This window comes from Callithrix jacchus, chromosome 2 (assembly GCF_049354715.1).
Source record: "Callithrix jacchus isolate 240 chromosome 2, calJac240_pri, whole genome shotgun sequence".
Classification (NCBI taxonomy): Eukaryota; Metazoa; Chordata; class Mammalia; order Primates; family Cebidae; genus Callithrix; species Callithrix jacchus.
In genome coordinates, this window is record NC_133503.1 from 153,203,395 (window position 1) to 153,275,483 (window position 72,089).

The 72,089-nt window shown below is 40.8% G+C and overlaps 1 long non-coding RNA gene across 1 annotated transcript; it reads left to right on the plus strand.

The window, feature by feature from the left end:
* Positions 1-25,919: 25,919 nt before the first annotated feature.
* LOC144581605 (uncharacterized) lies at positions 25,920-43,739 on the plus strand. Its single transcript, XR_013532642.1, has 5 exons — positions 25,920-25,975; positions 32,963-33,103; positions 37,670-37,848; positions 40,616-40,740; positions 42,849-43,739. It is a non-coding gene; the product is annotated as an uncharacterized LOC144581605 (long non-coding RNA).
* The last annotated feature ends 28,350 nt before the right edge of the window (positions 43,740-72,089 follow it).

A 72,089-nucleotide genomic window follows, 5' to 3' on the forward strand; every position in this document is an offset into this window, starting at 1 on the left:
TGGCTGAAATCAGAGGTCGGCTGAGGGGTTATGATGTGAGCATAAGAAGGTGTGCTGAGGGCATGTGACGTGAGCACAAAGGGTTGACTGGGAAGTCACTTAATATGAATCCTTGTAAGGCACTCCTATTAAGTCCTTGTGGGATACATGGAGAAAGGCAGTGTGGTGTTGCGGTTAAGCCTGTGGGCCTGTATCAGACAGCCTAGGTTTGAATACTCATTTCACCAACTTTATCAGGCACATGTTCTTGAGCAAGCCACTTTCTTAGTCCATTTGAGCTGCTGTAACAAAATACCTTAGACTCAGTAACTTGTAAACCAAGAAATTTATAGCTTACAGTTCTGGAGGCTGGAAAGTCCAAGATCAAAAAACTAGCAGGTTCAGTGTCTGGTGAGGTCTGCTCTCTCTGCTTCAAAAACTTTGCCTCCTTGCTGTGTCTTCACATGACAGAAGGGGCAAGGGAGCTTCCTTGAGTCGGGGGCTTAAATCCCATTCATAGGGCAGAGCCTCATGACTTACCACTTCCCGAAATGCCCCACCTCTTAATACCATCCCACTGAGTATTAGATTCCAGTATAGGAATTTTGGGGTACACAAGCATGCAGGTCACAGCAATACTTAACCTCCCTATGCTTTGGTTTTCTCATCTGTGAGATGGTGCTATAAAAGCTTCCTGGAAATGTCATGTATGGTCTGTATCATCCAGGTGGCACACTTAGCATTGTGGCAGTTATAATGATACAGCAGGTTGACTTTCCCAGGGCCTCAGAATTACTTAGAATGACTCAATCAGAAAACCTGCTGTGTAAGCTTTTTAGCCAAAATCCTGAATAAGCCCAGACCAATATGTCAGCGCTAGAAAGGATTAATGGCCTTAATTGATGACATGGAAATAAGACTTTTCATCCACTCATCTAGGATGGATTTGGCAAATTCTGTAGAAGATGAATGAGATGTCTTTTTTTTTTTTTAAAAAAAGCTAGACTTACACTCTCACTTTAAAAGGGGCTGCTAGTTTTCCCTGATGACAATATTCTTTTAAAAAACCAACTCCCATGAGCCATGTGACATGAAGAGTTGCCCTGAAGGTACAGCCACAGGCACCTTCACCCTAGAATCATTCTTGCTCTGGAGGGTGCCTGTACCTGAAGGAGATGCCTCTGGTCCTTTCTACTTAGTTTTATGGTTTTAAAAAATTGTACAATGAACATTTTCCTGCATTTTGGAGGGAAACAATCTGGAAGGGCTGCTCAAGAATGGGCAAGACTAATATCTCTATAGCCATACACTCTTTACAGAAGCATCGCTGATGTGGCCCCAGGAAGTCAGTGATTGATGTGAAAATCCCAAATTGAATTTTGAGCCTGGAGTTTAGCCATTTTCTCTCTATTGGGAGTTTTCATAATGGAAAATAAATGCGAGGTATTCTGCTAATTCTGGAGCATTTTTGCATTATACAGCTTCTTTTCGTTATAATGGGGGACTGAAGAACTGGAACCCCAAGGGGCAAGAGAAAATTGGAGCCCTGCAAAGCCTAGCAAGATACTGTTGCATGTTTCCTTGGTGAACTGCTCTGAGGTTTTGCTTATATTCTTCTCTCTTTGGTTTAAGATTGGGGGTTCAATCAGCAGAATCACAAAATAAAAGCCAAAGGAGGTGGAGAAGACTGATACTACTGAGTGTGTAGTTTGAAACACTTGGGTTTATCCTGTCAACCTTGATCAATGGATATGTACATTTTAGGTTGTGATAATAACATATAACTATAAAAATCCTCTACTGTTGGTTATCATGTCTGAAACTCTCCAATCCTAACCCCAATTGCCTTCCCCTTCCCTGAAACAACGATCTTAATATCCCAATTTTTGATAAAACATTATATTTAAGAACCTACTATCACATTATAGCAGAACGAATGGTGCTGTTGGATGCTTTAAGAATCTAGTTCCACTTTGGGAGGCCGAGGTGGGTGGATCACGAGGTGAAGAGATCGAGACCATCCTGGTCAACATGGTGAAACCCTGTCTCTACTAAAAATACAAAAAATTAGCTGGGTATGGTGGCCCGTGCCTGTAATCCCAGCTACTCAGGAGGTTGAGGCAGGAGAATTGCCTGAACCCAGGAGGCGGAGGTTGTGGTGAGCCGAGATCGTGCCATTGCACTCCAGCCTGGGTAACAAGAGCGGAACTCCGTCTCAAAAAAAAAAAAAAGAATCTAGTTCCAGATACTGCGAAAACTTCAATCTGCCTTCTGCAATTGTTTGCTATTCAGTGAGCCTGATATTGTTTATTGCTCAGCGTGCTTATGACCTTTGTTACCATCATGCTATGTTAAAGTTCAGTGGTGGTGACCTGACCTGTATTCTAGTGTTGAGAGCCACCATTTTGCAGTAAATGGACACTCACTGACCTGCAGGCTAGTTTCTGTCCACTACTTGTCTAAAAAACAAACCAGAGAAAGAGAAGACACTAAAGCAACAGAGGGGAAGCCATGGTCACCCTGGTGTTGGTGCCTTCGTGCTGTAAGGGCATTTATTTCTGGGTGATGATCCAGAGCAGGGGTGGGGAAGTCAGCATGGAGCATAGTAGGTCTGAGCGCCTACCATGAGCTCAGTGTGGTGGTAGGGCATGGATGAGGAAGTACGAGAAAGGTCTCTGTTTTCCGTGATCTTAGAATCTGGTTGGGAAAACAAACCACAAACTCTTGGGGGGCAGTTCGATCCCTAAGCAGTGCTCCATACCTTGGGTCAGAATGAGTGATGTGCACAGCTAATGCCTCAGGAATCCAAAGGCAAGGGAGGCTCCATGTGGGCCGCTGGTCTCAATCAGCGCTGGGAAGGATGGCTAGAGGACAGCAAGGCACAGAAAACAACCAGAGAGCAAAGTCCCTAGGACCGATTTTTAAAGAAGTGATGTGATCTGGAATTTTAGCTACATGAGTTCATCTCGTTGAAGATGCACAGGAGGAGACAAATCAAATCTTTGCACATGGGGTCGTTTTGAAGAGAAAATAAATAATCACTCCTCTTGTTTTGCTTTATCCGGTACTGGCATCATGCCCACATGACACATAGAGAATTTTGGCTTCTTCAGATGTTTTTGGTTACATTGGCCTTCTGCAGAGAAGGTGGGAGATTGGAAATACTGCTGTTCTTCTGACAAAAACATTTTTTCTCATGACCAGCTCTTCTGAAATGGCACTTCTTTCTTGTTTATTCATGGCTGGAAAACTTCTCCGTGCATATGACCTTCTTTGTGAGTGATGGCAGGTTTATTTGGAGAGAGTTGTTCATGGGGATAAGGAATCTATCCTTTTATTTGGATTTGCATACATAATATTTTTCTTTTGATGCTTACTTTTTTTTAGTCATTTTCTTCTGTGTTTTTGCTCTGCTTGGTGACATGGATTACATTGGATTTTTGGTTCCTTCTGTAATTCAGTTTTTCAGAGACTTACCTTAGAGTTTCTCATTTATGGGACATGGCTTTACTTTTCTACCTTTACTTTGTCAAGTCTGAAATTTCTGGTCCTGGAATGAAGATTCCTTGAAGATTTTTGTAATCAAGCCACCCTGCTTCAAGGCGATGACAGGAATGCTGAGAGGCAGCAGAAATTCCCTTACTCTGAACACTCAGGGATGGCACAGGTTCTTTAATGTACAAATTTGCAGACGGTAGAGACAGACATATCACTCAGTTTGCCTATTTCTCCCAGACTGGTGGAGAAGGTGAGAGAGACCAAACAGTTCCAACGTCATTGGTGCTTCATGGCTTCACAGGGCAAATTATCAAGAAGTCCACCCTTTCTCTGTTTATTTTTCATTGAGTGGGTGGCATTTGCTATAAGAGGTGGGCATAATAAGGTCACTTTGTTGATTCTAAGTAAGGAGACAATTTGTGCAATATTGAGGTAAGGTTATCATTTGAGCTTAAATTACTTTGAGCATTTTCCTCCCCCCAGATCCATATTCTCTCTTTTTTTTTTCTTATTTTTATCAGTCCCTTTTTATTTTTTTTACCCTAAAATATCTCTCTCCTGTTAATGTGGTTCATATTAGCCTGGCAACCTCCCTCTCTGCATACCTGTGTCAATCAAAATGAAGTTTTCTACCACAGATTCTAAAATTGAGTGATGCTATCGGGTTCATTAGAAGAAAATATGTGTGCCTTTCTCTTCTCCTCTGAAACTAAAAAAAAAAAAAAAAAATGTGCAGACTATAATGTGTTTTGCTCTGACGGTGAGGACATACAGTGGGCTTGCCGATCCTTGCAGTGGCCTGTGTAGAGATTTCTGTTGGAAGGTCAAGCTCCACCCTGCAATTTCTTGCTTGTGTAACTGCCTAAAACAAACAAACACAACTACCAGCACTTCCGGATTTTTGCTGTTACCCCTTCATTTACTTCTCTAGGTTATGTCTTCTGTTTTTCTTAAATTTCTTTCAGAGTCATAAAATCCAAGAATGCCACTGACTTGGAGAAGTCTAATAAATAGATCCCTGTATAGGCTGTGAATTTACATCGTGTTATTATTTACAAATGCCTCATGTGGAAGTTCTTAACACACAATTTTACCTCTAAACAATGTTCTGACTAGATGTTTCCTCAGCAACTGACTTTTTTTTACAGGAAGGACATAATAAAAATATTTTAAAAATATTATTATAAAGGCAATATATTCCAGGCAGCTCAAGCAGTAGGAGTTTAGAATGAGGCCCTTCCAGTGGCCAAAGTACATGTCTATTGGACACTTTCAATTATTTATTGTAAGAATGATTGAAAAGTATCTAAAGAACCATTGAGTTTAACATGTAGGGCTAACATTTTAGTTTTAAGCATCCATGAAAAGCAAAGTGTAATAGGTTTTAGGGTGTAGATTATGCATTAGATATGGTCTACATAGGACTGTAAGTCAGGCAGACACAGAATCAAGACACAGTCCGAGTGGGGGTATGCATGTATACGAGGTGCTTGTATAGTACGTGTGTCTGTCCAGTTTGGATCCATAGAGTTGAGAGATGTTGGGGGCTGCCTGGGAGGAAGAGGGGCTGTGGAGGAGGAAAAGGAGTGGGTCAGTTTGCATGCTGAATGGAAGAGCCCAGTGGTATAATGAGAGGCCCTTGACCCCACTGGAGAAGAAAGGCTATCCATTAACAACCCTTTTCCAAGTAGAAAAATCCTTACCTTGAAGGGAGAGAAAGGAAAGGCAAAGAAACTTGGGCTGGGCACAGTGCTTGGGGATCCAGCAGAGTGAAATAATGGGAAGGACATTAATTCCAGATGGCCTGGCCGCTCCAGGTCCCCTGGTTCTGAGAAGAGAAGAAGCTCCACAACAAGCCCTGCATCCAAGAGCCCACATCAGAGCAACAGGAGAAATGGCAACTGACTTAATCTTCCTGAACACCAGTTCCTTATTTAACATTGAAGAAGTTGGACTGAAAGATTGATTTTTCAAACTGTTTTTTCTTTAGATGGTGCTTTTTGTGTTTGTTTATTTTTGCAATTGTGAAGTAAATTATACAATATTCACATGGAAAGATTTTAAAGGGTGATAAACAACATGTTGCCATTTTTTTTTATAAGTGGTATTTTTTATTTGATGAACCATCTACATCTGATTCTCTTTATAAGTATCTCTTGGGGTGGAATTGTAATGCATCCTTCACTTTCTCTCACAAGGAACATTTGACTGAAATTCTGTGCTGAGGAAATTAATGACATCTACGAATCTATTTACATGAGTACTTCCACTATCACAGTGATATTAAAGAATACATCATAGTCTGGTCCTGTCAACACAGAAACAGGGCTGCAGGGATGAAAGCAAACTCAAGACATGGTGATCAGAGTTGCTCTGACACTTTTTTCTCCAGAAGCTCTTTCCCTGCCTTATTTTACTGAGATAGGCTAGAAAGCTTTTGGAAGCAAAGTGGTTTTGGAGGAGGAGCACTTAAGGAAAGATTTCCCATTCCTGAGGGACAGAAATTCTGCCTGGGGACAAGAGACAAAAATCCAGCTTCTCAAGGCACACTACACAAATAGACTCCAGCCTCTCTTCTTGGGATCATGATTTCCCTTGGCTAATTGGACCCTCTTGCTCCTCAGGAGGGGCTTAACCTTCTCAAGAGCTGTGAGGCAGAGCTGCCCACCAGTTGGCCAGGTCCACACACAGGGCACTTAGGACCTTGACTGTGTTCCCAGTTCATTTTTCACTGTCATCAGTTTCTTCAGTGGGCACCACCAGCCTTCTCTGTCGCTCTAGCACATCCCTTTCTTTTCCACTGTAGGGCCTGGGTTCCTGCAGTCCACGCTGCCCAGATAATTTCCCATAGTCACACAACTAATCACTGTGAGAATTAGGGCCAGAATCCAGGTGTGCTTGCAAATGGAGCTAAAGTCTCAGTCACAATTAGAGTCGCAGAAGTGGTCTCACAAATCGCAAGGGAATGCGGCTGGAGGCAAGCTGGGCTCACTCGTGCCTCTGGTGGTGAGCTGGCTGAAGGCTGGGCCCAACTGGGCTTCTCTCTCCAAATAGTATTTGATCCTCAAAGAGGTGTTTTGTTTGTTTGTTTTGTTTTTTAATGTAGTGGTGACAGCTTCTCCCCTACTTCCCATCCTGCATCTGAATCACAACTTTCTCACCTGCTTTCCCTCCAATGAAAATGTTTTTCAGACTTTTGTGATAATCATTTCCTTGCTTTTCTTCATGGCTTTATTACACACATATCCATCTCCACACAATACAGATTAGCACTGCCTCCTTTCCAACTTCATGTAGATAGAATGGTGCTATGTTTTCTTTCATGTCTTGCCATTTTTCATTCAAACTTGTGTTTCCAAGATTCATTCATGTTGTGGCACAAACCTCTGGTTTATTACTCTTCCCGCTGTATAGCTTTCTCTTGTACAAATTCACTACAATGTATTGATCCATTGTACTGCGGGATGATTCTGGTTTGGAGCCGTCATGAACAACAGTGCTGTGAGCATTCACATACATGCATTCTGGGGCACATATGTGCCAGTTACCGCAGGACACACACCTAGAAGTAGAATTACTGGTGGCAGGGTTTGCACACCTCAAACTGCTTTCCAGAACGGTTGTAGTGGCTCTTTTCCTTCCTAAACCTAAACCTGATACATAAGGCTAGGAAATAAAATAGATGACAATGGAGTTGTTGTGTTTAGAGCAGAGGTGACATTCTCAGGGCCTGGTTTTCTTTGTTCTGTGTTCTGTTGATGTTTTCCTGTGGTCCTTAGACATATTTCCTGCACATTCTATATTATCTGTGATGTGTTGGAGGACAATGGATTTCTTATTCTGAGGGCAAGAGGAGATCCTGGCCTTCAGACCCTCAAAGAGCATCCCTACATAAGATTATTTTCATTTGGAAACCCAAGATTCTACTTTTAAAAAAGACCCTTTCTAAGGAAATACCTATTGTGTAAAGCACTAAAAGATTTTTTTTTTTTTTTTAAATACACAAGCCACTGCATCTTGGACCTGTCTGTCCTTTTTATGATCTTGAATTAGCTTGACTTGGGTCTTGGTTGGAAGCAGAAAAATTGTATTCAACAGTTATGTAAGAGAATAGCTGGAAGCAATTGGATTAAAATATTCGAGCAGCTTAAGCCCAGAGAGGATGAATCAAAATACTGAGTCCTGTTTGAGGTGCAAAGAGAATATTTGTACAACATCTGATGTGCTTGGACATTGATTGTCTTGTGGTCATGAAACCATGGTGGTAGTTTAAGGTTCAAAGGGAATTCATGCCCTAGGAGTTATCCCTACCAAAATGGCAAAACATCACGATGAAGACTTTTCCCAATGCTGTTCTTTGCCAAAAGCATAAGACTAAAGCAGGATTGATGCTGAAACAGTCTGGGCAGTAGACAGGCCAATGCATGTAATGCATATCATTAAAAATAGTTAGCACAAAGAAATGGTTGTTACTGTGCTTCCTCCAAGTTGGACTTAGTAGCTAATTAAGTATAAGCTCCTTCTTTTTTTTTTCCATGGCCATATGCAGTTTTTGAATTCTTATAACGCAAATTGTTTTAAAGAAGTTAAATACAGAATGCATTGAGTTTGGTGGAGAAAGTTTAAAGGTCTGCATTTTCCCACCAAAGCTATTTAATATCAGCTGCAGAGTGGGTGTGTGTGTGTGTGGAAGGGTTGTGACCTCCCTTATTTTTACAACCATTGCCATGATTTCATAATACTGGCAGCAGTCACCCAGAGTGCAGAAGTAGACTTTATTACAGTAATTATATGCCAGAATGTGGGTATTAAAACAGAAAAACTTTTCTACTGATAATAAATGTCAAGGGAAAAATGACTTTACCCAACAAATAGCCCTTCATCGGTGTTTTTAATGTATTAATGGCCTCAATGCAGACTGAGATGGGTCCATTGGTTAGAAGCTCAGACTCCATGTAGACTTTTTGCCTTATTTGTAGACAGTAAGCAGGGAAGTTGAAGGGTAGAGGCATGTCTTAGCAGGTTAGTTTTATTTTTCTCCATGGTGTAAAGTCAGGTATATATTCACCTGGGCAAATATAGCTATTGTTTTTGCAGATGAGTTAGGTAGGAGCATCACTGAATTAGGCTATTGTTTCTGGATAACCATATTGATTTTCTCTTAAGTATTTTGATGGGTTTCTGAGAGCTGGGAGAAGTAATGTGGTAGCTTTCTGACTATTAAAAAAAAGGCTCAGCTGGGCACAGTGGCTCATGCCTGTAATCCTAGCACTTTGGGAGGTAAGAGGTGGGGGGATCATGAGGTCAGGAGTTCAAGTCCAGCCTGACCAATATGGTGAAACCCCATCTATACTAAAAATACAAAAATTAGCTGGGTTGGTGGTACACACCTGTAGTCCCAGCTACTTGGGAGGCTAAGCCAGGAGAATCACTTGAACCTGGGAGGCAGAGTTTGCAGTAAGCTGAAATCATGCCACTGTACTCCAGCATAGGTGACAGAGCAAGATCCTATCTCAAAAAAAAAAAGTCTCAAATAAGGACAATAAAAGGTCTGAATAAATACAAAGAAGTGGAACTTTTTGAAAATAGCCATATTCTGAAAAATAAGCTGGTTTGACTACTAAATTATACTTATCAAGCATTAGTTGTGTGGTTCATGAATATATCACTGAAATAATAAATATGGTCTTAAGTGTAGAGAGTCTACACCAGGAAACATTTTTATACTCTACAATTGAATTTGGTGACAGGTTGATTAATCCCAAGAAATTCTAAAATTATAGTCCTTTTACATTTGATTTCAATGGACTTTGAAGTGGGTAGTTGGACCTTTCTCTGAAGTACCCTATTAATTTGAATATACAGAATAGATGCAGAAACTCAGTAGCAAAACCTAGAGCAGGATTTAGGCTCTCAGCCTCCATCTTGTAAGAGTCAAGACATCACACCTTCCTTAGATGTCTGGTCAGTTGCTGAAGCCATGCAGACTATTTGAAGGTGTGAGCAGACTTTCTTCTGAATAGTAATGTTTAATCCTGCATAGTTGGTACTTAACAAATACTTAAGGATGATGAAGATTTTCATTTTGGGGCCTGTTTTAGTAGCCATCTGTTGGGGCCTGTTTTAGTAGCCGTCTGCTTGGTTACATGGAAGGACTCACCTCCAGATGTGAGTTGATTATTGATTATGAACTGGGCTGTATCTCAGGGAAGCCTGGACTGGGAGGCATTGACCGCTGTGACTCATAGCAGCCTTAGTTGGTGGCTACGACCATGCAGTTTCATTGCTCAAAGTCCAGACCAGTCCCCAGAACATGACACTAATTCCTCTTCTGTGTCTTCTCTGTTCTTTGCAGTGAGTTTGTCTTGAACAATGAGCCATTCACAGGCACCCAGGGAGCTACCCAGGACCAGGGAGATGGCTGCAGGCCCTGCAGGCAGTTGGCCACACTCCAGTCTAGATATTCTTGGGAATGTGGAATTATTTGAATCAAAGGGAAATAAATCTTTTGCAAATGTTAATACAAATGACTGTGGGAAGGGCTTGGTGCTAAAAGAGAAGCTGAGAATTCTTGGTGCCTACTGAGTTATTTTTTGGCAGGGAATAATACTAGGTTGCTATGGGAATGATGAAGACAAAATAATAGTCATATTTTAATGGTTTCTCTTACTGTGTCATCTTCAACTGCTCTAGGCTGAAAAAACTTGCTATTTGAATGGCTTTATTACTCATACTTCATGTTTTGTTTCATTTTCTCCTGTATTTGAACTTGCAAACATAGGTCTCTAAATAAGTTTATGAATCCAGCTGTACCATATTTTCTTTGCGCCTAAAGGAATTAGCACATTTGATGTTTATCCTGTTGATTATACGCTTTCTGCGTCATAGGTTTAAATCAGAAAAGGTGTAACCTGGGAATCTGAAATTCCATGTACTTTTCTGATTGGATGGAGAAAGGAGAGAGAAGCTGCAGTGTGGGACAAAGGCCAGCTGACCTGGGCCAAGCCTCCGCTTTGGCACACTTGCTGTGTTACTGGGCAGAGGTTAGTACATCTCTCTGACCTAGGTCTCTGCATTAGTAAAATGGGGCTAATTATATTACTGCTTTGGTGTTGTGAGCTCCTCAGACAATATACATAAAATCTTAGTACAATGTCCACAAATACCTGGCAATTGTGATGTCAGTTCTTATTGTATGTATAGCTCAATCCTTTTCCTTTGAGCAAAGAGCAGCTTCAGAATCCCTCTCAGCAGGATGCTCCAGGTAGCCACTACCAACCCATCACTGTTGACATGTGATACTTGCTGAAGCACAATGCTTGGGGGCATGATGGACATTCAACAGATGAGAGTTCTTTATTCTTACTATTCCTTTTTTTTTAGATGGAGTTTTGCTCTTGGTGCCAGGCTGGAGTGCCATGGCGCCATCTTGGCTCACTGCAACCTCTGCCTCCCGAGTTCAAGCGACGCTCCTGCCTCAGCCTCCCAAATAGCTGGGATTGCAAGCACCTGCCACCATGCCCGGCTACATTTGTTTTTGTATTTTTAGTAGGGAAGGGGTTTCACCATGTTGGCCAGGCTGGTTTCAAACTCGTGAACCTCAAGTGATCCATCTGCCTCGGCCTCCCAAAGTGTTAGGATGACAGGTGTGAGCCACTGTGGGTCTGGCCTATTCTTACTATTCTTGCTATTATTGTTATAACTGGAGGCTGTAGATACGATAGCAGGAGACACAGGTGGCTGTGTTTTGCTTTTCCCCGTTATCATTCGGCTTGCCTCTAGAATCAGCAGAGTTGGGCACAGCTGACCACTTACCTGACTCGGGAATACTGCTCTCTAATCTTTGTCTGCCTCTCTAGTCCCTTTCTCTGCTTTCTTTGCCACTTTCTCTTCATCCCAATGACCTGCAAATAACTGTGTTCTTGGTCCTTCCTTGACTTTTCTTATCCCCCCTCACTAGGTGATCGCATCTGGTCTCAGGGTCTGAACATGATCCAGATATTAACGATACCAACATTTATGTCTCTAGGCTGGAGATCCTATTTTGTTTCCAACTGCATTCTTGAGAATCTAATAAATGTGTCCATTACTTGTATCAATCAGTTCTGTTAACTGGATATCTAACAGTCATCTCCAGCCCAGCATGTTTAGTGTTGAAGTCCTGATTCATAACCCACGAGCACTCCCAGCCCCTTTGCCACCCGAGTCTACTCTAGCCTTCCTCATTCTAGCAAAAGGCAGTTCTCTCTGAGAGTTGCTCCATATGACTCTGTTCTTGCACTGCTGTAAAGAAATACCTGAGACTGGTTAATTTATGAAGAAAAGACGTTGAATTGGCTCATGGTTCTGCAGTCTATACAGAAAGCATAGTGGCTTCTGCTTCTGGGGAGGCCTCAGGAAACGTCCTATCATGGGGAAGGCAAAGGGGAAGCAGGCACATCTTACACGGCTGGAACCAGAGCAAGAAGGAGAAGGGGGAGGGGCTACGCACTTTTAAACGACCAGATCGCATGAGAACCCTGACACTGCACAATACCAAGGGGGGAAGTTACTAAGCCATTCATGAGAACTCTTCCACCATGATCTGATCACCTCCCACCCAGCCCTGCCTCCAACATTGGGGATTACAATTCAATGTGAGATTTGGGTGGGATCCAAACCATATAATTGCCCCAATGTAAAACCTTGAAAGTTTCATTTCCTCATACTTCACATCCAATCCATCAATAAATCCTGTCAGCTCTACCTCCAAGAATCTTACTACGTCTCACTACCTCTACTGCTACCATCATTGGTCCAAGCCACCATTATCCCTGGATTCTTGTAGTAGCCAATAATAGCTATGGTTTTTTCTCAATACACAGGCAACATGATTCCTTTTAATGGAATCAGATCATGTCACTCCTGGGTTCCACAGTTTTAATGCCTTTCCACCTTACTTTGAGAAGCGTTTCCTTCCACTGTCCCCTCACTCCCTCTGCTCTGGCCACCCTGGCCTCCTCGGCCTGCTCGCTATTCCAAGAATATGCTACTCCTACTTCAGGCCTTTACTCTTGTTCCCCCTCTGCTTGGAAACAGCTTCCTCCAGATGCACAAAGCTTGCTTCCTCATTTCTTTCAAGTCTGTTTATCAGTGAGTCCATTTCATATACGACACACTGCAACCACCCTTCCCTACCTCTACAGCCTGGTACCCACTTGCCTACTTTCTCACTTTCTTTTTCCCCATGGCACATATCAACTTCTGACATATGGCTATACTTGTTTATTGCCTGTCTGTTTCCTGCACTAGATAGGAGATCCCAGAGTGCAGGAACTTTGTTTCCTGCTGTGTCTCCATCATCTAGAAAGTGCCAGACACATGGTAGGAACTCACATTTTTTCAGACTATTTAAATGAATAAAATGAGTGGCTCAGCATAACCACTGCTAGAAACAAGAGCTCTTGCAAAGCCTCTATAACCATGAGTGAAAATATTTGTGTTTACTAAAGTCTTTCAGTACCTTAATTTGTTTGCTTTGGTAAATAGAGACAGAATTTAGTATGGAAACACTCTGAACTCTCCTAGCTGATTTCCTTGAGGCTGACCAGCTTTGGATGGTTATAAAACACAGACAAGTATTTAAAATTGTCTAGATGTGGCTAGGTGTAGTGGCTTATACCTGTAATCCCAGCACCTTAGGAGGCTGAGGCAGGCAGATCACTTGAGGTCAGGAGTTCAAGACCAGCCTGGCCAACATGGTGAAACCCCACCTCTACTAAAAATACAAAAATTAGCCAGGTGTGGTGGCATGTGCCTGTAGTCCCAGCTATTTGGGAGGCTGAGGCATGAGGATCCCTTGAATCAGGGAGGCAGAGGTTGCAGTGAGCCAAGATTGTGCACTCTAGCCTGAGTGACAGAGGGGGACTCCTTCTCAAAAAAAAAATTGCCTGATGCTAGCTGGTTGTGTTTATACTTGACTGAACTCAGCTGGTGGTGCCTGAATTTCCATGAGGGATGCTAATCTGTTTGGAAAGGAGATGTGGGTCTGTAAGCTGTATTAAGGTGGTTATTTGTATAAGAACAGGAGAAAAACATCAGCTACCCATTTCAAAGACTGAAGGAGTGATAAAGGCAGCCAATAGGATTGAAACAGGGAAGGAAGTTACCAAAGCTATCTTCCTCAGAGCATAAATGTAATGGGAGTTAGTCCTACTAAGTAACAATGTGACTCAAGGTAGTCACTGAAATTTTCTTGAACCTCAGTTTCCTCGCCAGTGAACCGAGGGGCTTCAAATATATACATTATTTATAAGGTCAGTTCTAACCCTATTTTCTGGTGGTCCTATGAAAGATCTCAAATTTAGATTCTCAGAAATAACTTTCATTAGCTTGGAAATTTGAGATCCAGTTTCTTTATCTGCAAAATGAAAAGTTTGACTAAAATGAACCCTAGGTTTTTAATTTTTTTTACCAGGTCTAATATTCTTTGTTTTAATTGTGTTTTTGGATTTTTTTCTCTGCACAATTGGCTCTGGTAAAGTTTAACCTCTTTATTATGACCATTGGTTGCTTCTTTTGTTTCTTTGAAGTTGTGATCACACACATACACAATGTGAAGGTAGGTCACATACATTAGTAGATGTAGTGTGTGCCATTCTGCTATTGGTGACCACCAACTTTGCCTTGAGACAGCGTGTGGAGCAGAGATACCTCCTTGAGGTTTGTTTTATTCTCTAAACTTGACAGTGAGAGGACAGGAAATGGTCCATTGAGAAACTAGTGACCAAAAAATGCTGAAATTCATCTTTAACCTCAGTTCCAGTTGATTCACATTGGAAACTGCAGTACTGTTAAACTGTGCATGTCCACTTCTCTTACTTCTCACTCCTGCGGCTGGTTTTAGGGTCTCTAGGTGTATATTCAGTCAGCTGAACCACTCAAAGGGCCTGGCCACACCTGTGTCTTACCTTTGTGCCTCCATTTCTACAGCTACAAAGAAATGGAGGAAACAGAAATTTTGCTACCCCCTTTCAGTGTTAAGTTTGAGATATCCTGATAAAAACGTTCACAAAGGGGGCTGAATGTTGCTATTATTTTTTTAAATAAAGAGCAGAGGTTTATGTCTTACAGTTCTGGAGTCAGGGAAGTCCAAGGTCTCGCATCTCTGAATGTTAATTTTTAACAAATATGTCAGGGGCTGGAGGGTTGGGGTGAGCTGGGATGGGGACAGGGCTCTTGAAAGATGCTTATCAAATCTGCAATCCTTTCTAACAGACATTTACAGGTAGGAACGTTTTCTTTAAGAAAGATGCACAGAGCTTGTCCTCTTGCCTTGAGAACGATGGGCAATGAATGGTAAAGTAGTTAGTCATCACAGAGCTCTGATGACATAACTGCTTAAATCAATAAATATTCCCATTTACATTGACTCACTTAATGGGATAAGAAGGTCACATGTCAAGAAAGAGGGAGGGGATGGAGGAGAGGAGGGAATGAGTGAAACGGGAATTTTTGAAATGTATTACAACGTGTTTTTCCTAATGCAGTATGAAGATTCCCAAATTACAGAAAAGTTGAAGAAATTACAGTGTACACCCATTTACTCACAACTTGGATTCTGCAATTAATATTTTGCTATAATTGCTTTATTATCTCCATTGATTCCTCTCAAGAGTAGAGTCTATAAGTTTTGACAAAGGCTTACTTGCGTGACCCAATCCTAACCAGATATAAAATAAAACCTTCATCTCAGAAAATTATTTCTTGCCCCTTCCCAGGTAATCCCTACTTCTACCTCACTGCCAGAGACAACTACTACTCTAATTTTTTTAAAACCGTAGATTAGTTTTGCCTGTTTTTGGATTCCATGTTAATAATACCATATGGTATGAGCTCTTTTGTATATAAAGCTTCCTACACTTGCCATAATATTTTTTGAGATACATTCAGGTTGTGGTGTGTAACCATTTATTTTTTAAACCAAAATAATCTCTATTCATTTTTCGAGATTCTCAGGTTAAGAGTTTTTTAAAAGCAGCAGGAAAAATAATCTTCTTTTAGGTAGGGGAGAGAGAGTTGAAAGGAACCCTAGTGAAAGGCACTTTGGCCGCTTAATTTTCCTGATAAAGAAGCTGGGGCCCTGTCATTGCTCCGGGGCATGCAGACTGAACTGAAACTGGAACCCAGGTCTCCTGATTCGAGGCTTGAAAGGGTTAGGAAGGCAGCTGAGCGGGGTGGTTATTTGAGCTGAAGCCATGTGAGAGTAGAGAGTTTCGACAGAGCTTTGCTTTAGAGGATGTGAAACTACACTAACCTCATGTGACAAGAAATCCTCGGAGGCCTTGGTGTGGAGCCAGAGGAGGAAGTTTGACATGGCCTTTGGTTACCAGCTCCACCTCTGAACCCACTAGCCCAGGATGACTTATGGTGAGCTCTCTGATTTGCAATAAAACTAGACGTGGGAGAGGGAGAGCTTTTCTACACCATGCACAAGGCAGGGCAATGCTAAAGGGGGGGGAAAAAAAAACAAGAAAAACACCTTCAGCCACATGGCCCTCCCATAGCAGGGGACCCAGAGCTGAAAATAAAACACCCAGGGAGGGAGGGATGCTGTGGTTACAGACAGAGCCTTTGTCTCCCGAGTGCATGTTCCAATTCAGCCCAGGATGACAATGACCTGGAGGTTCCTGCCTGCCAGCTGTTCACTGGCCTCTGTGAAAGTCCCCGAGCTCCGGGCCAATGCTTAGCAGGCAGGTATCCATATCGTGTGGCCAATTGGCACTGCTGGTACCTTTGTTGATGAAGTGAGCCCAGCCACTGGGAACCAAGGCTGCTGGTGCACTCTTGCTACCAGCTGGCAGGTGCAAACCCATGGGCAGGTGCCCCGGGGAGAGATGGTTCGTGCTGCCATGGTAACCGATAAAAAAAGGATCTTTCTTCAAGGTCAGTTTGCCCTCTTTCCTGCTAGAGGATATTGTGAGGAAGAAATACATTTGTGGCAGCCCTCACTTGTGTGTAAATGCATCTTTCCTCTGTGTTGAACTGATACTTCTAAATGGATCTAATATTAGTGTCACCCACTGGCAAACCTGGGTATGGGTGGATCTCCTGGGGTATGTCATTGTGGACAAAGATCAGGTCACCAGAGAAGTCCCAGAAGAGATCTTCTTGTAAATCAATTGTAAACCGAGCAGGGTTGAACAAAGAATTCCAAAGGTGCTTTTGACAAGGCTGACAGTCAGGTTGGACGGGTTCTGTGGGCTATTCCGGGATGTGAAATTAATGCGCATTCTCTGAGGCGTGTCACCCTACATGTCCTTTGGCCAAACTGTCCTGGGTGCAGGGACGAAGGGACCCTTGTCAGCTTGCTTGGTGCCTCACAGGTTTGCCACAATGCATTCATTGTAAAGAAGCAAGCTTTCCTTATCACCATTGTCCTTCTCTCTGTTTTCTGCTCAAGCCTCTACCTTGGGCAAATACATTTTCTGGGTTTGATTTAAAACTTCAGCTTCTTGATAGTAATATTTCTGCACTTCGCTCTGATAAAAGCTGTTCTGACTCAGGTCATTGGCTTGGGCATCAGTAATTTTCCCATTTAGCTTCTCTTGTGCCTGTTCACATAAGGAGCCCCCTTTTTCGTATTCTGAGATTTCTGTTGGCAGAGATAATAGCATCGTATTAATAAATTAATAGTGTTGTATAATTGCAGGGGCGTCCTGAACCCCTGGGAGAGTTTTGCTCTGTTCTGCCCACTGGGACACTATAAAAATTCTTTAGTACCCTGACAATCAGAAATCATACTACTTTTGGATGAACCCTAAGCAACTTGCCTGCGTGGATGTTGGCCTCAGCTTCCCAATGTACAAAATGAAAAGATTAGATTAAAGGATGTATTCAGGTCCTTGCCAGCTAGTTTTCTAAGATGTTTGATTTAAACATAAAAAGAAAACCTGTGAATATATTCAACAAATAACAGATGGAATTTTCGGAGCTCTGCATTGGATCCTTGTTTTCAGTAAATATTTATAATTAATCTACCAAGTCTGGGTGCTGGGGCTGTGGAAGCAGATGGAGCGTCATTTTCTGTCCTGAAGGACCTCATAGACTAATGAGGGAGGGGTAACAGAAAAAATCCTTCTCAAAGTTGGCAGGAGTTTGAAGACAAAATTCTGCTTGGGCAAATAATTTATCTTTTGGTTTGGAAGAGCATCTAAACTGATGTGTTTAATATAGAAAGATAAATCTTTTCCCCTGAGCCCCCTCAACTGGCAGGGCCAGAACTAAGTGATATTGAGTGAGGCACTTGCCTGGGATGCCAAAAAAAAAAAAAGGTTGAGTGAGGGGATGCCAAAAACTTAGTGATGAAGATAAACAGCACCCTAAAGTAGCGTTTTAAAAATCAAAATTAATGAAAATAAAATCCTTGATGAACAAAGGCTGAAAATTTAGAATAAAGAGAGGATCTGATCCTGCATGTGTGTGATCTTGCCTCACTTTTTTCTCCCTAATCTTGGCCCTGGTTCTATTAAAACTTTATAAAACTTGCAATTTGAGTTTTAAAAATAATTGCATTAAAATATTAGAATATTTTAATATTAATATTAATTTAATATTTAATATTAAAATATTAGAATATTTTAATATTAATATTAATTTAATATTTAATATTAAACTAAAATATGAAGACTATAATATTAATTAGCACTATCACCAATTGTAATTAATTTTAGTTAATATTAATTAATAGTATTAACTTTTATTACAAATCTGGAGGCATCACCAACTTCAAACTGTACTATCAGGCCATTATTCACCAAAGGATAAATGGTGGCAAAAGATAAAAGACTACACATTGGGTACAGTGTACACCGCTCGGGTGACAGGTGAACCAAAATCTCAGACATCACCACTAAAGAACTTATTCATGTAACCAAACACCACCTGTTCCCCAAAAATCTATTGAAATAAAAAAAGTTTTAAAAAAAGCACATTAAAACCTTGCCAATTTGATTTTGAAAACAATTGCATTAAAATAGTAAAATATAAGAATTTATCTTTTATTATCTTTTGGCTCATTTCCTGAGGGTTTTCTCCAGACTGGCTGCGTTTCTCTGCTCAAGGTTGCGGCTCCTGTCAGTCATCTCTCCCCTTCTTTCTCCGTTTTAATATGTATACTTTATACTAAAATATAAATATTTATAGTAAAATATAAATATTAAAGTAATATTAAGGTTTGGACAAAGAAGAGTAGAACAGAATTTAGGGTTGTAAAAGACTGTCAATAGAGAAGGCCCTGGAAGGGGCCTGGGTTTCTGGAAGATGGTGGTATGTAGCTGAGAAATTCTTCACAGCGGAGAATGGTTTGTGAATATTTATGAAACAGATATCTAATAAGGGTTTTAAAGTTGTTCCTTACTCTGAGTTGCCTTTCATCCACCTTTACCAACTATTCTTCAGTTAGAAATCTGATACATACAATAACCCTTGAACGTATGCTGATTTGAGAAAAAGGACGGAAGAAGGGTATTGTCCAGCATGGGAGGAAGTGGGGTAATGAGGGAGGAGGGAAGATGTAGAAAGCAGGAAGGATGTAGCAAGGACCACCTCAGGAGAAGGGAGAGGACAGCGCCGGGGTTGGCTCTGGATGTTCTGAAGTATAGAGGATGCAGCCTTGAGCTCTAGTGTTTTGTAAAATTAAAGAGAATCTCTCCGGCAGCAGACACTTGGCAAGCCTATGAATCAATCATGACGGTGTGTTGTTGTGGCCAATCTTTGGTTTGCCCTCCAGGTCCACTTTCTGCTTTTGGAGGCTGCCCTGTATGGACCACAGGAAAGGTCTCTCTTGACCCTGGATTCCGGCTGGAGTTTGCTTCAGCACCAGCAGATAACTGGAAGGAGGGAGGAAGAGCCAAACGCAGGGCTTTTCCAGTGGCTTCTTTCCTGAGGGTTTGCTCCAGACTGTCTGCATTCCTCTAATCAAGGTTGTGGCTCCTGTTAAGCATACCTCTCCTTCTCCCTGCAGGCTCTGATAACTGCTTCTTCCTCTTATGTTTCCAGGCAAGGCATAGTAACAGAGCTCCTCTTATTTGCCCTGTGGTATGCACTAACTTTTGTGGTCTCCTTACAGTCTGCTTCTTTGTAAAGAGTCTCTGTTTTAAACTCTCTTCATTATGAGGTTGCTGAGACCCTGACTGATAGAGATGTGAGAAGGACTGAAAAAAGTTTGTACAAAGCATTATAGGCTGGAGATGGAGAATGCAATCAAATCCACAGTGGAAGGGGGCCACGGGGTAGGGGTATGGAGAGTTACATGGGTGAGGCTTGAGCTGAATCTTGTGCAAGGGGATATTTCCCTGGCATTAGGGTAAACCCCAGCCTAAAAATAGACTTGCATCTGCCAAGCCCATGTCTGTATAAGTAAGTCTTAATGATCTGCATGGTCATAAAAAACAATGGTTACCCAGTGGGCTTTAAAAGACATGGGCAAATACTATCCAAAGCAATCTACAGATTCAATGCTATTCCTATCACACTATCAATGTCATTTTCATGAAAATAGAAAAAACTATTCTGAAACTCATATGGAGCCAAAAAAGAGCCCGAATAGTCAAAGCCATACTAAGTTCCCAAAACAACAAAGCTGGAGGCATCACAGTCCCCAACTTTCAGCTATACTATAAGGCTATATTAATCAAAATGGCATGGTACCGGGTACAAAAACCAACACAAAGACCAATGGAACAGAATAGAGAACCCAGAAATAAAGGTATACACTTATAACCATCCGATCTTTGACAAAGTCAACAAAAATAAACAAGGACTCTTTATTCAATAAATGGTGCTGGAATAACTTCATATGCAGAAGATTGAAACTGGACTCCTGCATTTAACTATATGCAAAAATTAATTCATGATGGGTTAAAGATTTAAATATAAGACCTCAAGCTATAAAAATCCCAGAAAAAAATCCTAGGAAACATCATTCTGAACATCAGTCTTGGGAAAGAATTTGTGACTAAGTTCCCATAAGCAATTGCGACAAAAACAAAAATTGACAAGTGAGACCTAATTAAACTAAAGATCTTCTGCACAGCAGAAGAAAACTATCAGAATGGAAGAAAGTATTTGTAAACTATGTATCTGACAAAGGTCTAATATGCAGAATTTACAAGGAACTTAAACAACTCAACAAACAAAGAAACAACCCCATTGAAAAGTGGGCAAAAGGAATAGACACTTCTCAAAAGAAGACATACAAGCAGTCAACAAACATGTGCAAAAATGCTCCAAATCACGAATCATCAGAGAAATGCAAATCAAAACCACAATGAAATACCATCTCACATCAGTCAGAATGGCCATTATAGGAAAGCCAAAAAACAGATGCTAGTGAGTCTGCAGAGAACAGGGAACGCTTATACATTGTTGGTGGAAATGTAAATTACTTCAGCCATGGTGGAAAGCCACTGTGGAAAGCACTGTGGAGGTTTCTCAAAGAACTTAAACAGAAGGACCATTCAACCCAGCAATTGTATTATGGGTATACACCCAAAGGCAAATAAATTGTACTACAAAAAAGCCACATGTACTCACATATTTATTGCAACTTTACAATTGCAAAGACATGTAATCAACCTAGGTGCCCATCAATAGTGAACTGGATAAAGAAAACAATGAAATATGACACAGTCATGAAAAATAATGAAATCATGTCTTTTTCAGCAACATGGATGCAACTGGAAGCCATTATCCTAAGTGAATTGACATAAGAACAGAAAACCAAATTCTACATGTTCTTACTTATAAGTGGGAGCTAAACATTGGGTACTCAAGGACATAACAATGGGAATAATAGACACTGGGAACAACTGGAGGAGAGAGAGGAAACAGTACAAGGGTTGAAGAAAACCATGCTCACTACTTGGGTGGCAGGATTATTCCCATCCCAAACCTCAGCATCATGCTATAAATGTATGCAACAAACCTGCACATGTAACCCCTGAATCTAAAATAGAAGTTGGCATTATTTTTAAAAATTAAAAACCCAGGGAAACTCAAACAATAAAATAGCCATCACTCCTATTTCTTTAATCCCTGTTGATAATCTGGCATGCTTTCCTCCAGATTTTTTATGGAGTTGAAGTCACAGTTCATACAATTTTGAATCCTAATTTTCCTAAACATTATATGAGTAATTTTCCTACCATTGAAAGAAGCTGCTAATAACTGCTTGGAGGCTGAGCCTTATGCAGGAAGCCAGATAACCTTAAATAACCAAATGCTATTACATCATAGAGATGTGCTATATGATTTTAAAACATGCTGCAGTGATTTTGTGCATTTGTATTGTTATTTTTTTGCTTGCTAAGTTTTTTGCTTGGTAAACATTTTTAATTGCTACTAAAACAAAAACAAAAACAAATCTGAATGCAGACATGTCTGCAATTCAGGACTGCTGAGTTTTTATAGATTTTGGTCATTTGTTTATTTTGTTTTCTTTCTTCTTCTTCTCTCTTATTGTTAAAGAAGATTGAGTTTTCCCTGGGTGAGAGAGGCAGAGAGGACAGCAAGGGTGCCAGAGATCCCATGCTGAGGGCAGGCCCAGTAACTTGGCCAGGAAGGGACTCCTTATGGATAGACATTAGCCACAGTGATGCTGAGTCCAATTTTGTATTGTGCCGTTCCAAAATTTCCAAACCTTCAGTGTAAGTCCTGTGCAATATGGCTGTATGTTAGTGGTGCCTTGTGGAAAGAAGGGAAACAGTGTATCTGCAAAGAAAGGAGGGCTGTGAGGGTGAGCAAGAGGGCTGAGAAGCTTGGCGGGAGCCAGGAGCAGGGGTTGGGAGGTAAGTGACCGGCACCCACCCAGCAGGAGCCTCCTGTGGCAGAGCCTCTGGAAGCTTGAGATGGACACCAGACTTCCTGCAGTTCAAATAATTACATTTGGATACTGAAGAAAAGAGAGGCCCCCGAGCATGAAGGATTCAGTTGTTATGTCATTCTAACAGCAAATAGGGGAAAACAGGAAGGGATTGATGGGGACATATTATGAGGGAAAGATTTACTGTGTCAGAAGGTGATGGGCATTGGACCTGGAGGAGAAAAACAATATTTTATCAGAACAATTCCTGCAAAATAATCAAGAAGAACACATGACAGGGGTTTTGAAAAGAGAGAGGCTAATCCCTTCTAGAAGTCTTCTTTTACAAGGCTGAAATATGGCAAGGTGAGCTATGATCCAACTTATTTGTAATAGAATCTTATAGGAAAGGAATTAATGTTCTGGTGGGTGAACTCTAAAAGAAATAGAATTATTTGAGTTTTCCTTGCTCATCCCGTGATGAAGCTAATTCAAAATCTAAACTTAGCTGTGACTTTTTTCTTAGTGACTTTTCACCCTTGTTAGAATCCCCAAATAAGTGACTTATTTATTCTCATGTTATTATCTAAACCATTCTTCAGCTCACACTCAACCTCTGTTAGACATGAAGCTGGAAAGTGGCTCAGGGGAAACATTTGATTGAGATGTGTTTGCATTTTTCACATGACTTTGCCAAAGGCATCTCTGTATTCAAACTGAGAGCTTCTACCTTTAAACCTGTCTTAACTTCGTAATCAAATCTGCTTTTCTAGATCTTGAATTTAGAATTTCAGCTAGTTTTTGCAAATAATTCATCGAGGGCTCTATTTTTCTTGGGAAATGAAAACAGCACCTCTTTGGGCAGGATTTAGAGAACCCTAGGAAAATACAGGGCTAAGGTTTTGATGTGTCTTTTATTGTCATGTTGATTGGATAAGCTGTAATCTGGGAAACTCTCTTAGAAAGGAAACATAGGACTTTGAAAGAAGGCTGTTTTAATAAAAAAGAATCTTCTTTAAAGATCAGAGGCCTGTTACCTAATGGATAAGGTAGGGTAAAAGGCTGTTCTTTCTGCCTCCATAGAATCCTAGGTGTGCATAGTATGAAAAGCCATACTGAACACCCCTATCCAATATCAACTTAAGGAAAATATAGGAATACTTTCTTATGTCCAAAAATATGGTATTCTTTTATGTAAAGTGTCTCTGGGCTGGGAAGCAGGACTGAACTCGTCAGCATCTGGCATCTGCTTTCGTTGTATCAACATGGTTCTGAACAGGACATGATGATGTCTCTGACATTTGGTCTCGGATATTGAAGCTTTTTGGTCTTATCTTCACTTTCATCAACAATTTGAATGAAAATAGAGAAGACATATTTGGATGTTACATAAATTTGAGAGGGTTTACTAACTGAATCAATATTCCTAGAAGAGCTCCACACGTTAGATCAATGAACTGAAACTAAGGGGATAAAGTTAAATGAGAAATGAATATGCGATCTTCAGTTAAAAAAAACCCAGTTGACTGGCTTAACAGGGGTTCATGTGAAAAGTCTCATGAGTTTTATCACCGAGGAAGCCCAATAAGAGCTGGGTGCCATGTGATGAGCATCGAGTCTTAGAGTGCATTCATGGGAGCAGAATCCTCCGATAGAGGATGGCAATGGCCTGTCTGTATTTTAACCCTTGTCAAACCTCAGCTGAGTTCCATATGCTTAATTGAGTCCAAGACAAATAACAAAAACCACAAAAACAGAGTTTGTCTGGAGACAGTCAACCAACTAGTTAAAAATCAGGCAACTGTATCATATATGGAATTGTTGCAGAAATTGCAAAAACCATGATTTAGCCCAAAATAGAAAAGCTCAGGAGGAGGGATGAGTGATTTCTATATGGAAATATTCATCTGAAAGGGTGAAGATTTTATGGGATTAGATTGCATGTAGTATTGGAGCAAGACCAGGATGAATGTCTGTATGTTTAAGGGAAATAATATGGAAATTGATACAAGAAAGGCTTTCCAATGATCTAATAATGAGTAAGATTTGGATTGGCATGGAAAACAGTCCCCTGACCCTGAATAATGAGGTTAGATCCTAACCTTTTTTGTTGGGGGAACAAAGTTTAAGTTGTACCAGATCCCCCTACAGATTCTGTTCATTGCAAAGTAGGTACAAGGTTTTCCTGGGGCTGTTCTCTCTCTGTTTTATCCCAGTTGTGACTCTGGGAAGGGCAGGATCAACTACATAGCACCCTAATGTTAATCACTTACAAAGGCTGATGTCTGGAGCCAAGGGTGCTTACACTTCAGCAATTTTCCACCAAAACGGGCATGCTTCTATTCATGCAGAATACACTTGCTCGGACCGACAAACATGGAATATCACAAGAATGGGATTTTCATGTGCAACAATAAGCTCCTGGAAGGAGAGATGTGGGCAGGGGGTCAACTTGCATCTCTTAAGTGGAAAGATACAAGCAAGCCTTTATATCCCACAGAGGTAGAAAGTCAGGGATGATTCTTCCTCACTTGTCTGTTCTAGACAGCATGCTTGTCTGTTTCCTCAAGGCAATTAGCAACTGTTACCTAATAGGCTCAGGAGAAATAGAATACATGACTGTTACTGTTCCTTTTTCTGTTTTTGATTTTTGTTTTTTTTGAGATGGAGTTTCGCTCTTTTTGCCCAGGCTGGAGTGCAATGGTGTGGTCTCGGCTCACCGCAACTTCTGCCTCCCGGATTCAAGTGATGCTCCTGCCTCAGCCTCCCTGAGTAGCTGGGATTACCGGTGTGCACCACCACACCCAGCTAATTTTTCTTATTTTTAGTAGAGACAGGGTTTCACCATGTTGGCCAGGCTGGTCTTGAACTCCTAACCTCTGGTAATCTGCCTGCCTCAACCTCCCAAAGTGCTGGGATTACAGATGTTAGTTAGCCACCATGCCTGGCCTGTTACTGCTCCTTTGTGTTGTTGAGAGATTAAAAGATCAATGGGAACAGTGGTTGTGATCTTGGTTTGTGATGAGAATTTTTTAGCTTCCACTTTCCACTCTGGGTCACTTCATCTCAGCAGAGAAAGTGGACAATGAAGATGAAATATCTGGACATGGCTGCAATCATGAACTCTTATCTTTAGAAGAAGATTATTTCTCCTTTCTTTTCTCTCCCAGCCAGCAAGGAGGGTAGAACAGGGAGGGTATCCAAGCGGCAGGAAGGCAGGCTACCAAATATTTTTGGGGTGGAGAGTCACTATCCCAGGAGACGGGAGAAAGGCCTGGGAGGAAGGAAAGAACTGAGGAGTATTTTCTCCCTCATCCAGGAGGCGCCTGGAGACCCCTTTCTGCATCCAGCATCCTCTGGTTGGTGTCTTTGCAGGGATGTGGAGGGGCCCTGTGGAGTTCCTGCGGAATTCTGCAGCTGTTGGGGACTCGGAGGAGATGGGCAGTGTGTCTCCCAGTCCTTGTTAGTCCCACAAATAGCCCATTGAGGGGAGCAGGAGAAGGGAGAGGCTTCCAGGGCTGCCCCTGGGGTCTCTCAATGGGGGCACTGTTCAGGCTTGGGTGGAGGCCAGCCCTGACACCATGCTGGTTGTTAAGGCCTCATTCTTCCCAAGGAGGCGGCTGGAAAGGCAGCAGAGCAGCTGAGGCTCCAGAAAAGGTACCGCTCTTGTTCCTCACAAGGCCCGACTGACAAACGAGAGGAAGCCACTTCCTTTTTAATTATTTTCTGTTGTTCATTCCATTTACATCCCAAGCGTTTTCCCCGCTTCCCTCTCACTCTCGTTTTACTACTCAAGACCCGAAACTGATGGGTTTTTCCTTTCTCTCCCCAGTCTCAACTGAAACTTAGAAATGATGTCAAATTTTTTTTGTTTTGTACCAATCTCATTGGGCAGCCCATCCAAGAAGCACCCTGAGAATGGCTGCAGTTTTGCTGTTGCTCTTGAGTAGTTGAAAGTCTCTTTCAAAATGAGAATGAGGCTTTGGAGATAGCAAAATACTAGTTAACCACTGCGAGAAACAGCTGTTGTTTTCCATGTCCACCAGTTACATGCCTCTTTCTGATAACACCACCTCGATTTTCCTGTGAGGGCCACCTCCTTCCATTCTCAGCCCATGGGCTTTGGTGTGGCTGATCTGACCCATGGAGTCCCCCGTTTCAGGGGTTAACACAGCACCTGCCAATGGAAGCCTGCATCTTTTATTCTTCTGGCTTGGATGAAGGGTACTTGGAACCAGACTGGTCCAAGTCAGTGTCAATGCTGAAATATTTTGCTGGAAGTATTTAGAAAGAGACTCTATTTCTACTGAGATTGATGAATGGATACAGTGTAAGTTGAGAAAAGTAAAATAAAAAAATAATCATTTTTGCTACCACATGGGGACAGTCAGTGTGAGAATACAGGCTAAAGAGGAAAACTGAGAGGAAGTGACAGACCCCTGATGACATAGGGTACAGACTGGACCCAGGCATACCTGAAGCTAGCACCTTGACCCCTCAGTTATGTTGGTCAGTATATTCTTTCTTAATTCCTTTGTCTTATTTGAGTTGTGTTTCTGTTAGTTGCAACGGAAACTACCTGGTATCTCTAAGTTATGCACAGATATTAAACTTCCTTCTGCTTCCTAATCCCTGCTCAGGCTACTCTTATTTAATTATTTGTTACAGTGTTTTTCCCCAAACAGTACCAGAGCTAAGATGTCTTAACACTGTCTGAGATTTTAGCCTTATTGAAAACAGGACTCACCCACTCAGCTCCTCTGTGACTGAACTGTGTAGCAGGCTCCATTGGAATCCCTACCTGCATCTTGGCTCTGTGGTAAGAGCCTCAGCCTTTCCCATTCGTCCAAAGGTCACTTATTCTGTTTCTACACCATGCCATGGAATGCCTTGAAGCATCTCACAGTCAAGCAGAGAGACATTGGTATAAGAGCAAAGAAGTATGGTAGGCACTGTGATGAGAGTCTGCTTCTGCTTCCATGGGGAGGATCAAGGAGGGAGTGGCCAGTTCTTAGCAGGAAGAAGAAAGGCCTCACAAAGGAGGCAGTGCTTGAGCTGTATCTTCAGAGAAGAGTAGAGAGTTTTCAGCTGAAAAAAGTGTGAGACAGACAGACCTCTCCAGCCTGGAATAGAAATGTCAGCTGGACAACCTTCTGGCCTAAAAATCTATCAGTTGTAGGACAGAGAGGCAGTTCAGTTTTGTGTGTTTATCACATATTTCGTTTGTGTGTTAGACTGTGTAGAACATAAACATCTGCGGCCACAGTTGTCCCCTCCTTCCTCCACTCGCAAAACTCAGAAATACATACAATGTTGGATATCTTTTTAGCAACAAGTACATTGTCATAGGTTGTTAGTTACTGTGAGCTAGACTTGGTGGAGAAATCATGGTGGCAATAAACTGGATTCTGCTGGATAAGAAGAAACTGGATAGGAAAAAAAAGGGAGGGGGGCATTCTAAGTATGAGTCCCCAGGGCTACTATCACTGTACACTGATGACCCAACCATCTTCCTGGTAAGCAAGGCTATATAGATGGTTGAGTCCATTGAGGCAGGTAGACCAGTATTCCATGTCTAGTCACCAGCTTTGTGAGGATATGATACTTTAGAAGGACAGCAGTATTGGGAGCAGCAGCATCTTTGCTACTTCCAGATGCAAGTTAGAACTGTATGTTCTTGAAATAAATTATCCATTGGTAGACGCTGATTTCCTCTTCAGCCCTTTCAGTAATTTTGTAAACATTCTGTTCCTACACTAAATCCCTTTTGTTTCAAATATCTAGAGCAGGTTCTGATGTCCATTCTGAACCCTGAAGGAGAGAGTGTATTAATCAGGTTTTTAAACATGTTTTGAACTTTATGGTGTTTTGACATCTTGAAAGTTTTGCTGTTCAGGGAGAGACTGACCGTGCTAGTGTTTGTCTTACAGATAACAAAGGGCTTGCTTTTCATTGGTGAACCGACCAATAGATCTATAGTGTCTATACCCTCAGTAGCCCCTTTAACTCCCATATACCAGTCCAGTATTTATCTGCCCTAATTCATTCCAGGGCCAGTTATCAGACAACTAGAGACCAGTGCTAGAGCCCAAAGCCCTCCAGAACGATGCAGACTAGCCAGTCTTAAACTGTTTACTCTGCCCAGTTTTATTTTCCTGCAGAAACCCCAGTGAAAGCCCCAGCCTAGCCTTTCCCCTCCTTGCTCTGCTTCTGCCTCTTGACCAAAACCTGTGCTCCCTAGGTGGCGTTGCACGGTGTTCTGTGCCTTCTCTGGGGCAATGTAAGTGATAAATATCTTCTTTCAATAGCATCAGGCTTTTTGTGTCATCACTTAGTCACCTCCATAAATTAAAATCCTATGGGTACAGTCACCAAGTCATACAGTTCCCCACTGTGAGGTCTGCAAGGGTCAAGACCTTGCTTACCTTTTTCTCCATCATCTCCCTAGTCCCCCGCTCAGTGTCTGGCAGCAGTAGGTTATCAGTAAACAGTTTTTGAGTAAGAGCATGAAAAGTTGTAATATGCATGTCTGTATATATGTATAACTACACATGGTTTGAAAATTTCAAGAGATGCCATAGGCTGTACATGCCAAGGGATATCTTTCTAGCAACAAGTGTTATGTTGTCATAGGCTAGTAGTTACTGTGAGCTAGACTTGATGGAGAATTTCTGGTGGAAATTAACTGGATTCTGGTGGATAAGAAGAAATTGAATAGGAAAAAAAGGGGTGGGGCATTCTACCTATGAGTCCCCAGTGCTACTATCACTGTACCCTAATGACTAATGTGTACTCACTCCTGAAATGAGGACTAAGTTCCCTTTCAAATGCAAATGGGCTTAAAAGTGAAGGGAAAAGGTCTTGGCATGGTGCTCTTGGGTTTTGCCAAGCCCTAATGTTGTGTTTGGAGCCCTCTTCTGCCCCCAGGCCACAAGAATTCCCCTGTCCCTGTCCCATACCCACATCAAGCATGTTTCCAAATCTTCTGGGAAGCCACACAGTCAGCAGTCGGATCTCTGATCCTGCTTCAGAACAAGCAAGGCAAGATCTGAGTTCAATTAGCAGAAATGTCCATGGGGAGCATTTGTGCAGAACATTGGCTGACAGCTTCTCATCCTCCTGAGCTCCAGGACTGGGTGAAAGGTTTGGTGGACAAAGCTCTGTTCATTGTACAGGGATTACAAGGGAAGGGACGTGACTGAGAACATCTTTAGCCACCAGTCCTGGGTGGATCAGTGTTACCAGAAAGCCACTAGGCTTATGAGCACTCTTTTACCTGGGAACCGACCTAACCCAATGCCAATTTCTCATTTCATGGCTTAGCTATAAAAAGAAATTATTACTGACTTTCAGGGCTTTTTACGAGAGAGAGCACTTTCAGGGCTTTTTATGGTACGTTGAGGAGCTAGGACTTTATACTGAGGGATATGAGGAGCCCCAGAAAGGTTTTAAGCAACTGTGGTCAATAAATAAATAACGTTTTACCACAATTTGAAGTTCTGACACCAGATTGACTGGAGGTCATCAAATTAATTAATCAGAGTTAAGCCTTGTTATATAAATGTAAGAGAGACAGCAAATGTCTACAGAAGCTTTTCAAGGCTGCAAGACCTTTTCTCACACCACATTCAGGGTTAGAAATGGGGTGAGTGAGTGAGGCAAAAGCTCTAGGACTTCTAAACGTCTCATAAGGAGGGGCCTGTCCATGCCTAGGAGAACACTTGAGAAGACTGTGCCCTGCGGGCTTGCTAGTACTCTGTACCCCCAGACTTCACCTGATTGACGTAGTTATCTTCCTCTGTGTTTAATTGAAATCAAGTCCAGTCACTGGGGGGTTTAAAATTAGGAGATTCCTATTTTTAGAAAAGAAATATGGGAGTTCACAGCTGTCATATTTAATATGCTCTGAGACCTTACTGATTTGACGTCAAACTAAAGCCTTCATTCTATTAAGCTAGTGGATTACATTTCTTAATCTCCCTAAACTTCAGTTTCCTCATCTGTAAAACTCTTAAGGACTTGTGAGGCTTAAATGAGAAACCTCATGTATATTTCTTAGTCTATCCTGGCGGAGAGTAAACCTTCAATATGCATTAGCCATACTTTCTATTATTAACATATATAAGGCCATGAGTTCAAAGAATTGTGGACAAGTGAATTGCTAAACCACACTAGACTAGAGATTATAAATCTTGAGACATCTCCTAGTCTCTGCCTTGGCTTATTGTGTAACTTTAGGCACTTGCATAAGTCTGCGAGTGGGGAGAGATAGGACCTGGCACTACAGCAGGTCATATGCTAAGGGCTAGGAGGGGCTGTGGTTGACCAGAAGCTCACAGGACCTAAGCAGGCTTGCTTACCTGGATTAAAAAAGCCCCTCAGCCTGAGGCTGCCTAGGTCTGTAGGATCCATAATGAGGGAGGTGGTGGTTGGACTCACCTAAGAGCACCAGGGTTTGAGAAGAATACTGAAAAATCAGAGAATATTACAGGATGATGGATGTTCACTGGACCACATCTCTTGAGGTCCAGTAAGAGGAATGGAAGGATAGATTTGCGGTAGTAAGATTCAAGCTCCAAGTAATTTGAGGGTTGTTCTGTAGTGAAATCCAAGATCATTGGGTGAAAATTATGGAGAGGCATTTTTGGCTCTATTGCCAGTTAGGATGGGAGTGGTAGAACCTTCTAGAGACAGCAGTGGACTGGACTGCCTTGCAAAGCAGAGTTTCTAAGTATATTATCACTGTCTGAGCTGGTTCTCAGGGACAGTGAGGAGGGTTCTAACCAGGAGCATCTGGAAGAGACTCTTAGTACAACATTGTGGATGGAAGCGATGGCTGAGGAGGATTTTCTTGAGTAAACAGACCTCAGGAAGGAGTAGACATTGGCAGACAAGGCTGGGGAGTCAGTGTGAGAAAGAGGAACAGGGAAGGAGAGAGGGCACGAGGGGTGCTGGGTACAGTAAGTCGTTTCCATGGTGGGGGCACAGGAGTGGTGGGGAGTGAGTGGAGAGGACAGCAGAGAGCGCTTCCAGAGCTTTTTATGTTATCTCAAGGAGCTAGGGCTTTATGCTGATGAATATAAGGAGCCCCAGAAGGGCTTTAAGCAAGGGAGTGGCATGGCCACATGGTGTTGTAGAAAGATCACTCTCACAGTGTCAAGGACCTATGTAAAGGAAAAAGAGAATCAATACTTGCCAAGAACCCACCACAAACTTCAGATAAAGAGCACATCCGACACCCACAGCCACCCTGTGAACGGCAGCCATATCCATTTCATACATGAGGACATTGAGGACCAGAGGGGTTAAGTGGCTTTCTCAACACTGCCCAGTTATTATTAAATGACCAAGCAGAGATTCAAAACCAAATGGATCTGATTTCAAAGTCTGTGCTTTGTTTTCCTTCAATGAAAACAAAACAAATGCCCTTTTGGAACCTATACCCAAATATCAACTCTTCAGAGGAATTTTCCTTAGCCATCTGTGAGATTGTGATCACGCCTGTGCATGCCTAGCTGTGGATCGTTCCCCTTTTGCGTGACTCATTGCTCCAAGACCCCTTTTCTCCTGGTTGAGATTGTTAGACAAGGGCCAATCTGACACTGCTTTCCAGGAACTCAGGGTTAGGGTTCTGAGGAGCCAGTTTTCCTTCTGTGTAGCTGGACACTTGGATGCTAAGGGAGAGCTACAGCCCACTGCATGGGTGGAGAAGCTGAGAAAGACAACTGCAGAGAGAACACTGCAAATGGAGGAGCTAGGACTTTCTGCTCCTAGCTGAGGAGCCACAGAAGGGTTATAAGCAAGGAAGCGGCATGGCCACATGATATTGTAGAAAGATCACTCTCATGGAGTCACGGGCCTACGTAAGGGAAGAAGAGAATCAATATTTCCCGAGAACCCAGGGCAAACTGGATGCTTCAGGTACAGAGAGCATCCCACACCCACGGCCATCTCCATTACATAGAGAGGAGAGGCCCAGAGACGCCAGGGTTCTGCGGATCTTATGGTCCATCTGGATTTCCTGAGACCCTCTCATCCTAACATAGTTCCCCTTTTGGTTTCAGTCCACTAGAGTTAGCTTCTGCTACTTTGGAAGAAGATGGAAAGACATGAATTCATGAGAGTTCTGGTGGGGGTGTCAAGGAAGGCAGGCAGTGGGAGGGAATGGAGTTTACTCCCCATGGGAGCTGGGGATGCAACCCTGCGATGCCTTCTCATAATTCCCCATGGAGTTACCAGACTCATGAAAAACTGAGTGAGCCTGGGTTTCTTGCACAAACAGAGAAGGGGATGGAGTTTGTGACACACTGGTACGGGGCTACATTGAGGCAACAGAGACAAAGCAGAGGATGAAGGGGAATAAAGGCAAGAAAATCATAGGGAGGGGATTCACCCATCTTAGGCGTCAGAAGCGGAGTGCAGACCAAGTGTAACGGATCCACGACAGTAGTATGGTTCAAGCAGACATCTGGTTTATAATTGAAATCAGAGGCTTAACTAAGTAATATTGGAAAGTTCTATATTTATTTTATTGTATTTTTATAGAAGAAAGACATGGTGGTATTCTTGTAAAATTCCAATTTATAAATATATGTGGAGTAAAAAATGAACTCCTTTTTCATCCACCCTTCTTTTTTTTTTGAGATGGAGTCTAGCTCTGTTGCCCAGGCTGGAGTGCAATGGCATGATCTTGGCTCACTGCAACCTCTGCCACCCGGGTTCAAGCAATTCTCCTGCCTCAGCCTCCCGAGTAGCTGGGATGACAGGCATCACCACCATGTCCAGGTAATTTTTGTATTTTTAGTAGAGATCAGGTTTCATTGTGTTGGCCAGGCTGTTCTCAAACTCCTGGCCTTGTGATCTGCCTGCCTCAGCCTCCCAAAGTGCTGGGATTACAAGCATGAGCCACCGCACCCAGCCTCACCCTTCACTTTTTAAGGGTGAAATTCCAGGTGAAACCTGGCCAAGCCCTGAAAAGCCCAGTTCAGGGTGTCATGTGGCTCAGGCTGTAAGTAGCAAGTAAGAGATGATGCCCAGCACTGTCCTCCCTCCTGAGGGGTGCCATACCAATTCCTGGGTCTGAATTAGGTTTTTTAAAATTTAGCACTGAACAAGCATTCATTAAGCATCCTCTGTTATCACATAAAACACTTTTTTTGAGAGGAAGGTACAGAGTTCCCACATGCCTCCTGCCCCCATACATGCATAGCTTCTCCCATTATCAGCATCCCCCATCAGAGCGGTACATTTTTGTTACAACAGAAGGAGCTGCATTGACACATCATTAACACTTCAAAGCCATTGTTTAATTAGGGTTCATTCTCAGTGTTGTGCACTGTATGGGCTTGGACAAATGTGCGAATGCTCCTCGACTCAGATGGGGCTATGTCTAGATAAACTCACTGTAAGTTGAAAATATTGTAAGTTGAAAATGCATTTAATATACCTACCCTGCCTTAAACATGCTCAGGACACTTACATTATCCTACATTTGCATAACATCATCTAACACAAATGCACAAAGCCTATTTTATAATCAAGTGTTGAATATCTCATATACGCTGTCACTAGCTTCGGAAAAGATCAAAATTGGAAATTTTGTTGCAATGGTTTCACACCATTATAAAGTCAAAAAATTGTAAGTCCAGGACCATCTATATAATGATGTGTACTCGCCGTTATAGTATCATATAGAGTGGTTTCAGTACCCTCAAAATCCACTGAGCTCCACCTATACCTATTCATCCCTCCCTCAGTCCTTCACACTGGCCTGTCGCCAGAGTTTTGACTTTTCCAGAATGTAAAATAGTTGGAATGGAACCCCGGGGGCAGGATTTTGAAGTTTCCTGGACTCTTTCCCAAGATAGGTAGAGAGAACTGGGCCAGTTCATGTCAATATTGGGTCCCCTGAGATTTCTCTGTAATCATAAGAGAGCAACACAAAGAAACCTTTTATTTTCTGTATTGGGATGGGATGAGGGGATGTTAAAGTAGGGAACGGTGAAGAGTGAAGAGAAAGGAACATTCCAAATGCACTCTAGCAAGAGATAGGGAAAGAGAGGCAACGTTGGAAGTGAAGGAGGCAGCCTGCTCTCACGCTCCCCAAACTGAAACTGGGGTGTGGAGATGGGCATGGGTCGAGGGTGTGGTAAGGAGGTAGCTGCACATCTGGGATGACTACCTTCTCAGGTTCCACTGTCATTGGCAAGTTGATCCTTTCTTCCATCTCCCTCCTTCTCTACTCCCTTTTCTCTGGGGTTCAGCTAGCCTGCAAGATGAAAAAAGTCACATCTCATAGAAGACACTGCTCGTGATGGGAGTGAGTCTGAGGGGCTGAGGACCAGCCCCCTTGGTGTGCATGTGGATGGAGGTTGATGGTTCTTGGGGATGGTTTTTGAGGTTGAACTGCAATCCCCCTTCCATGCCACATAGTATTCCTGGGTAATTCTCCTCACTAAAATGTTCAAGAAAGGAAGGAGACATTTGCAAGAGATAGATGCTATGAGAATGAGCCACTTGGAGCCCTGACAAAAGCCTGCATTTGACCCTGGCCTACTCCTATTCAGAGGTTGACTCCCCAGTTTGGGCATTGCTCAGTCTCTTTATTTATATTTCTTTCTTTTTTTCTGAATTATCTGATTGTAGGGTGTTTTGCAGCTTAGGCTCACTTCTACTAGCGTAAAGAGAAAAGATACATTACAAACCAAACAAGCTTGCCACTTGTTAACCACTAAAGATGTGGCATGGCAATGAGCTAATGCTAAGGTCTCAATTCAAGGTTTGAGATTGTATTAGGAATCTGCAGAGAAACAGAATTTTCATAGGATGTATGGAAAGAGATTTATTATGGAATTTGGCTCTCATACTTACGAAGGCTGAGATGTCCCACAATCTGCTGTATGATTGTGGGACATAAGCTAGAGAGTCAGAAAAGTTGGTGGAGTAGCTCCAGTCCAAGCCCAAAGGTGTGAGAAGCCAGGGAGGGCATCGTACTAATGTAAATCCCTGTCCAAGTTCAAAGGCTGGAGAACCAGAAGGGCTGATGTCTGAGGGCAGAAGATGGATGTCCCAGCTCAAGCAGAGAGACTGTCTTCTTCCTTCCTCAGCCTTTTTGTTATAGTCAGTCCTCCATGGATTAGGTGATGACTGGCCACTTTGGTGAGGATGATCTTCTTTACTCGGTCTACCAATTAAAATATTAATCTCTTGCAAAAATACTCTCACAGACACAACCAGAAATAGTGTTTTACCAGCTATCTGGGCATCCTTTAGCTCGGTCAAGTTGACACATAAAGTTAAACATCATAGAGATTATGTGTGAATTGGAGGTCAAGCTAACAACTGAGAATAGATGTTCTCAAAAGTGGGAGGTGAGGAAACAGGTGGAGCAGGGAGTGGTGGGAGGTGGTGGGTGGAGAAATGAAGAGAGGAGGCTGGGAAGTAGAAGCCTCCCCTCCCCAGGCTGCTGAGTGTCCTCCCGAGGGAAGAGGAGCATTAGTCCTAACTTGTGGGGTAGCTTGTTATTCATGTTGGAAATAGGGGTTAAAAATAAGGAGAAGTGAATGAGAAAAATCCCTGCCCTGCTGCAGAGGGTGGGAGGTCTCAGTGAGTCCTGGTGGATGTGGAGTTTCTCCAGGGCGATTAAGTGGAATTAAGTCCACGGTCTGGGATCTTACAACCTCCTGTTGCTCTCATCTCTCCAAACCCTTGTTTTACCTCTACAGAGCCTCCTGGAACCCAGAGGAATTTATTAATGAGGTCCAATTATGGAAAATTTCCGGATTTTAATCAACTTTGGATGCAGGGCTGAAGGTCCATCTCCTACCTCACCAGCCTGAAACCATACATTAAACAAGATCTAAGATGAGCTGCATACTTTCCACCCCCGCCCCCACCCCCGTTTCCCCACCTCCAGCCCTCTCATCCTTTTCCTATAGGGCCTCTCCACCCCCACTTCTCCTCCACCGCATCCCCCACCCCTGGCCTTCACACAGAGCAGAGGACTGCAGTTACTCCCTTAGTCTAAAATCTGCAGGCCACGCAGGGCAGTAGTCCTGGCTGGCTTCTGTCCAAGCTCTCCCCACCCTCATTTGTGGCTTTCATCTAGGTGTTCTGAAGAGACTTTTCCTGGCCATTCCACCCTTGTCTTTTGCAGCAAACAATCTTCATTTCCTCCTCCAGGATATTTTTGAAGACAGATTAGAGGCTTGAAAAAACACTTGGAATAACTCTTTAAACAGGTTTTCCAAACACTGGTGGAAGGCAACAAAGGCAGTGTGGGAGAATCAGATCTGAACTGTGCTCTATTTATCAGCCTGTGTTGCCTCAAGCCCCAAGTAGCTTGAGTTCTCCTTGGCCTGTGAAACGGCAAACTTCCGGGGCTCGGTCTCTGCGGCTGCTCCTCATGCTGGGAGACACAGCCCCTCCACCAGCTGCTGTGGGAATGCCACATCTGGCATTTCTGCAGCTACTTCCTCTCCAGGGAGAAGCCAGGGCTCCACCCTGTGCAGTTTCACAGAATGATGCCGAGACTCTTGGGAGAAAGGCTGTGAGCTGCTGACATCCTCCAGGGTTCTGCACGGCTTGGAGGCTCTGTTCAGCTGATTAAACATTCTTCATCTGGGAAGACATTTAAAGGGACCGTGGCACAGCATGACCGGGTTTTCCAGAACTGAAGATTCTTTTTATTAAAGTGGGAGGCATGTCCATTTCTTCAATTTTTTCAAAAATTGAAGCTAAGTTTAGAGGTGGGAGCTTTAGCCTTGCCTCTTTGATGAAGCCTTCCCTGTCCACTCTAGTCAAGAGGGGCTTCTTAAATTAGCTAAGAGTTTTTGGTTGCAAGCAACTGAAAAGTCACTTTATCTATTGGTTGAACAAATTAGAGCATTTGTAGGCTCTGGAAATCAGGGTGGGAATAAATTTATTTTCAGAAATAAATGGAACCTGTGGGATGCTGAATCTGGCTCATGCTAATTCTTGAGAGTCAACTGTTTGATTTTGAGGGATTTTGTAAGCCAGTTGTTAAATACACAACATTATTAAAAAATAAATGCTATAAACTCATGAGTAAAAATTATATTAAATACAAAAGTAACATTCTAAACTCTCATTACTTCTCCATTATTTTGCTGCATTTGGCTATTATCTACACCCTTGAGATTCTTTCTATCTGTGGTATTGGTATGGTGGAAACCTTGTACAGAGGTGTCCTATTACGCATCTCTTTCCAACTCTGTATGTATTTATGTCGTTTTGGAAGCTTGAAAATGGCCATAGTGGAGGCATTTAAACCGTGGAAATGACTGAATGCTTAAAACCAAGGCTTAATCTATTGTTTTTTTGATTGTCCAGATTCTAGACTTAAGAAAGTGATGAAGAAAACGTTGAAAATGCAATGACCTTGGAAGTGTGTTGTATCTGTGGTCCTCACATTGTGAACAGCATTGAAAATTATAAGCTCTTTCAGATTTTGAGAACAATTATTTGATGTGGCAAAACAGTCATGTCACCGAAAAGTGAGTCAAGCTCCGGTATGTGTCTTTGTTGATTTACTTTATTTTACTTACCTGAAGAGAATTACCAACCACCATTTGTGTCAGAACTACATTTGGAGAACTGATTGTTAAACACCAGCACACCACTATCTATGATGTCTCTTATTTCATATCCTCATTATTTCTTGGTATTGGCTTTCTTTCCTCAGACCAGCATCTACCAACAGGCTAGAACCATGTGCTTTGGCAACCCCAAAGTTCATGTGCCCAAGCTTCATTTCACAAGAGGGTCAGAAAAAAGGAACTCTCTCACTTTAGTTCCAATTTGAAGACACTAAAGAACTCTGAATGGTTTGATTTGTATCAGATGACCAGGAAAGCAGAGTTCCATGATTGGCCCAATAGAAGCACACTGTGTGCGTGTGTGTGTGTGTGTGTGTGTGTGTATGCGCGCACGCATGCGTGCCTTAGCCACAGGAGGATATTGAAGACCAGATCCTTAGAGGAAAGATATTGGGATTGAAAAACAAAAACAAACAAACAAACAAACAAAAAAAACCAGGAGATGTAGCTAGAAGAAACAATAGATGTCCTTTTTACCATGTGACCATGTGAATTTAGCAAGTAATTCAATCTTTTTGAACTTGAATAAAATTGAAATAATTTAATCTCTTTCATAGGGCTACCGTGAGGATTAAGTAAACAATATACACAAAGCATTTTGCATATAAAAATACTCAGGTTATAGTGGTTATAGCATTATTTGAGGTCATGTCATTTTTCCTAGAATGTACACTCTGAGTAGGTTTTTGCTAATATTTTATGCCACTTTTAGCATCCTATGCAACATTTTTCTTATACAAAACAAGTGAATATTTTTAGAAAATCTGAATAAATCTAGCAATAGCATCTTCACTTAGGCTCTACTGTAAATCTACTATGCTTATTGTGTACTTAATGATTTACTAGATAGTGGAAATCACATCCTGAGCCTCACATGCCACCAAGAAGTTCCAATAGATTGTTTATTTGAGCAGTAAGTACGTGTGCATGACTGGGAAACCCCAATTTTTCCTGCCTGTTTACGGACCGGAAAACGCGCGCGCGCGCCTGAGAGAGAGAGAGAGAGAGAGACAGAGACAGAGAGAGAGAGAGAGAGAGAGACAGAGAGACAGAGAGAGAGAGAGAGAGAAAGAGAGAGAGAGAAAGAGAGAGAATTATTTGATTTAGGACAGATTTGCAGATAACCACTTACCTGGAACATATATCATCAGTTTATGTCTGGCTGGTGAAGTTTTATTGCTTTGGTTGTCTGTGTTTTACCTGGGGGAGAGACAACCATTAGTGGCCAGTCATTGTTTTATATTCAAGCGCAAAAAAAAAAAAAGGGGAGAAAACTTTCAAACTGAATCCCCGGATCCTGGGGACTAGAGTATGCCTTATCACTGGTATTCCTATCCAAGTTCCTGAAGCTCTGGGTGAGGCAGCCTGGGGTGTTTTTTCCATTCTCTGCTCTGGACTCCTCCCTATCTTTTCTCTTCCTAAATCAGGGTAGTTCTTGCAGTCAATTTGCCCAACTCACTTTGCATAACTTTTCCTCTAAGTACCCCAGAAAGCTCTAACCAGGTTCACTGATTCCCACTCCAATCCCAGCCTCCGTCACATATTTCTGGGCAGTGGCATTCAGTCAAGTGGTTTGGTTGGTTTCCATTTGTGCCCATCTTCTTCACTGAGCAGTCCTGGTACTCTCGCCTCCCTGTGGAACCACAGGGCCCTGCTTGCCCAGTGTGGCATTCATTCCCAACAGCTCCATGTGGATCTGGTGGTTAGCCGCTTCTACCACGTGGAGCTGATTGAGCAGTGGAAAACGGCAAGGAAAACTGAAGAATGTCACTGGCCACACACAGCCTGCTGCGATTGAGATTCTGTGCTCCTGCCATGTCTTTTGTGATTTCCCTTTCTTGTGTTTTCTATGCCAGCATGGATTCAAACCTTTGGTTTTACCTGGAAGTGTCCAAGTGAACAACTGTTATTCTTAAAACATTATTTGATGTATGTGCAGAACCTCTGACTTACATTACACGGAAGAATAAAAGCATCCATTTTTTCCACTGCTTCATTTTATACCTCAAATTCTACTGAAGTGATTTAATTTTCTTGGAAGCACTGTCTTTTGTGCTTTCCTGGTCAACTTCCTTCCCTAGGTTGACAAAACAAGCTGAGGATTTTCCTATTAAGATTTTTAGTTTTAAGCAACAGAAGTTAACTTACCTGTATATTTATCTATGCGTATGCTGAGCAACTCCTTGCTATACTTTCACTTACAGAAGGGCGATAGTGACAACCTAGCAATGGTTAGGCCAAAAGCAGACCCCTGCTGTTGCAGAACAGCAGCTATCACAGAATGAGCATGTATTGTGTGGCTCCTATTGTACCAGGCACTTAATACATAATCTCATTTAGTCCTCAGAATAACTTGGTATATTATGATGACATTATCCCATTTTATCGATGAGGAAAGTGAGCCCCAGGGAAGTGAAGAAACTAGATCAAGATAACATGGAACGAAGATTTGGACTTGGCCTCCCCAGGCCTAGCACAGGCCTCTTTCTTATTGAATTGCTTGTTTTTCTTGTTGGTGGGAAAGAGATTTGGAGAATTATGTTGGTGGCCCTTAAATCACACCAAGCCAGCATCTGTCTGTGTCCAAGGAGGCAGGCAGTGAGTCTTGTGTGTGTACATTTGCCCACCTTCAGAACCTTTGGCTCGTGCCTTTACCAGCACTGTTTTCTACTCATTCTAGCAGACAGATTGGCCTCTTTCCCAACCTGGGTCTTCAGCAGAGTGGTTCATGAAGGGTTTGTTCAGAATCCTGATTCCAGGTATAATCTGCATGAACCTCATGGAGAAGGAGCCCCTTCTCAGAAGGTATCAGGGCTCTTGTGGGTTGGCAGGGCTGGTGGGGTGGGGTGAGGGAGTGGGCCTTACACAGGTGATTCAACCCCGGGATACTGAACATGTCACTGACCCCATGACTCTGCTTCTGTGCGATTTCACAGAACCATTTAAAGAGCAGCATATGAAAGAAAACATTAAAAAACATAATTTTATTCAAGAATACATTCAAATGCCTTGATATTGAAATCTCTCCTTCTACCCCATAAGTTGATTTTCCCTTATTTGGTTTTCCATGTATGTGCAAAGAAATCATCCCTGTGTTTTAAATACTCGAAGTTTCCTGAAATTTCCTGTTCACCTCTTCTGAGCAAATCTTTTCTTTTCTCCCCAATATTTTAGGTATTTTCTAGTCCATTTGAGCTCTTAGCTGGTTTTGCATTTTTCCTGTATCTCTTCTAAATTTACCACTTGTTTAGGTTTTAATGTAATCATTAACAGAGTATAGTAACATGCCCTGACCTGGAAATTCAATTTGACATATTTTATAGAGTGGCTTTTTGGTACACAGCACACCTATGTGCTCTGCAGGACAGAAGAATGGATGCTGGCAGGTCCCCACTCTTAAATGCCTTATCACCTGGTCAAGTAAAAATGTAATTGTCTCAAAATTGGCCTTAGGGCCAAATAGAAATGTCTCCCATGATGATTTCAAGATATCACTTTTCAGATTTTTTTTGTCTTTAAGACAGAGAGCTTGCTGTAATTTATAATGTTTCAGAAGATTTGATCTCAGTGAAGTCTCTTATACTGTCTTCCATGCTGGTGTCTCCCTCTCTGCATTATTTTAGTGCACATGGCCAGTATTGCACAATTTATTTGTTCTCTCATTGTTTCCTGTGGGTAGCCCTTTTCTACTCCCAACCTAGGTGTAAGGTGAAGAAGGCAAGGACAATCACTATTACTTTTCTCTCCCTTAATATCTGCTGAAGTGCCAGACAAATAGTTATGCAAAAAGCAGCTGATTTCTTGGCTTATGGGCTGACACCCAGAAGAACTTCTAATGTCTACACATTTCTGATTTGCTGATTTTCATCCACCAGCAATGGGCAAAATTGAATGAAAAACGTGTTAGCATTGTGGACAAAATAAGAGCACTTACCTCTGAGTGATATTCTAAAAGCTCTGTTATCAATGAAATTCACAACCATGAGATATAAATGTTTAATATTTTAATGTCTATTTTGTCTGCTCTGATGCTTCCCTTCTGCAACCTCATTCTTACTTTTCAGTTAATTCAATATTTTGAACTAGCTGAGGTTAGACAATAAATTCTGAGTAAATGTGGTATCATTATCATGGCCGTCCAAATAAGTTTATAAATTGTTTTTTAATTTTCAGATGCAGAAAATGGGGATTCTTTGTGACTTTATAGCTTTTGATTGATGAATGATGTGGGTGGGTTTTTGTTGGATGTGCTATTTATAATCTATAGCATATTATTTTGTTTTCAAATATCTGAAAGGACAAAACCATTTACCTTCTAAAAATAATTCAATCATATGCAAGAAGTATAATTAATACATTAACATTTATACTAGATAATTCTACATAAGAAATCCTTTCAACAAATCCCTATAACTAATAATTTTTTATTGGTATTTAACGAAGTGATACAATTCATAACAGTACTCTCCATTGGTTATAAATGCAGAACAGGATGGGATTTGGAAAATCAACCCAGGTATAGTGAAGAGGAAGGATTACAATTGCACTTAAATAAAATCTTTCAAACCCAGGGATTAGAATTTACTTGAGATAATATTTGTTATCGCAAGTAAACATTTGTTCTTATGGAAAACTCAAGTTGGCTGGGTGGCATGAACTTTGGATATAGACTTCTTACAACACAAGACAATTCCACTAGGATTTATTGAGTGCCTACTAGGAGCAGTATTCCCACTCAGACCTTCAACCAAGTATTAACCAGATACAATATTGCTTAGTTCCAAAGATACAGTGAAATTGAGGATACGAAGGCTGATACGGCCTTATACCCCAAACAAGTATTTATCAAGTGCCTAATGTGTCAAGAACCATACTATTATGTTACATTATTTTATTATTATTTTTTTCAACAGGGTCTCACTCGTTGCCCAGGCTGGAGTGCAGTGACATGATCATAGCTCACTGTAACCTTGAACTCCTGGACACAAGGGATCTTACTGCCTCAGCCTCCCGAGCAGCTAGGATGACAGGTGTGCCCCACCACACCCAGATAACTTAAAATTTTGTGTGTGTGTAAAGATGGGGTCACGCTGCCCGGGCTGGTCTCAAACTCCTGGCCTCAAGCAGTCCTTGTGCCTCAGCCTCCCCAGTGCTGGGATCACAGGCATAAACCACTATACCCAGCCCCATTCTTGATGATAGATAAGAAGACTGAAGCTTGGAGAGTGTAGCTAATTTGCTGAAACATAGGAGTCAGGGTTTGTAGTCAGGTCTAACTCCAATGACGGGGAGCTTCCTTTCTGTCCCATTGTCTCCCATGTGGCTACAACCAGAATTTCCAACCTTGATAGAATCCTTTCTCCCCTTCCTTGGGCTGGGATAGCACAGTGACCTGGGGCAGGAGCGCCACCTATAACTACTAAGATGGAGACAGAAGGGCTTAGATGTCAGCAACAGTCAGTATGCCTCATGAATGGGAATTCTAGTTCCCTGACTTACAGAAATTTTGAGAGAATTGGCACTGGTATTAGCAAGAAGTACTTGGAGCATCTCAGATGAAAGGCTCTAGGTGAGTACAGAGGGTGGCTATTAGAGACTGGCATGGAATTTTATATGAAGGAGAGTGCTTACTAATTATAAGATAGCTACTCATTTGTAGATTTATTTTCTAGTTTAATCTCTCATTGTTGCTATTACAAGGACTAGAAAAAATGCCCAAAGGTTTATGACCAAGACTCAAAAGCTAAGCTTGCATGTCCTGGAAAGACCTATCTGATTAAAATAATAAAAATAATAATAGTAATTAGAATAAATCCTGTTTATACCTAGTCTTTGCCTGAATGTCTTTAGAATCCTGTAAAACTTTGCCTTTAGTATCGACATTCGTTCATTGGTCTGTGCTTGCCTGAGCATCTGAGAACATTTTAGAAATATTAGAAACTGACAGGACCACAGAATTAACAAGGCCTCATCTTTGGAGCATACCTGTTGGGAGGAGGAGAAGAGAAAGCTCAACTTTTTTCTCCTGTAGCCTAGATGACCACAAATCTTCCAGTTCCTTTCATGTTCTTAGTCAATCCTGTTCAGCCCTAAAGGTTCTTATTATAAAGTCCCCTCAAGTTAATGTTTTCTTTTGTCTATTGTTTAATTTAAATGACCCAGGCAGTGGCTCAGAAAGGAATGCAATTCTCATAAAACATTTTCCCACATTAAACAATCAAAAATTATTTGGGGGGAAGAAAAGAAAGAAAAAGCAGGAGCAGGAACTTGGAGTTTTGGAAATCCCTTTACAGAAATCTGATTGGTACTTTCCTTTTGTGGCTATAAATAGAAAGCCAAGGAACAGTTAAGTGCTAGGGCCAAGGCCATGGAGTAGATGGGAACTGCCAAGCAGGAGTGGACATGGACTGTTCAGGCCATGAGGTGCTCATTCTTTTTGTGAAAGAACATTTCAATATTCTTTATTTTGGGGTCCTGTCTTCAGAAACCATCCATAGATACCATTTGCCAGCCTCTTCTTTCTCCCACCTGTTTCCACATCCTCTCTTATCTAATTTTCACTTGACTGATTATTTTAAAATGCAGCCAGTGGTCTCCTCGTTCGCCTCCCTAGCCTCATCATGCTATGCTAATTAAGTTAATGATAGTTGCTGTAATAAACTCACCCCTAATTGTACATTGGCTGGAACAATAGAATTGTTTTTTCTTGCTGATATAGAGTCTAAAATGGTTGTCAGGACTGATAGGGTTCTATCCTCCAAGCAGTGATCTGGGAACCTGAGCTCCTTTTGTTTTGTGGCTCTACCATCTTCAACATTTGGCTTCCAATGTCATCCTGGGTGCAAGCATTCAAGGATGGAAAATAGCACAGAGCAAGACAGGCAGAAGGTTGGTAAGTGCCTGGTCTGGAAGTGACCCATATCATTCCGTTCACATTAGGTTGGCTAGAACTCAGTCAGGTGACCACACCTAACTACAAGGGAGTCTGAGAGTTATAGTTGGCTGCATGTCCAGGAAGAAGAAATGGGATTGTATCTGACCAGACTGCCTGGCTTGGCCACTTTCTCCAGCATTGGCTTCTGTGTCTCCTCCTCTCATTGGATGCTTTTACTGGTCCTCTTAGTCCCTCTCAGTAGCAAGTACAACACACTCTCCTTAGAGAGACTTTTGTCTTCCTTTGTCACCTCTTGTTCTCCAGACTCACTTCCTGTGGGAGCCCCTTGGCACCCAGCCTGCTCCTATGCCTGAGTAGTGCTTCTACAGGGTTCTGCTTCCGCTTTTCAAGCTTCTCTGTTTTGTGTGCCTCATACATTGCAGGAGAACAATGAGCTCCCTGTCTTCTCACTTTAGCTTCCTCAGTGCCCAGCTCCCTTCTTTCCTTGTGTGCCTGCACCCTGTTTCCTAAACTAGAAGCTCTGGGCTGCTATTTCAGTAATTCCATTTGCATAACCCTTTTGGGGTGACAGAGGAATTTCTCGGATATTAATCCCATATACAGTCCGAAACACAGGCATCAACTGTGCCATTCCACCCATCAGAAAACAGATCTTGGGAGAAAAGTGACTTTCCCAAGGCTATGCTGTATCACAGGGTGAAGACTTAAGCTCAAAGCCTAGTATTGCTTTGAATTTCTTGGGGCTCTTAATTTAATTCACCCAAACCACCTGTTGCAGGGATTTACTATTGCTGTCTCTATTTTTCCACTGCTCTGGCCTCCTGGCTCTTCTGCTGTCTGTGGTCAAAAACATAGAACACCTTCATGCCCTGACTTCGTATCTGTATTAGTCTGTTTTCACACTGCTGTAAAGAAATGCCTGAGACTGGATAATTTATAAAGGAAGGAGGTTTAATTGACTCACAGTTCTGCATGGCTGGGAAGGCCTCAGGAAAACTTACAATCACGGCAGAAGGGGAAGGGGAAGCAAGGCATGTCTTACATGGTGGCAGGAGACAGAGAGCAAGTGAGCACAGGGGAAACTGCCACTTTGTTTTTCTTTTTAGATGGAGTTTCGCTCTTGTTGCCCAGGCTAGAGTGCAATGGTGTGATCTTGCTTCACTGCAACCTCCACTTCCCAGGTTCAAGTGATTCTCCTGCCTCAGCCTCCCAGATAGCTAGGATTGCAGACATGCGCCACCACGCCTGGCTAATTTTGTATTTTTTGTTGAGATGGGGTTTCTCCATGTTGGTCATGCTGGTCTTGAACTCCCAACCTCAAGTGATCTGCCTGCATCGGCCTCCCAAAGTGCTGGGATTACAGCCAAAACTGCCACTTTAAGACCATCAGATCTTGTTAAGAACTCTCTCACTATTGAGAGAACAGCATGGGTGAAACTGCCCCCATGATCCAATCACCTCTTACCAGATCCCTCTTTGACATGTGAGGATTACAATTTGAGATGAGATTTGGATGGGAACACAGAGCCAAACCATGTCAATGTCTCTAAACTCAAAACTACAGACTGGAGCAGAATAACCCTGGAAGGAGCCTATGTTGTATGGCTGAGACTGAAATGATAAGATTTGTAGACTGGTAAAAAGTCTTTAAAATTTTCTTCTAATACAGAAGAAGTAGTGTGTGCAGGATATAGGACTGAGTACAGAATATAGGACTATGATATCAAATGAATGACTGACTGAATAAATAACCCACTACTTGGGCTGACAGTTTTTGACTCCCACCTACATAAAATTTTATGTTTGGAGTTGTGAGCCACACAAAGAATGAATGAGAGTCCCGGCTCTCAAAGAGCCTTAGAGAAGCACAAGAGGTAAGACTAAACCCAGGTACTGATGATAAAACAGAGAAATGACAGTGCCAGGGAAGCACATAGTTCCCCTGTTACTTCAGATGAACTAACAAGAATATACCCAGCTGGAAAGGCTGAAGGTTGAGCTCACAAGGAAGTGGAAATTTGAACTTGTCTTTACCTGTATTCATATAGTTATTAACTTGACAACTGATTTAAGCACATACTAGAGACCTACTTTTAGAGAGGTATCACAGGACACAGTTACGTGCAGTCCTTGTCTTCAGGAACTTACTGTCTAATCTAGCAAGGAAGAGAGCCACCCCACTGCTGATGACTGCACAAATTATTACTTAATGACGGGAGGGATAAATGTTATGAAGGAAAAGCACAAAGGATGTGAGAGTGGATAATAGGGAAATGCTATGCTATGTAGTTTGCACTGGAGGGATCAGATTTGAATATATTGAGAGAGAGTGGGTAGCAGGGAAACCTCTGAGGTGGAGGGATGGAGGCATAGAGCTACACAGTAAAGCTGTCTAAGCTGGGCTGGAAGGGAAGACAGGACAGGTAGATTAGTACCAGCTGCAGGAGGGCCTTGTTGGATGTCAGAACTCTAAAACTGATTTGTTAGGAAATGGAAACCCACAAAAGTTGAGGTAATCAAGAACACTTGTGACCCAAATGAGAATAATGCCATGTGAGAATTGCGTAGCTCTTGTTTTCCTACATAAAACCATGCTAGTCCATGTGAGAGGCAAGACAAGACAAGATTAGCAGGAGAAGGGTTGGACGCATGGTACCTTTCCATGGAAATCCTCTCTGCGGTTCATGACCCAAAGTCTTGGCCTGTTTGCTTGTTTCACAGTGCACAGGAGGCAAGAACTTAGAAAGCAGATCAGGGGAGAGTGGGGAGGAAGGTATTTGTGCAACCCTGCGGGGTAAAGGTGGCATTTCCCAGCACAGCTCAGGACAGTGCAAGGAACAGCACAGAGGAACACTCTGCTTTCTGGTTCACAGTATGGCCAGGTCAGAAATGAAAGCTTTCTCCACTTCTTGAAGTTTTCATTTCTTTCTTTTTCTCAGGTGGAGTGGTTTGGTCAGGCTGAGCCTGGCTCTGTTCTGAAACAGCTCACCTAGCAGATTTGAAGTGGGACTATTTACAATGAGAAGAAGGCATGTTCTGCCAGGGCAAAACCTCGCCGGGTCTCCCTGTATGGTTTGTGAATGTCTTCTTTAGCAAGGTTACACCTGGCACACAGACCCTATCAGCAATTGACTGCATTCCTACAAACCCAAACCTACTGGTGGGCAGAGCGGGAAGGTGGCTGGCCACCATCCAGACAGTAAACAGTAGAGGCAATTATTATGCAGCCATTAATCTTGTCAATTACACATTAACCCAGGCTGTGTGTAAACAAGAGTACAATCCTCATGCATATTTTCCCTTCTCTTTCTCTGCCTTTCTCAATGGCTCCCTACCCCGTCTAATCAGAAAATAAAAAGGGACTTCATTCTACCACATTCTCAATATCATCCTTAATTCCACTTTTTCACTGATGGAAACCATCATACCAGTCTGGCATTTCCTTTAACTTGTGTATTGATCTTATCGTGTGTGTGTGTGTGTGTGTGTGTGTGCACGCGTGTGTGTGTGATTTCTATTACTCATGACACTTTGCAGAGTGCTTAGGAAGCTGATTTTGCTCTTTTCTACAAATCTATGGTTCCTTTTTCACTTTGAGTTCCCCAATTGAAAAGGCTATGTTCATATATATTACCTTGTTAGGTAATATAATGATTGATGGCACAAATGTATTACATGTTTTGAAGTCATTTTCTAGTATACCCGGATAAGGATATATTTCCTATTCATCTTCATCTGAGTAGATGCCACCCAAAGATATCCTTGTCCACTTGAAAAACTGTAGCAGTTGGCTTTGTGGTCAAAGGAGATTTTTAATTTTTAAAGTGAGAAGCAGTTCTAGAAGCAGTTAGATCCGGCATTGTTCAGGGCAGATGGTGAAGTGGGCAGTTTCTCTTCAAAGCCTCCAGCCTTTCATTTTCCTGTGCTCACTCTTCCTTTAGTACACTTGACCTCTCCTTTCCCTCCTCCTTTTCCAAAGCCATCTCTAAGAAATGGCCCAGGTCAGTCATTTATCTCTTCCTGGGCATTAATGAGCCTGGGGAATGCTCATTCCTGCTGTGTTTCCACTGAAAGCCTTATCTTTAATTGTGGAATGAAAGGAATTTCAGGTATTGGATCACAACTCAAAGTTCAAGTTTTACTGCTCTGTTCACATAGTGGTCAGAAAAAAAAATCGTTTTTGATTGGAAGAAGGGCAGTTTTCACAGGCCCTCTTCTCAGGCTCTGGTGGTGATCCGTCTCTGTTTTCTCCTCTTTGTGGAGCCATTCTGGAGGACAGGGCTTGAGGTTGGCATGGGCAGGACAGCACAGAGATTTCTCAAACATTGCTTGACAAGGCATTTGAGACCGATTCCAGTAGAACCCTAACACATATTAGGTAAGACGGTTTCTGAATCAGGAATGTGAGAAAGATTTGTTGAAACCGGGCATCGACACATTTTTTCCTTGGGATATGTCAGGGAATTCCCCAGGAGGCTTCAGTGTTCAGGGCAGTCCTGCTACCCTATTTTTGGGGTGGTGAGGTGGGAACCTGGAATGAGGTCTTGCTGGCTGAAATTAAATTAGCTTGTTGTTTCGAGGGAGTTGGGAACATTTTCATGTTGCTGTGCATAAACCTGCAAGCTCATTTTCTCAGATTTGGTTCATGCATATGGGGTGGTACTATGTATTCACTAGAAACGGTTGCATCTTGGTCCCGCCTCTAGATCTAGGATAATGCATTTATTCCAAAGCTTAATTTTGGTGAAAATGAAAGAACTGACTAGGCAATCACTGAGGTTCCCTCTAGCTTAAAAATCCCCATGATCTCAGAGATATATGAAGTAAAATTAATTGGTGCAATTTGTGGGATGTTACGTAAGCCAAAATTCTTAGAGTCGGGGCACTGGTAAAAGGTAAGAGCCAGGAATGCAGGGGATACTGGTCATTTTCCACAGCTTGTTTACTCCCAAATTGTAGCAGTTCTAGGGTCGTGGGAAGAAGTAGACCTATGGATGGCAAATCAATACGAGCTGTGTCACCAATAAGATTGTTAAGGGAAATAACTTTATGAAGAGTGGAAAGGAGCAGACTGAGTCTGAGAGAGTTATGGGAGATGCCAATTTCTATCAATGACAGTGGGTTTTGTTTGTTTGTTTTTTACAAAAAGCATGTTTCTCATTTGATAAAATGATTCAATTGAGTCATGGGAAAGTTCCTGGGAGGAGAAAAAAACCAAGTTGAAAGTCAGCAGCCATCAAACAATCAGAATGCTTATTTCACAAATGATCAGCTGTTCAAAAGTACTCTCAGCCACCAGCTCTTCAGGTTACAGGTGTCCAGTAAGCATTGCACCTCATAAATCAATGGAAAGACAATAGAGAAATTTAGAGGAAGCTGATGATTTCAGAGTTTATTAGGACTTCTATTTTGGCAGAGTGTTTCTGTCTTCGATGCCACTGAGAATACTTTCTTCAGTAACACATTTGGTTAGAGAAGGGTGTTAGCAGAGCCAGGGGCCAGGGGTGATTCCCATGGGCCTGTCATCTGTATTCAGTCATAATTGACCATATCCTTTGTGTCCTTAATCTTTGCCAAGAAAGACAAAATGAAAGAAAGGCAAGATGCGTTCACAGCCTTGGAAGAATTGAGAATTTAGCAGAGAATGCAAAACACACAATGGGTAACAAACTTTTAACCTTGCAGCTAGACTGGGAGGTGTGTTGGCTCACACCTACAATCCCAGCTACTTGGGAGGATAGTTTGAGCCCAGGGGTTTGAGGCTGCAATAAGCTATGATTGTGCCACTGCACTTACAGCCTGGGCAACAAAGCAGAGCCCTGTTTCAAACAAACAAACACACAAACTGTGCCATTAGCCCTGATGAGCCATTTCCAGAATGGGGGTTGTAAGAGAGACCAAATAAATTAGTTGGATGAAGGTTAACTCACCATCACTCTAGAGCTTGTGTGTTTTAGGGTACTTATTCCATACATAAAACGTCATGTATTTTCTAGTTAGAATGTTGATAGCTATTTCTTTCCTTAGTAATAAATATGAAGATTTGGTGATAAAATGACAATGGTTTTAGCATTTAAGTTCTTCCAACTTCTAATATGCATGTAAAGATGAGGAAAGTCATCTATGATAAACAGTTGATTAAAATCTGTTAATGTAGGCTGATATTTTTTGAAAGTCTAGTCTATGAAAGGCCCTGTGCCAGTTTGCAAATTCCTTTTGTACTCTCTACGTGCATAATCCTATGGGATTCATTAGCTATGTGTTTTGACCCTCAAAAGGACTCTGCCTAAGGGCTGAAGCATAAAGTTTTACTGCCCCTTCAAGCAAAAGCTGGTGTTAGAAGCCAAAAGCTTGGTGGGTACTTGCAGACCCTCTCATTTCACCCTTACCTGTGGACAGTCCTGTTCTTTTTGTAGGCCTCATAGAGGACAAACTCATTGAATATGAAATGTTAGTGCTGTTCTTGTGGTTAGCAGCTTTCGAAAGTTTAAATGTATTTGGGATTTCTCCTGCTGCTCCCTGCTTGGTCTTAAAAAGTATTAAGTTAAGATTACTTATTTTTTTAATAAGTTGCATTTATTCCAGGAATTCCAGATTGATTTTGTATGTTGCCATGTTACCAAAATAAAGGGGAGGAAAAGCATATGATCATATGAATAAATGCAGAATTTTTCTTTTATAAAAAAATGTCTTCCATTTTTGATATACACTCTTTAGGAAAGTGGGAACAGAAGGGATGTTCTTAATTTGATACATAGCATGCTACATAGCACAGAAACCTATGGCAAACATCATGCTTTGTGGTGTAATGTGGAATGCCTTGGGTCAGGTTCCCCAGAAGCAGAGACTGAGAAAGGGAATGTTAAGGGACGGCTCTCAGATACAACCTGTGCCAAAGGGAAGGAAGAAGGATAGGACAGGAGAAAAGGCTGGGCAAAAAGAATAGAGCTGTGAGCTGATAGCAGCTCTTCACCTCTTCTGCAAGTGGGAGAAGAGTGCTTCAACCCAGTGAAGGAAATGTGGTGGGCAGCCACAGTGTCTGCTAGAGTGACAGTTTATGTTAAAAATAATTTAATTCACCTAGAACTAGAAAAACCTTCATTTTGACCATTTCTGGAGATCTATCTGGCTCCATATTCCAAGGTCTGATTGGTAACATCTTCCTTCTATCTGTAGAACTTCCTTAAGCAGTTTTTGTAGTGTAGGTCTGCTGATAATAAACACTCTCGGTTTTTGTTCATCTGAAAAAGTCTTGGTTTCTCTTTCATTTTTAGGATTTTTTCCCCACTGGGCATAAATTCTTGGTTACTATTATTTTTCTTTCAGTATTTTAAAAGGGTCATTCTACTGTTTTCTGTCTTGCATAGTTTCAGATGAGATGCTTGCTGTCACTCTTAGCTTTGTTACTTTGTATACAATGTTTTCTTTTTCAACTTTCCTCAAGATTTGCTCTTTATCTTTAGTGTTTTTTTTATTGCATTTTAGGTTTTGGGGTACATGTGAAGAACATGCAAGATTGTTGCATAGGTACACACATGGCAGCGTTATTTGCTGCCTTCCTCCCCTTCACCTATATTTGGCATTTCTCCCCATGCTCTCTCTCCCCAACTCCCCATCCCCCGCTGTCCCTCCCCTATTTCCCCACAATAGACCCCAGTGTGTGATGCTCCCCTCCCTGTGTCCATGTGTTCTCATTGTTCAATATCCACCTATGAGCGAGAACATGCGGTGTTTGATTTTCTGTTCTTGTGTCAGTTTGCTGAGAATGATGATTTCCAGGTTCATCCATGTCCCTACAAAGGACACAAACTCATCGTTTTTGATGGATGCGTAATATTCCATAGTGTATATGTGCCACATTTTCCTTGTCCAGTCTATCATCGATGAGCATTTGGGTTGATTCCAGGTCTTTGCTATTGTAAACAGTGCTACAATGAACACTCATGTGCATGTGTCCTTATAGTAGGAACGATTTATAATCCTTTGGAGATATACCCAGTAATGGGATTGCTGGGTCAAATGGAATTTCTATGTCTAGGTCCTTGAGGAATCGCCACACTATCTTTAGTTTTAAGCCACTTGATCATGATAGATCTCGATGGATGTGGGGGTGTATGGGTTTCGTTTTTCTCCTCCCTCCTCCCCCTCCTTCTTCTTTCCCTTGTTTTTCAATCTCTTTGGGCTTCTCTGAACTTCTGGGACCTGTGGATAAATGTATTTCATTATTTTTTGGAAAATTTCCAGCTGTCATTTCTTCATATATTTCTCCTACCCTACACATATATCAGACCCACAGCTCTGATATGCTGGTTTTTTTTTTTTTTTTGTCGTTGTTTATTCCTTTTTTTCTTTGTGTTTCTATTTGAGTAATTTCTGTTTATTTTCAAATTCATTGATTTTGTTCTTGGCTTGCTGAGTCTCTTGATCAGCTAGTTGAAGGCATTCTTTATCTCTGTTATGATGTTTGTGATTTTTAGCATTTCCAACTTTTTTTTCTCTAGCATTATTGCTCCACTAAAATTTCTCATCTATTTGTATGTACTACTCACCTTTCCTACTAGAGCCTTTGCGATACTATATTAAGCCATTATTTAAAATTCCCTCTATGATAGTTCTAACATCTGGGTTATCTCTGAGTCTGGAACTGTTGCCTACACTATGTCTTTTTTACAGTGTATTATTTTCCTTTGATTATTGTGTGTCTTCTAATTTTTGATTGATTGCCAGATCTAATGTGAAGGAAGGTAGTGACTGAGGTGAATAATTCTTTATGCCTAGAAATGGACATGTCCCTTCTGCTGGGCCATTCATCAGGAAGGAGGGGCATGATGTTGAAACAATCTAATCAGAAGCTGAGTTGTGTTGGGCTTTTGTTGTTGCCATGGTTGCTCCCAGTGTGTCATTGGCTTCAATTCCTCTAATTTTACATTGCACTTGGGGTGGAGGTTTGATTACTGGAGGATTTTTTTCAATGCTTCTACTCCGTCTTCAGCTTTAAGACTGCTTTATGTTCTGTGCCTTAGAGATAGTTTCTGTTCCTGACAGTCATCCAGCCATAACTTCTGCTTCAAGTAGCTAGCCTGGTGGTGGGAGCAGAGGGTTTATCTGTCGCCCAGGTTCAGAGTTTGTCTTAGAGAAGCTTTGTGTCTCTGTATCTTGAAGGTCTTTTAAAAACCTTTCTTTATGGAAAATATGTTCAAATCTATTTTGACAAGTGAATCAACAAGTAGAGCCTTGGCACTAAAGCCAAAAGAGACTCCAGCATTAGCACTAAGGTGAGATTAACATGAGAATTTTTTACATAGCCAGAGAGTTCTCCTCTTCATTTTTGCTCTTGTATAAATGTAGGGAAACAGTCTGGGGCAATGTTATATTACTACAGGAGAGACCTTCACATAGAATATAATACACATGGTACATCTGGGGTTGTGTGACCCAGCAGTTCTGGCTGAGGGCATATTCTAGAAAATTGTTGAGATTTTGGGGAAGTTGATTGAACATTGTAGTGTACCTGGACATTTCTGGGTATTTGAAATATCTCTGAGCAGTTGACTTCCAAAGTTCTCAGAGTGGGGGGAAATGGTAGCTGATAGTGAGATGGGAAAAAAAGTGCTGGGCAACTTTCATGTCTCTTCTGAGGTCTTCTATCCTGTTAATCAATATGTCATACCTAGAGAAGAACCATCTGGTCTGTTTTTCAATCAATTTTTTTTATGACTCAGATTGAGGAAGGAAAATGTAGGAAGAAAATACCACTTTCATTTGCCTATTCGTGGAATAGAAACTCTTTTACTGTTTTCAAAACTGTGCTGGGATGTCATTAATATTACATTTTTGAACAGGTGATTAGATAGATCATCTGGAACTATTGTCTGGCCTCTTCCTGCTCCTGAAGAAAGGCTTAGTGATTTCCCTGCAGATGACCTCTGTGCTTGCCATCCTACAATCCATTCTCTACACAGAAGCCAGAATGATGTTTAAGAAATATAATGAAACAACTGGTTGATTTATTTTGTAGCACTTATTATAAAGAATTATTCTAGTCATTACAACAAAGTGATTCAAAATGTAATGCAAAAATTCGAGTCACTACAACCACTGTAGAGGTTTTATAATAGAAAAATATTATAAACAACATAAATGTTAAAAATAGAGAGGCTTGGAAATATATTTTGTACCTATGAAAAGAACATTTATGAAGAATTTTTAATGACATGGGAACATGCTCATATTATTAAAAAAGCAAGTTTTAAAAAGTGTTTGTATCTTCTCATCACCACATGTCACACACTCTAAAATCAACCACATAATTGCACATAAAACAATCCTCAACAAATGCAAAAGAACACAAACCATATTAAACACATTCTCGGACCACAGCACAATAAAAATAGAAGTCAGGACTACAAAAATTGAATTGTTCAAAATCATGCAATTACATGGAAATTAAACAACATGCTCCTGAAAAACTTTTGGGTAAAGAATGAAATTAAGGCAGAAATCAAGAAGTTCTTTAAAAATAATGAAAACAAAGATACAATATACCAGAATCTCTGGGACAAAGCTAAGGCAGTTTTAAAAGGGAAATTCATTAGAAAGCTATCAGATTAACAACCTAATTTCACAATGGAAAGAATTGGAGAAGCAAGAACAAATTAACCCCAAAGCTAGCAGAAGATGAGAAATAACAAAAATCAGAGCTGAATTAAAGGTAGTCAAGTCATATAAAGCCATTCAGAAGACCAATAAATCCAGCAGTTGGTTTTTTGAAAAAATTAATAAACTATATAGGCCATTAGGTAGACTAATTAAGAAGAAAAGAGGTAAGATTCAAAGACACAATTAGAAATGAAGGGGATGTTACTACTGATACCACAGAAATAAAAACAACCATTGGAAACTACTATGAACACCTCTATACACACAGACCAGAAAACCTAGAAGAGGTGAATAAATTCCTGGACACATGCACCCTCCCAAGACCAAGCCAGGAAGAAATCGATTCTTTGAACAGACCAATAACAAGCTCTGAAATTGAATCAGTACTAATAGCCTACCAACAAAAAAAGCCCAAAGACCTGATGAGTTAATGGTCAAATTCTACCAGATGTGCAAAGAAGACCTGGTACCATTCCTACAGAAACTATTATAAAAAATTGAGGAGGAGTAATTCTTCCTCTACTCAATCAATGAGGCCAACATCATTTTGATACCAAAATCTGGCATAAACACAATAAAAAAGAGAAAACTTCAAGCCAATATCCTTGAAGAATATCAACGCAAAAATCCTCACCAAAATACTGGCAAACTGAATCCCACAGCACATCAAAATCTAATTCACCATGATTAAGTAGGCTTCGACCCTGGGATGCAAGGTTGGTTCAACATATGCAAATCAATAAATGTGATTCAACACATAAACAGAACTGAAGACAAAAGTCACATGATTTCCTCAATAGATGCCAAAAAGGCTTTCAATAAAATTCAACATCTCTTCATGTCAAAAACTCTCAATAAACTAGTTATTGAAGGAAGATACTTCAAAATAATAAGAACCATTCATGACAAACCCACAGCCAACATTATGTTGAATAAGCAAATCTAGAAGCACTCTCCTTGAAAACTGGTACAAAACAAGGATGTCCTCTCTCATCACTTTTAATCATCATAGGATTGGAAGTCCCAGCCACAGCAATCAGACAAGAGAAAGCAAAAAAGGGAACCCAAATAGAAAGAGAGAACATCAAACTATCTCTGTTTGCACACAACATAATTCTATATCTAGAAAACCCCTAGTCTCAGCCCAAAAGCTCCTCCAGCTGAAAAACAACTTTAGCAAAGTTGCAGGATACAAAATCAATGTACAAATTTACTAGCATTCCTATACACCAACAACAGCCAAACCGAGAGCCAAATCAGAAAGGCAATCCTATTCACTATTTCCACAAACAAAATAAAATATCTAAAATACAACTAACCAGCAAGGTGAAAGATCTCTACAATGAGAATTACAAAACACTGTTCAAAGAAATTAGAGAAGACACAAACAAATGGAAAAATATCCCATGCTCATGGATAGTGTATTAGTTTGTTTTCATGCTGCTGATTAAGACATACCCAAGAACGGACAATTTACAAAAAAAGAGGCTTAATTAGACTTATGATTCTGCATGGCTGGGAAGACTCACAATCATGACAGAAGGCAAGGAGGAGCAAGTCATGTCATCTCTTTAAAGTTCAAAGTTCCACAAATTTCTAGGGTAGGGGCAAAATGCTGCCAGTCTCTTTGCTAAAACATAATAAGTCACTTTTGTTCAAGTTTCCAATAAGTTCTTCATCTCCATCTGAGACCACCTCAGCCCAGACCTTATTGTCCATATCACTCAGCATTTTGGTCAAAGCCATTCAATAAGTCTCTGGGAAGTTCTAAACTTTCCCACATTTTCCTGTCTTTTGAGCCCTCCAAACTATTCCAACTTCTGCCTGTTACCCAGTTCCAAAGTTGCTTCCACATTTTCAGGTATTTTCTCAGCAGCACCGTACTCTACTAGAACCAGTTTACTGAATTAGTTCGTTTTCATGCTGCTGATGAAGACCTATCTGAGACTGGACAATTTACAAAAGAAAGAGATTTAATTAGACTTACAGTTCCACATGGCTGGGGAAGCCTCACAATCATGGTGGAAGGAAAGGAGGGTGGGTAAGTCCTGTCTTACGTGGATGGCAGCAGGCAAAGAGAGAAATGAGAAAGATGCAATTAGCAGAAACTGATCAGATTTTGTGAGACTTATTCACTACCAGGAGAACAGTGTGAAGGAATTTGCTCCCATGACTCAGTGGTCTCCCACCAGGTCCTTCCCACAACATGTGGGAATTATGGGAGTACAATTCAAGTACACAAAGCCAAATCATATCAGATAGTAAGAATCAATATCATTAAAATGGCTATACTGCCTAAAGCAATGTGCAGATTCAATGCTATTCCTATCAAACTACCAATGATATTCTTCACAGAATGACAAAAAACTGTTTAAAAATTAAAATGGAAAGAAAAAAGAGCCTGAATAGCCAAGACAATCCCAGGCAAAAAGAACAAAGCTGGAGGCATCATATTACCTGACTTCAAACTATACTACAAAGCTACAGTAACCAAAACAGCATGGAACTGGTATAAAAACAGGAACATAGACTAATGGAACAGCTTAGAGAGTCCAGAAATAAGCTGCACAGCTATGACATATGATCTTTGCAAAACTGACAAAAATAAGCAATGTGGAAAAGACTCCCTATTCAATAAATGGTGCTGGGATAATTAGCTAGCCATATGCAGAAGGTTGAAACTGGACCCTTCCTTATGCCATACATAAAAACCAACTCAAAATGAATTAAATACTTAAATATAAAACCCAAACTTATAAAAAACCTGGAAGACAACCTACACAATACCATCCTGGACATATTCATAGGAATGGGCAAAGATTTCATGACAAAGACACCAAAAGCAATTTCAACGAAAGCAAACATTGAAAAGTGGGGTCTAATTAAATGTAAGAGATTCTGTACAGCAAAAGAAACTAACAGAGTAAACAGACAACCTACAGGATGGGAGAAAGTAATTGCAAACTATGTATCTGACAAAGGTCTAATATCCAGCATCTATAAGGAACTTAAATAAATTTACAAGAGAAAAACAACTACATTAAAAAGTGGGCAAAGGATGTGAACAGACAGTTCTCAAAAGAAGACATACATGCAGCCAACAATCATATAAAAAAGCTCAGGCTGGGCGCAGTGGCTCATGCCTGTAATCCCAGCACTTTGGAGGCCAAGGTGGGTGGATCACAAGGTCAAGAGATCGAGACCATCCTGGCTAACATGGTGAAACCCCATCTCTACTAAAAAAATACAAAAATTAGCTGGGCGTGGTGGTGTGCACCTATAGTCCCAGCTACTTGGGAGGCTGAGGCAGGAGAATTGCTTGATCCCAGGAGGTGGAGATTGCAGTGAGCAGAGATTGCGCCACTGCACTCCAACCTTGTGCCTGGCGACAAAGTGAAACTCTGTCTCAAAAAGAAAAAAAAAAAAAATAGAAAAGCTCAAAATTACTGATCATTAGAGAAATATCAAAACCACAGTGAGATACCATCTCATAATAGTCAGAACGGCTATTATTAAAAAGTCAAAAAATAACGGATGCTGTGAGGTTGCAGAGAAAAATACAATGTTGGTAGGAATGTAAATTAGTTCATCATTGTGGAAAGCAGTATGGTGATTCCTCAAAGAGCTAAAAGCAGAACTACCATTTGATCCAGCAATCCCATTACTGGATCTATACCCAGAGGAATATAAGTCATTCTACCATAAAGATGCATGCATGTGAATGTTCACTGCAACATTATTCACAATAGCAAAGGCATAAAATCAACCTAAATGACAGATTGGATAAAGAATATGTGGTACACATATACCATAGAACACTATGCAGCCATAAAAAAGAATGAGATCATGTCTCTGGTGGGAACATGAATGGAGCTGGAGGCTATTATCCTTAGCAAACTAATACAGGAACAGAAAACCAAATACCACGTGTTCTAACTTATAAGTGGGATCTAAATGATAAGAACTTATGAACACAAAGAAGAAAACAACAGACACTGAGGTCTACTTTGCAGGGCAGGGTGGCAAGAGGGACAGGAGCAGAAAAAATAACTATTGGGTACTGGACTTAGTACCTGGGTAATAAAATATTATGTACAACAGATCTCTGTGACATGTGTTTACTTATGTAACAACTCTTCACATGTGCCCCCAAAGCTAAAATAAAAGTTTTTAAAAGTGTATGTATGATTATTTCTTGACTGTGTAAAAATATAAGGTTCATATAAGAAAAAGGCTAAATGACAACAACAAAAAAGATGGTGGCTCAAGCCTGTAATCCCAACACTTTGGGAGGCTCAGGTGGGTGGATCACGAGGTTAAGAGATCGAGACCATCCTGATTAATATGGTGAAACCCCGTCTCTACTAAAAATACAAAAAATTCACTGGGCCTGGTGGCGCATGCTTGTAATCCCAGCTACTCAGGAGGCTGAGGCAGGAGAATTGCCTGAACCCAGGAGGCTTAGGTTGCGGTGAGCCAAGATTGCGCCATTGCACTCCAGCCTGGGTAACAAGAGTGAAACTCCATCTCAAAAAAAAAAAAAAAAGAAAAAGAAAAAGGCTGAATGAAACATACCCAAAATATTAGCCATTAATTCTGGGTTGTGGGATTATGAGAGATTTTCTTTTAAAAATGGGACAAATTCTTTATAATATTCCTAATTTTCCAGGTTTTCTTTAATGAGGAAATACTACTTTTAAAATCAGAAAAGTGAATGGGTAACAGTGTGAATGTGACTAAGAACTGGAACAAGTGGCATTTTTTCATTAGTGATTATCTTTATGTGAAAGCACTTAATTTTTGTGTAAGTATTGGAAGAATCCATACTATTTTTGCTTCAAGTATTTCATGAATATCTTACATACTATTAGCCATGATTCATCGATTCTGGATTCTTGCTGTTATGGTCCAAGGACACTATTTATGTATATATGGAAGGAATGCAATGCTTTCTAGGTTAATATTTCTCCCTCTCTCTTTTGGTTAGAGGCCAAATCTGTGCGATTTAAATAACATATGTGGTTTGTTTGTTTTCAGTATTTTCTGTATTAGGAAATGCTTCCAGACGAAATCCCTTCAACTCCTTCTTGGATAAAGGAGCAGAACAGTCAATCACCATTTTTGCTTAAGAAGTTTCCCAAATGGGAAATGTTTCTAGTGAGTCCCAAAAAATGGTGCAGAAATTTGTCTCAATTTTGGAGACACATGTCACCAGTAGATCTATAAATATTTTCCATCCTAAGGAAAAGATCTCACAGCTCTCAACACATCTGACCTAGAGGATATCTTTAATAAACATTATTATTGTTGATATAGTTAATTTTTTATTAGTACTGCATCATTGTGTCTGTAGACCATATTGGATGTCATTTGAGTAGCCTATTTATTTCAAGAAATGGATTAAGAGTGCCTACATTACTTTTGTTTAATCATTGAAGTTTAAGGTTTCACTTTTGTTTTTCCAATATCTGTTTCATATATTGAACATAGACATTGAACATCATTTATTTGACTTGAGAATATTCTAGAAGGAGAATGAGAGATGCATGTAGATGATTTCGTGATGGCCACATCAATGTTCATGATACCTCTGATCTTTTCCCCCTCATTATGGAACTGATCTCATATGCCACATTATTAATTCACCCTTTATGCAACAAAATCTGGAGGATATCTACCTCAAAACCTCTTTTTTCCTTTTAGTAATATTGGAAGACTGGTTTCTCCACTGTCATGAGAAGTTCCTCGATAATATCTGGATCTTGACTCTTCTGGAACATACTATTAGAAAGACAGGAAAGAATGGGTAGAGTCAGCCTTATATTATAGATAGCAGTTGACCCAAGTCAGACATAGGCATTTCCATGTATCTAAAGACAATGTCAATGATTTTTTTCCCATTACCTGTGTTTCTCTCTCTCTCTCTCTCTCTCTCTCTCTCTCTCTCTCTCTCTCTCTCTCTCACTCTGTGTGTGTGTGTGTGTGTGTGTGTGTGTGTGTGTAGGAATTGTATGTTGGCAGATAAGTCAACTGCTGCCACAACTTAGAGTTTAAATAAATAAACGAAAAGACAATACTTAACCACACTGGCAATTGATAGCAAATCAGAGCTCTAATTGGCAATGGTTAAACACTGTAGAATGGGAGAAGATAATATGCTCTAGCTGTGACTGAATTACAGAGCAGGTCGGTGGCTCAGCCTCCTGAGTCCACCTTCCCAGGGGAAGCCTCTCCCTGCTCCAGAAGAAAGGCTTGATGATCTTCCTGCAGATGACCTCTGTTCTTGCCATCCTACAATCCATTCTCTACACAGAAGCCTGAATGATATTTAAGAAATATAATGAATCGATTGATTTTGTTGCAAATTTTTATTCAGAATTATTCTAGTCATTTCAATAGAGATATTTTAAAAAGAAATAGGCTGGGCGCTGTGGCTCATGCGTGTAATCCCAATACTTTGGAAGGGTGAGGTGGGAGGATCACTTGAGATCAGGGGTTCGAGACCAGCCTGGCCAACATGGTGAAAACATCATCTCTACCAAAAATACGAAAAGTAGCCAGGCATGGTGGGCCACACCTGTAGTTCCATCCAGCTACTTGGGAGGCTGAGGTGGGAGAATTGCTTGAACTTGAGAGGTGGAGGTTGCAGTGAGCCAAGATTGAGTCACTGCACTCCAGCCTGAGTGATAGAGTGAGACCCTGTCTCAGAGAGAGAGAGAGAAAGAGAAGAGAGAGAGAGAGAGAGAGAGAGAGAGAGAGAGAGAGAGAGAGAGAGAGAGAGAGAGAGAGAAAGATAGAAAGATATACACAGCAAAAATTATAAAGAAATACATAAGAATTATACATTTGACTAGTTTTTTTTGAGACATGGTCTTGCTGTTGCCCAGGTTGGAATGCAGGGGCACAGTCTCAGGTCTTTGCAACCTCCACCTCCCAGTTTCAAGTGATTCTCCTGCCTCAGCCTCTGAGTAGTTGGGATTATTGGTGTCTGCCACCATGTCTGGCTAATTTTTGTATTTTTAGTAGTGACAGGGTTTCACCATGTTGGCCAGGCTGGTCTCGAACTCCTGGCCTCAAGTAATCCACCCACCTCAGCCTCCCAAAGTGCTGGGATTACAGGCGTGAGCCACCATGCCTGGCCTGTTTAACGTTTAAAATTCTCCCAGGAAGTCCCATAACACTTAAACACCATCCAAAGGCTTTACCCTAACCCTTGTAAAGCCCCTTACCTGTTCCTTGACCTCTCTTTGGTCTTCACCCTGTGCCCTTTCTTCTTCTCTACTGTGCCATAGCACAGCAGGCTTCTTTTGGCCTTTGGAAGTGGTCAAATTTGTTTCTGCCTTAGTGCCTGGCCTCTACCTGCTCTCTGCCAGCAATAGTCTTCCATTTCCCCGCACATGTTGTCTCCGTCTTGTCAATCAGAATTCACCTCCTCAGAGATACTTCTCTGATTGCCTAGTTCATTGATGATTATCATAACCCTCTATTTTCAATTCTCTGCATAACACTTTCAAGCTAAGTTATTTTTCTTATTTCTTTGTTCATTGTAAACCTCCTCCCTCCCCCAGTGTCTGAATAAAAGCTTCATAGGTACAGACTTTGTCCGGTCTATGAATCTCTAATCCTATTGTCTAGGACAGTGCCTGGTGCATAGCAGGCCTTCAAAAATAATTGTTAAATGAACAAATAAATGTAAAATTGAAGCAACAATACTGACCATAAAACATCATCTTATTGTGAAGATGAAATGAGATAAATCTTTTATTGTGAAGATTAAATGAGATAAATTAAATGTCTATAAAGTGCTTAAAATAGAAATGGCACATAATATGTTCAATAACTCACACTTATTATTATTGTTGTCACTATTATTTTATTTCCCTGGTATTTTCCCCTGATCATCATAATTAGGAAGTTCATTCTCTGATGTTAACCAATTCCTGTTGCAGTTACCTAGTTTTCCTTTTTGTGGGTCACATAAAGTTGTAATTCTTCTGAGGTATTTGAAAATAGCAAGTTTAGTTTTTGGTATTCTTTCTTCCAAGTCAAATAATTCTAATTTTGTTCATCTTTTCCTACAGGTTCTATGCTTGAAGAAGTTTAAGAATACTTATGGTATCCTGATCTGAGTCCTGAGGCAGGGCTACTGAACTGAGCCATCCCCACATACTAATAAGCAACTTCTTGCACAGCTCTAATTTGTCCAGACGTAAGAAAGCTACCAACACAATATTCACTTGAAAATGACAACTTTGCAATAGTAGTTCTACCTACTCCTAACAAGCGGAAGAATTCTTGCACAGACATTCTTATATGCACTTAAACATTGGCCGCTAAGGGGCTCCGGTCTGTTCAACTCTTGGTTCCTTAGATATTTTAAAATATCTCCCCCCAACTACAACTTAGATTCCCATTCACAGAAAGGACATGATCATTAAAATTAGGATCTGTGAAATCATTTCTTATCTGAAGAAAATACTATATTCCAACATGATGGAGAAGTTATCTTTTCTGGATTTTTCAACACAGAGGACATTTGTGTTCTGTGAGTTTAATGTTTCATTTAGATCTTAAGAATGAAAAACACTACAATTGCTGTACCTTTCTTTCGTTACTTTGGACAGGATTTAAATAAGGGACTCTTGATTTTGATAGAGAGCAGTTGTTGTTTCATTAAAAAAGAAAAAATAATGTACAAATCTACTTAATGTATCAGAGAAGTTGATGGAACTTCTTAATAGTCTGAGAAACAATTACAGTTTACATATTATAGAACTGTAGATTTGGAAGGGAATTCATTAGCTCACTCTTTGGGTGTGGCCAAACTTACTCATGTCTGGCTACTTTCCTAAGTTTCTTCTCAAAATGGAATGTACATTTGGAGAAAAGAGACAAAACAAGAGCATGTAAAAACATAGCAAATGCCAAATTTGTGTATTATATTTATATATAATATATGTTATATATTATATTTATATATAATATATGTTATATATTATATTTATATATAATATATGTTATATATTATATTTATACTTTTTCCCTTCATGAAGTCAATTATACCTTTTTTTTACTCTTCATACAACTTTTAAAACACTGTGAGATTGAAGCCAGTTTAAATCTGAAATACTATAGAATATTAATGACTGCAGCCTGACTAGCCATTTTGTTAAAGCAATTTAAATGACATTAGAAGTAGTAAAAACAACATTGATACTATAAATAACCAAAATTAGTGAGATAAAAGATAGTATTGAGAAAAATCCAAAAATGACTGAGGAAAAGGACTGAATTGCAAGAGATTAGAAATGACATCATGGCTATGAAGAATAGTCGATGGAGATTTAATATACAGAAAATAGCAATTTATGGACAAGAAAAGAGAAAAAATAAAACATTTAATGATATAATATAAGAAAACTTTCCTAGAATGAAGGACAATCTGAATCTGCAGATCAAAAGGGATTATTGTAACCTGGAAAAACTTAATAAATAACAACCCACATCAAAGTACATTCTGGTGATGTTAAATAACATCAAAGAAAAAAAGGAAATGAAGTAATTTCTGTAATCATCCAACAATAGAAACAGAAGCAGATCACTATTTATTTTATTTTTATCCTTACCTCCATAAAAATCAGCCCACAAAAACAAAAACAGGTCAACAGTTCAGCCTGATCTCAAGTACTTCAGGAACATTTTCTGATGAAAGACAATGGAATAACATCTAAAGAAGGCAGAGGGGAAAGAGTGTCACTCAGCCAAGATGTCTTTCTCATGTAAGGGAAATACTAAAATATTCACAGGAATGAAATTATTCATGTACCCGTCCTGGAAACTTTTGAGAAACATAATTTAACCAATCAGAATAAATATAATAACAATAATGTAAAAAGAAAGAAAACTGACTTTATAAGTGAAATAAACTGGGCAATAATTTTAATTAGGGGCAATAATTTTAATTGATAGTATAGAGAAATTTCTTCTTATACTGACACCTGAAATAAATATTTATAAAGGCAGGACTAAACTGATGATAAAGTAGGAAAACAGTTGGAGGCCAGAGACAGAAGAAAGGGTGATTCCACAGGTAGAAGTGAACTCTGATCTGTGTTTGCCTTGTGCAATATCCCCTTATACTGATTCCTAGTGGATTTTGTCTAGATTATAATGGGCCAAATATTCTCAAGGGGCAGGAGCAGGAACTGGAGCTTAATCTGGGAGAGGGTGGATTGAATACCTTCTCATGAATTTAGAACTCCTAAAAGGTGTCATCTTCAGTGAGTAAAAGACCAATGAGGCAAAAAAAAAAAAAGACTACTCAGAAGCAATGGGGGAAACTGGTTGTCTTTACAAAGGATAAACAAATTTTAAACGTCTTTCTCTGTATATCTTACACAAAAATCAATTTCAGATGCATTCATGACTTAAAAATGGAAAGTCCAAATTTAAGCCTTCTAGAAAACATGGGAAATATCTTTCTTTAGGATTTCAATGTAGGGAAAGATTTCCTATGCAAGACACCAAAAGCAACTAAACATAAAGGAAAAGATTATTATATTTGACAATATTAAAATAAATAACTTCAGCTTATTAGAAGAAATTTTATTTTCTCTAGAAAACAAGAGTCATAAAGAGGGAGAAGACATTCGTCACACATATGACCAAAGGGTTAGTCTCAGACTACAAAAAGAACTCCTTTGAATCATTAAGAGATAAATAAACTAATAGAAAAATGGGCAATTGTCATGAACAGTCATTTTCTAGAGGAGGAAACAAACAGCCAATAAATATATAAAATATTATTGCTCTTATGTGTCAAGACAGTGTAAATAAAAACTACAATACCATCTTTTTATATTAGATTAACGAAAGTTTAAAAGTCAGTTAATACCAAGTGTTGGCAAGAAAGCAACAGGAGCTTTTGAAGGCTGCTTGTGAGAGTGTAAATTGGTATAATCACTTTGTAAAACAATCCAGCACTAACTGATAAAGTTGAACATGTGCGTATTGTATGACCCAGGAATTTATCTTCTATGTATAAATCTTAGAGAAACTTTTACATGTGAACCAGGGCATGTTCAGAAAAGCATTATCCCTACTAGAAAAATCTTAAAATAATACAAATATCCATCAACAATGAATTGGATTAAAAAACTTCAGGGTACACAAATACTATACCATTATATAGCAGTAAAAATAAGTGAACATGCTATACTCTATCTGTATATGTAAACACACATGATGCTGAACCGCAGAGGGTAGTTACAAAAATATAGAATGATTTCATTCAGAAATGTTGAAATAAGGCAAATGAAGTGATATATTTTTTGGAGAAAGTGGTAAAACTATGAAGAAAAGCAAGGGAAGGCTTATTGGTATTTCAGTGTAGGATACCAGTGAGGGCACAGAAGTGGACAGATCAGAAAGGAGCACATGGCCCTCTGCATGGATCAGAGCACAGTGTGAGGGACATGGGTGTCATTTTTATTCTTCATTAAGTGGTGAAAATACACTGTGTGCACTTTTAGTACATATGATTTTAAAATAATAAACATTTTAAGAAGTTAAATGGAAAACTGTAATAAATTTGGTGAAAAGTGATTTTGTTGTAATAGGTTGACAAAAGTACAGGTGTACATCAAGAAAAATAATTTAGGGTAAAAATATTAATAAAAGCAAAGTAAATGATTTTATATGTTGGCTCAAATACAAAACTAAGACAACAATTATAAAGAGAACACCTAGGAACCAAAAAGAAGCAGTTAAAAAAAAAAGGATGAAAAACCCAGGAACAGACTCAAGCACACTTAGATATCCAACACGTAAGAGCAATAATAGCTCTTATTTTGATCATATTTACTAAGTATATTGCTACTTGAACTTAAATTAAATTTTGATTTAAATGTAGGATGAAGCCATAAATTTATGATTTATAATGCAGCTTAAATGTCACTTCCTACAGGAAGTTTTCTTTGATGTCCCTGGAAGTCCATAAATGCCTCTGCCATGGGCTTCCATAGCAGCCTATATATTCCCCATTACTACAGGTGACATTCTTTATAGCAATTCTGTGTTCAAATCCATCCCACCCTACCCCTCTAGAAGACTCTGTGCTCAATGAAGATATGATATTATTTTTGTTTTTGTTTTCTGAGACAGGGTCTCACCCTGTAGCCCAGGCTGGAGTGCAGTGGTGTGATCACAGCTTACTGTAGCTTCCAACTCCTGGGATTCAGCCATCCTCCTGCCTCAGACTCTCAAGGAGCTAGGGCTACAGGTACATACCACCATGCCCAGTGAATTTTTTTTGTCATTTTTGCAGAGACAGAGTCTCACTATTTAGCCTATGCTGGTCTCAAACTTCTGGGCCTCAAGCAATCCTCCTATCTGTGCCTCCTGAGTTGCTGAGATGACTGGTATGAGCCATTGCACCCAGCCCCCTATTTTATCATACGCACCAGCAAAGTGAACAGTGCCTGGCCCAGAGTAGGTGTTCAGTAAACATATACTAAATTCACATATAAATAATCAAAGAAATGGATATAGATTTGATACGGGGCAGGTCTATGAAATAGTATATGAAAGCAGAAGCCATAGCAGCATATAATGGAATACTTGACTACATCAAACAAAAAGCACAATAATTCTATACCCAGAGAAAAGGCAAATGGCAAAATCGAGAAAATGTATGGTATTGAGGCAGAAGAACACGGAATTAGGGGAACCAAGGGTTAAGGTATAAGCAAGAGAATAGCAGGTGCAGCTCGTTTTAGGCAAGATTAGGCAGTAAACAGACCACATCTTCACTCCTGTGACAACAAGACAGAAGTCTCCACTTCAGCCTCAGACTGGTCATAGGTCAATGCTTCATAGAGTGTAACCAGTTGGAGGCCTTCTAAAGGGCACCTAGGAGTGTTACCAAGTTTTCTTAGCTTAATAAAAACCCTAAAGAACATTGCAATGGGGGGTGCAGCTTTTGAGCCACTTGCTGGAGCCTGCTCCCACTCTATGGAGTGTACGTTTGCTTCAATAAATCTGTGCTTTTGTGGCTTTGTTCTTTTGTTGCTTTGTTTTTGTCTTCTGTTCAACTCCTTGTTCAACAAGCCAAAAACCTGGACAACTTACAGTCAAGACCTTTCACTCGATAACAGTATTAAAATGTTAGGCAAAGAAAAAAAATCTTCAATAAAATACTGGCAAACCGATTGCAACAGCACATTAAAAAGCTTATCCATCATGATCAGGTAGGCTTCATCCTGGGATGCAAGTCTGGTTCAATATACACAAGTCTATAAATGTAATGCACCTCATAAACAGAACCAAAGACAAAAACCACGTGATTATCTCAATAGATGCAAAGAAGGCCTTTGACAAAATTCAGCAGCCCTTTAAGCTGAAAACTCTCAATAAGCTAGGTATCAATGGAACCATATCTCAAAATAATAAAAGCTATTTATGACAAATCCACAGCCAACATCATACTGAATGGGCAAAAACTGGAAGCATTCCCTTTGAAATTTGACACTAGACAAGGATGCCCTCTCTCACCACTCCTATTCAATATAGTATTGGAAGTTCTAGCCAGAGCAATCAGGCAAGAAAAAGAAATAAAGGGTATTCAATTAGGAAAGGAGGAAGTCAAATTGTCTCTATTTGAAGACGACATGATTGTATATTTAGAAGACCCCATCATCTCAGCCCAAAATCTCCTGAAACTGATAAGCAACTTCAGCAAAGTCTCAGCATACAAAATCAGGGTGCAGAAATCATGAGCATTCCTATTTACCAACAACAGACTTAAGGAGAGCCAAATCAAGAACGAACTGCCATTCACAATTGCTACAAAGAGAATAAAATACCTAGGAATACAACTAATAAAGGATGTAAAGGACCTCTTCAAGGAGAACTACAAACCACTGCTCAAGGAAATAAGAGAGGACACAAACAGATGGAAAAACATTCCATGCTCATGGTTAGGAAGAATCAATATTGTGAAAATTGCCATACTGCCCAAAGTAATTTATAGATTTAATGCTATCCCCATCAAGCTACCTATGAACCTCTTCACAGAACTGGAAAAAAACACCTTAAACTTTATATGGAACCAAAAGAGAGCCCACATAACCAAGTCAATTCTAAACAAAAAGAACAAAACTGGAGGCCTCATGCTACCTGACTTCAGACTATACTATAAGGCCACAGTAATCAAAACAGCATGGTACTGGTACCAAATCAGAGATATAGACCAATGGAACAGAACAGAGAACAGTGCAGGCACTGCCACACATCTACAACCATCTGATCTTTGATAAACCTGACAAAAACAAGCAATGGGGAAAGGATTCCCTGTTTAATAAATGGTGTTGGGATAACTGGCTAGCCATGTGCAGAAAGCAGAAACTGGAGCCCTTCCTGACACTTTACACTAAAATTAACTCCATATGGATTAAAGACTTAAACATAAAGCCTAACACCATAAAAACCCTAGAGGAAAACCTAGGCAAAACCATTCAGGACACAGGCATAGGCAAGAACTTCATGACTAAAACACCTTGGCAACAGAAGCCAGAATAGACAAATGGGATCTAATTAAACTCCAGGGCTGCTGTACAGCAAAAGAAACAATCATTAGAGTGAACTGGGAACCAATAAAATGGAAAAATTTTTTTCAATCTACTCATCTGACAAAGGGTTAATATCCTAAAACAGATTTACAAGAAAAAAATAAACCCATTCAAAAGTGGGTGAAGGACATGAACAGACACTTTTCAAAAGAAGACATTTATGAGGCCAACAAACATATGACAAAATGCTCATCATCACTGGGTTATTAGAGAAATGCAAATCAAAACCACATTGAGATACTATCTCTCGCCAGTTAGAATGGCAACCATTAAAAAATCTGGAGACAACAGATGCTGGAGAGGATGTGGAGAAATAGGAACACTTTTACACTGTTGGTGGGAGTGTAAATTAGTTCAACCATTGTGGAAGACAGTGTGGTGATTCCTCAAGGACCTAGAAACAGAAATTCTATTTGACCCAGCAATCCCATTATTGAGTATATATCCAAAGGATTATAATTCATTCTATTATAAAGACACATACATACTTATGTTCATTGCAGCACTGTTTACAATAGCAAAGACCTGGAACCAACCCAAATGCCCATCGATGATAGACTGGACGTGGAAAATGTGGCACATATACACCATGGAATACTATGCAGCCATAAAAAACGATGAGTTCGTGTCCTTTGTAGGGACATGGATGAATCTGGAAACCATCATTCTCAGCAAACTGACACAAGAACAGAAAATCAAACACCACATGTTCTCACTCATAGGTGGGTATTGAACAAATGAGAACACATGGACACAGGGAGGGGAGCAGCATCACATACTGGGTCTGTTGGGGGGGAATAGGGGAGGGAAAGCAGGGGGTAGGGAGGTTGGGGAGGGATAACATGGGGAGAAATCCCAGATATAGGTGACGGGGGAATGGAGGCAGCAAACCACATTGCCATGTATGTACCTATGCAACAATCCTGCATGTTCTGCACATGAACCCCAGAACCTAAAGTGCAATTTCATATATACACACACACACACACACACACACACACACATATATATATACATAAAATGTTAGGCAAAGACTTACTATCCCTCATTTACACAAAGCTCTTATAAGTCAGTAAGGGAAAAATGAGCAAAGGAATTTCATACCCAATTCATATACATGCACAAATGTATTATTTCTCATGGTTCTGTGAATTAATGGGGCTCAGCTGGACAATTCTTGCTTGGCATCTTTTGTGAAGTTGCAGGTAGGTATTGGCTGGGGCTGCACACCCAATATGGCTGACTGGCATGGTCAGCAGCTGCTGATGGCTGATCGTTGAGAGCCCAGATCAGGCTGTTGACCAGAGTGCCTGTGTGTGACTTCTCATGAAGTTTGGGCTTCTCACAGTGAGATGCTGGGTCCATCCTACCAGTGAGTATTCCTACAGATCCAGGGAAAACTACACAGCCCTAGTAACTAGCCTCAAAATTATGCAGCCCCATGTTTACCATGTTTATTTTCCAGCTAGGCAATAAGGCTAGCTCGGATTTCCAGATGGAATTAGGTTCCCATCTTGATGGGAGAAGCAGCCCTGTGTCTAGGAAGCGCAGGCATTGATGACAGCCATCTTTGGAGGCTATCTACCATACCCACCTATCTGCTGCCTGCTTATTGAGCTGTTCTGGACAGAAGTGCTCAGATTTCTGTCCCAGGAAAGGTGCACATCTGTTCTACTGGATCTTGGTTTGAAACCACTTGGTGTTCAGTTGCCATGTAATTTGTGCTCTGCCGATGGTTTTGTTGTTTTTTTAATCATCATTTCTTTTTCAAAACCAGCTTACTCCTAGAAATCTGTAGTAACTTTTTTTTTCAAATGACTAGTTTTAATATTCATCCTTAAGCTCATCTAGACAGTGGAGGTAGCTTTTGAAAAAGGATGACCAGGTCACTAGGTCTGCTTCCCCTCACCTTTTGGAATTGTCCCTTGCAGTTCTCACGTTACAGGAAATTTTATCATGTTTGCTTGCTCTGT